General features: G+C 31.7%; 10 protein-coding genes across 11 annotated transcripts; 4 read left to right on the top strand and 6 right to left on the bottom strand.

The window, feature by feature from the left end:
• Nucleotides 1–3,294: 3,294 nt before the first annotated feature.
• Nucleotides 3,295–4,575, top strand: LOC124922311 (F-box protein At1g67340-like). Its single transcript, XM_047463046.1, has 3 exons — nt 3,295–3,623; nt 3,699–3,861; nt 3,937–4,575. The coding sequence occupies exons 1-3, from the start codon at nt 3,412–3,414 to the stop codon at nt 4,468–4,470; spliced, it is 909 nt and encodes a 302-aa protein (XP_047319002.1). The 5' UTR covers nt 3,295–3,411; the 3' UTR covers nt 4,471–4,575.
• Nucleotides 4,502–5,661, bottom strand: LOC124922312 (REF/SRPP-like protein At1g67360). Its single transcript, XM_047463047.1, has 3 exons — nt 5,564–5,661; nt 5,232–5,468; nt 4,502–5,084 (listed from the first exon to the last, which is right to left on the bottom strand). Exons 1-3 carry the CDS (start codon nt 5,576–5,578, stop codon nt 4,632–4,634), a joined length of 705 nt encoding a protein of 234 aa, XP_047319003.1. The 5' UTR covers nt 5,579–5,661; the 3' UTR covers nt 4,502–4,631.
• Nucleotides 5,662–6,040: 379 nt separating this feature from the next.
• On the bottom strand, nt 6,041–10,799 carry LOC124922310 (meiosis-specific protein ASY1). Its single transcript, XM_047463045.1, has 21 exons — nt 10,741–10,799; nt 10,593–10,649; nt 10,022–10,118; nt 9,845–9,913; nt 9,603–9,695; nt 9,253–9,376; nt 9,088–9,157; nt 8,959–9,000; nt 8,495–8,623; nt 8,304–8,417; nt 8,096–8,138; nt 7,975–8,016; nt 7,773–7,897; nt 7,679–7,691; nt 7,495–7,571; nt 7,299–7,397; nt 6,977–7,124; nt 6,828–6,904; nt 6,527–6,751; nt 6,318–6,449; nt 6,041–6,213 (listed from the first exon to the last, which is right to left on the bottom strand). Exons 1-21 carry the CDS (start codon nt 10,741–10,743, stop codon nt 6,163–6,165), a joined length of 1,830 nt encoding a protein of 609 aa, XP_047319001.1. The 5' UTR covers nt 10,744–10,799; the 3' UTR covers nt 6,041–6,162.
• Nucleotides 10,800–15,932: 5,133 nt separating this feature from the next.
• LOC124921874 (negative cofactor 2 complex subunit alpha-like) lies at nt 15,933–16,571 on the top strand. Its single transcript, XM_047462576.1, has one exon. The coding sequence runs from the start codon at nt 15,937–15,939 to the stop codon at nt 16,411–16,413; it is 477 nt and encodes a 158-aa protein (XP_047318532.1). The 5' UTR covers nt 15,933–15,936; the 3' UTR covers nt 16,414–16,571.
• A 1,174-nt stretch (nt 16,572–17,745) lies between these two features.
• LOC124921922 lies at nt 17,746–18,626 on the bottom strand. The gene has a single exon (XM_047462631.1). The coding sequence runs from the start codon at nt 18,452–18,454 to the stop codon at nt 17,993–17,995; it is 462 nt and encodes a 153-aa protein (XP_047318587.1). The 5' UTR covers nt 18,455–18,626; the 3' UTR covers nt 17,746–17,992.
• Nucleotides 18,627–18,951: 325 nt separating this feature from the next.
• LOC124925265 lies at nt 18,952–19,622 on the bottom strand. Its single transcript, XM_047465239.1, has 2 exons — nt 19,559–19,622; nt 18,952–19,496 (listed from the first exon to the last, which is right to left on the bottom strand). The coding sequence occupies exons 1-2, from the start codon at nt 19,620–19,622 to the stop codon at nt 18,952–18,954; spliced, it is 609 nt and encodes a 202-aa protein (XP_047321195.1).
• Nucleotides 19,623–25,401: 5,779 nt separating this feature from the next.
• LOC124922306 (mediator of RNA polymerase II transcription subunit 13) lies at nt 25,402–43,751 on the top strand. 2 transcript variants are annotated; one of them, XM_047463042.1, is made up of 25 exons: nt 25,402–25,658; nt 25,918–26,242; nt 26,585–26,680; nt 27,202–27,275; nt 27,353–27,492; nt 27,616–27,702; nt 28,137–28,224; nt 28,310–28,393; nt 30,002–30,079; nt 30,175–30,254; nt 31,588–31,666; nt 31,785–32,105; nt 33,524–33,583; nt 33,685–33,931; nt 34,485–34,688; nt 35,787–37,157; nt 37,431–37,671; nt 37,759–37,882; nt 38,376–38,463; nt 38,589–38,667; nt 39,040–39,335; nt 40,293–41,388; nt 42,013–42,387; nt 42,775–43,412; nt 43,498–43,751. In XM_047463042.1, exons 3-24 carry the CDS (start codon nt 26,657–26,659, stop codon nt 43,398–43,400), a joined length of 5,862 nt encoding a protein of 1,953 aa, XP_047318998.1. In that variant the 5' UTR covers nt 25,402–25,658; nt 25,918–26,242; nt 26,585–26,656; the 3' UTR covers nt 43,401–43,412; nt 43,498–43,751. The 2 variants fall into 2 exon arrangements, with proteins under 2 accessions (XP_047318998.1, XP_047318997.1); XM_047463041.1 differs by having other exon boundaries at nt 25,403–25,658; nt 42,772–43,412.
• Nucleotides 43,752–51,563: 7,812 nt separating this feature from the next.
• On the top strand, nt 51,564–53,274 carry LOC124920745 (60S ribosomal protein L17-1). The gene is made up of 7 exons (XM_047461297.1): nt 51,564–51,629; nt 51,723–51,759; nt 51,927–51,967; nt 52,364–52,594; nt 52,686–52,788; nt 52,877–52,944; nt 53,035–53,274. The coding sequence occupies exons 1-7, from the start codon at nt 51,627–51,629 to the stop codon at nt 53,083–53,085; spliced, it is 534 nt and encodes a 177-aa protein (XP_047317253.1). The 5' UTR covers nt 51,564–51,626; the 3' UTR covers nt 53,086–53,274.
• A 1,676-nt stretch (nt 53,275–54,950) lies between these two features.
• LOC124922302 (receptor protein kinase-like protein ZAR1) lies at nt 54,951–57,662 on the bottom strand. The gene is made up of 3 exons (XM_047463037.1): nt 56,465–57,662; nt 55,809–56,378; nt 54,951–55,734 (listed from the first exon to the last, which is right to left on the bottom strand). The coding sequence occupies exons 1-3, from the start codon at nt 57,432–57,434 to the stop codon at nt 55,097–55,099; spliced, it is 2,178 nt and encodes a 725-aa protein (XP_047318993.1). The 5' UTR covers nt 57,435–57,662; the 3' UTR covers nt 54,951–55,096.
• A 1,845-nt stretch (nt 57,663–59,507) lies between these two features.
• LOC124922301 (proteasome subunit beta type-5-B-like) lies at nt 59,508–63,095 on the bottom strand. Its single transcript, XM_047463036.1, has 8 exons — nt 62,962–63,095; nt 62,686–62,808; nt 62,460–62,589; nt 62,227–62,333; nt 60,932–61,066; nt 60,736–60,839; nt 59,879–59,979; nt 59,508–59,795 (listed from the first exon to the last, which is right to left on the bottom strand). Exons 2-8 carry the CDS (start codon nt 62,794–62,796, stop codon nt 59,665–59,667), a joined length of 819 nt encoding a protein of 272 aa, XP_047318992.1. The 5' UTR covers nt 62,797–62,808; nt 62,962–63,095; the 3' UTR covers nt 59,508–59,664.
• Between the last annotated feature and the right edge of the window lie 8,042 nt (nt 63,096–71,137).

Genomic DNA, 71,137 nt, shown 5'->3' with positions numbered 1-71,137 from the left:
TAGAACGATGACAGCTCAAGAGTCTTTTTCTAATAAGACAACCATACCCTTATTTAACACAAAAAAAAAAACTCTTCAATTTATGGACTTCTAGATTTTTAAGCTTATAAATTGAGTTTTTTATTACATAGTTGGAATCTAAACCAATAACCCAACAGAACAATGAACAGAACAATAATGGATTTAACCCAGCAGAACAATGATGGAGTTGGTGATAGAAACTAATGTCAAATATGTGATCGATGTTATATATGCTCCAATGAGAACCACTTCTTAGATTGGTTCGTGTGATACATTATCATTTAAAAAAAAAAAAAAAAAACACCATGTTATTCATAGAATCATAGAATTGATTGTTGATCGAATAGCCAAATGTTGCGACTTAAATTGTTTTCACTTTCTTTCTCTTCACTTTTTATCTCATATTATTTGAATTTTATTGTTCAAGTTTAACTACAATTTAAAAAAAAAAAAAAATAATCATTTTATAATAAAATTACAAGAATAAAATTTATTTTATTAGATGATGGATCATGTTTCTGCATATTTTCTCAAAATGCACGCCACCGCATGATCTAGCTAATAACTATATTAGTGGGTCAATTTAAAAACAAACTTTGATCATGTTGGGAACAGAGAACTTCTCAATCTTATGAAAGAGGAGGGCAATAATGGATAATGGATTGTATTAATAACAATATCTTGTTTGTTGTCTTATTTTTCACTTATTTAATCACGAGGGGTTTAATATTTTGTTTGATTCGAATGAATATTCGACTGAATTCGAATTTTATTTAACTTTCGAATCAAATTTTAAACCAATTCGAATTTAAATAAAAAATTTTATTTAGTTTCCAATTTAGGTTTTAACTTGAAAATAAAACCAAAAACTTTATTTTAATAATTTATTATATATAATTATATTTTTTATATTTAAAATTAATTTGTCTATAAAAGTAAATAAAATAGAACCGTCTTCAAATTCGAATCGAAAATCAAATTCAAATAAGTTCGATTTTATTCGAATTAAATTCAATCTTAGAATAGTCTTAAAAAATCGAAAAACTCAAATCAATAAATTTAAATAACAAAAAATTCTCCCCGTAAACGCCCTTCCATCCATGATCATAATAATTAAAGATCAACCAAATTACTACCAATAATATTTTATTTTTTCTCAAATAATTCAATTTTTGATAATATAAATTTGAACAAAATTACAAGCTATTTTTAAACAGTCCAGTATGAACAAAATAGCCGTCAACACTTGTTTTCTGTGCAAACAGAACCATTTTGATCATGATCTATTGTCCTTTTGTCTTCTGTCTTGTTTGGATAGATTCTAAACAATATTTCATTCTAATAAATATAAAATATAAATTTCAAATCAAATTTATTACATTCTCTTACTAAAATCTTATTTTAAACAATTTAATTAGAATAATTAAACTTCACAGACCATACCCAAGGTAGACTTAAGACTTGTTAGATGTTGGACGTATGTACAAAATAATCATATTAATTATTTGAAATTTGATGAGAAATTGATTAGGTTAAAATGAAAATATATTTAATATTTGATATTTTAGAAATAATATATTTTATATATTAATCTAATCAAATAAAATAAAAAATAATAAAAAGAATATTTTAGTATTAAGAAAAGTGACAAGTTAAATCCACGTCAAACAAGCAAGCCTATAAAGGTGTGCATCCGCGTGGCAATCCAAATAGTTATTTTGTCTTGCATGCAAAATTAGAAAATTTTCAAATATTAATAGTATATCGACAATGTAAAAGTAAGTGAGTCGTTGATTCAACATATTTGTGACACGTACGACTAACCATAATACAACATTTTTCATGCACATATCATACGTTAGAATTCTAGCATGAATAACGCTACATCCAAATAACAAGATCTTAGAATGAATATTTGACTATTTTCCCAATAAAAATTCTATAGAATTATCTTAGCAAACAACTTATAACAATGTCTTATATGAAAATTATTCATATTTTGTCAATGCATAACGTTTTGTTCAGACGGTGACATTTGTTTGTGTACTAGCAAAAGTAAAACTCTATTATGGGACGAAGTCTTCATAATGTTTAATCTTCTTTTATATCTAATTCGGCTAGCAAAACTATTAGACCGATGATCAAACATGTTATTAACTGTGATATATATATATATATATATATATATATTGTTCGGGATACGTCGCAATTAGACTTTTGACACTACACCAAATATCGTCTCAAAATCAAATCGAAGAATCATCCCCACAATGAATTTAGACTGTTCACAAAAACTTTTTCACATAGAATAAATATCCCTCCAAATGCTACAACCTGATGGATAATTAGACATTTTAGTGAAGTTTTTGTTATTGAATTTAACCATTTATAACTAAAAATAAATAAATATCCAATATCAAAATTTTAATATAATTATAATAGTTTAAACGAACATTTGAAGTTGAGATTATATGGTTGGCCTATCAGGAGTTGAAGTATCTCTTAATGCAAGAAAAACGACACCAAATAATTACAAAAATGAAAGAAAAACAACTAAGAAACGCAAACATATGATTTATAACGGTTCGACAAAAATAAACATATATTCACTTCTCTAATACAAGATAAGTCTAACATTACTGTCAAGACTTTTAAAGAAGTATTACAATGATTCTGTCATAATTAAACTCACACAACTCACTCACAAAGAATTCATATTTCATATTTTTAAGACACACAACTCATAAAGAATTCATATTTCATATTTTTAAGACAAATACTTAGATTTCTTAAGTGTGTAGTTACATATTTAAATAAATTCCAACTAAGTTAACATTAATATTTTGACAAAAAAAATTCTGAAACTTTCCAAATATTGTCACTATATTCTTCTAATTGTATTATGATATTAAAAATATTTAAATTTGTTTGTGTTAATCTTATTCTTTTATATATTAAGATTATTTATAAAAAAAAAAAAATATCACTTTATTTTACTTAATATTCTAGCAAGTAAATGAACATACAAATGCAATATTTTAAATTTGAATAATTATTTAAGGAAGGATGATTTAAAATAACCTCAACTAAGAAACCCTAATGAAATGATTTGATTGTGCTAGTTTAATTCAAGGTAAGTTAATAGTATTTATAGTTTATTCAATCAAATATATTTAAAAACTCAAATTGGTAACATTTGCCGAATGAATCTAGCACTTTCTTTGTTTCTTTAAAAACAAAATGAATAAAATGATTTTTGATGGGACTCGGTGGATCCAAATAATCCACATCAATCTAACAAGCTCAATCTATATTTGATATATATATATATATATATATATAGATAGATAGATAAGAGGTCTCTAGAAGTAAAGAGTGTTTGTTGTTCCTATGGAGATGATGATGATGATGAAAAACACTTGCTACTACAAAGAACCATCACCACCCAATAAGAGCCGGAGGAGGAACCACCACCACCCCGCCACCGCAAGTCGCCGCCGTGACTTCTTCCAAGATTTACCCGATGATCTCCTCCTCGTCATCCTCTCCAAGCTCTCCATCTCCGCCACATCCCCTTCCCATTTTATCAACCTTTCCATCACGTATATATTCTTCATTTCCTTTTTCTATTCTTTATTTATTATTTATTATTGACAAACAAACAAACAAACAAACAGATGCAAACGATTTCACGCCTTGTCCCTTCAACCCATGGTTCTATCCAAAGCTTCAACAAACATACTAGCCGTTAAACCCAACAACTGGTCCGACTCCGCTCACCGCTTCCTAAAACTATGCGCCGACTCCGGCAATATCGAAGCCTCTTACATTCTCGGCATGGTATGTATGGTCTGTTGTTGTACTCTGTATATAGTCTGTAATAATTTTCTGAAAATTCATTTATGTTTCTTCCAGATTCGATTCTACTGCCTGCAAAATCGAGTAAGCGGAGCCTCACTCATGGCCAAAGCTGCCATTCACTCCCACCCCTCCGCTCTCTACTCGCTTGCCATTATTCACTTCAACGGTAGCGGCGGCACCAAGAACAACAAAGACCTCCGAGCAGGCTTCTCTCTCTGCGCCAGAGCAGCCTTCCTTGGCCATGTCGACGCACTTCGAGAAATAGGCCACTCCCTTCAAGACGGCTATGGCGTTCGCCAAAACATCTCCTACGCCCGCCGTTTCCTTCTCCAAGCCAACGCCCGAGATCTAAACAGGGAAGAACCACCTCATCCTGCCAACCGCTTCCTTACCGAGTGGTTCTGCAGCCGAGGTTTCCAGCTATGCTCACAAGCGACATGTGGACGTCCCGAGACAAGGAGGCATGAGTTTCGCCGGTGCTCAGTTTGCGAGAAGGTTAATTACTGCTCACGGGCATGTCAAGCACTTGACTGGAAGATACGCCATAAGAAGGACTGTGCACCACCCATGGATCAAAATGGAAGATGATAATATTACAGTTTGAGAAGAAGAAATCAATCAATCAATATATGCAGCAGCAGCAGCAAATTTAGTAATTTTTCTAGTAACTTCAGACTTCAGTTGTTGTTGGAACAAACAAAGATAACAATAGTAATAGTAATAGTAATAATGTGTGAAAAGGGTGGTGGCTACATTAACCATATCTTATTCTCAAAGCAGGGGACACAAGCAGGGCCTTTCTTAACCTCGATCAACTTATAACTCTTTGCGATCTCATCAACGGGGACAAGAGGAACATACTTGAAGAAACCATAATAGCGATAACAAGAAGATAGATCATATACAGTCTTGTTGTAGGTCTGTGTCCATTGTGATATACAAGGAAGAACCATCTGTGCTATCACATGACACCATGTTACCTTATTAGTCCAATACCAACTTCTCACCAATATTATCACTAACAGTTGCCTGTATAAACTAGCTGCATGTTGAATTGCTGCACTCAATCCTCCAGCTTCCACTTCTTTTGCTATCATTTTCGCTTCCTTTGATGTCTTTACCGCTATAGACTGCGCTTTGCTTAAACCTTGCTTTGCTGATCGTGGAACACACTCTTCAATTCTCTTAACTACTTCATCTACCTGTTTTGTTTTAGGTTAGGTTAGGTTAGATTATACAGAAGATCTACATATATAGAATCATCATTAGAAGAACATGCGTGAGACACCACGATTCGATCATTATTCTATAGGCAGTCATCAAACAAGATTGAAGATGGATATGTTTACCTTGAGATCAAGCGTAAGGAGGAGAGAGTAAGGTACGCCTTTGAATTTATCATAAACGGGACGAAGGATGGAGATCACTGTGTTCTCGACGATGTTGACTCTGGTTTTGAAGGAGCCGGAGTTGCGTTTTGCGCAGTCGTAGAGATTCGATGCGCATAGAAAAGCGTTGAGTGCAATCACTGTCACGAATTGTAGATGTTTCAGTTCATGATCATGATCCTTTTTCTCGATCATAACCTAAGATCATCATCATCATCATCATCAGGTAATTCATAAATTAAACCTAGACAAGGAAATCAATCAATAAATAAATACGACACAGATTCACGAACCCTATCAGATTCCATTGCGCCTTCCTCAACCACTTTTCCCCTGCCTTAACAAAATAAGAATAATAAAGAACCTGATACGTCTTTTCCTTTGCTATAAGAGCTCGTTTGATATTATAATAATTTAACAAATTAAAAATTAAATAACTCGAAGGTCTATCTATGGTACCACGTGTCCTCCATCAATTGATTCATCTAGTCCTGCTGATAGAAGTTGCATTGGATAGCTGTCTTCTTCGGTTCTGTTTGGATTATGTACTATTATTCGTACAGTTGAGAATTTTCATCTATATAAGACCCGAGGGGGATAGAAGAACTTTTTAAAGAAAGACCCTAAAATGTATTTTTATCTTTTTGCCATTAATTTAGGCAAACAACAAACAATCAAACAAAGAAATTAATGAACACACGTTAAAAGGTTTAAGAATCTAGATAGAGACAAAAGGTGTTTTTCAAAAGGGATAAAATTCTTAATACAGTAATAGAATAAAGCTTGAACATGATTTAAATCGTATCTTAGCCATATTATATAATAATAGGGTCAATATAAAGATGGAGCAGCACTACTCAGGGAAGTTCATGAATCATCATGCTCAAACTTTTCAAAGTGCGGCTTTCGGGCGCTTAATGGACTGAAGAATATGATCCTCAACCTGTTAAAAACAAGTTAAGAAAAGAAAGCTGTTAATATACAGATACAGTTAAAGCTTTTTGTTTTTCGTTTTAATGGAGTAAGTTAAGGTTACAATTTACATACCATACTTGCTTTCCTAGATCTTTTGACCTCATTGGACCAGCTACAGATAACTGCATCGCCATCATTAATGTTCTTGGACTTTGCTCTCCCATTTTCATTTCCTGGCACAAAGCTCTCTCTCGATGGCACAGGCTGCAAGATTATTAAACCATTTGGTAATTGATTGAGACGTTATTACCATTTGCAGATTCATTGAAAGAGATCATCACCTCAACCCTGGTTATGGGTGTGTTTCCACGTTCCCTTCCCTTTGAAATAGTCTGCTCGCTTCTGGTAGATCCATTTTGATGTAAATCAGACCTCTCTTTTGTACGCGTAACATCGGATCCAATAGAGCGTAAAGCACCACAGGTAGAAATGTCCCTCAGATTGCTTCCTGCACTCTGGTATTCAGCAGACTTCATCTTCATGTTTGAATTATTGGTATCCAGATCCTGTTCAATTTTTATAGTTGGACAACCAAATATGACTAGTTAAAAGTAAAATTAAGCAATGAAGAGGAAAGTTTACCATGAGGTCAACTTTCAAGGCTTTCTTGACTTCAATAAGCTTTTTCTCGGTATGATCAGATTGGATGACTCGCTTACCTGTCACATTAGTGCAAAAATTACCCCAAGTAATAAACCTGATTGTAATTGTTTAATTATAAGTACACGTACCTAGCCTTCTGCTACCTTTGGTTTCAACAAACCCATCCATGGCCATTTTGTCAATCAGCTTGCGTATAGTATACTGGTTTACATCTTCTAGCATGCTCTGAAGCTTTGTAACAGTAACATATTTCATTGGCAGAGCATGGTACAGAGCCTGCATTCACAATTGGAATGTTGTCAAGTTACAGAGTATGGAGAAAATTAAGGAAAAACTGGAGCATTGATCATGTAAGAAGCTTTTGTTTGAATTGTAGTTGATTTTTTCCTGTTTTCTGTTACCCAAATAAAATAAAATAAGGAAAAGTTCAACTCGACAAATCTAACTCACCTTCATGTACATGTGGTCTTCATGCTGAGCTTTGTCAAAAACTGCATTAATGTTTTCATTGGCTTCCTCTTTCACCACATCAAACTCATACTCAGAGTTCTGTAACACAAACTGAACATCAGACAAAAATAATAATGGTAGACAAAGAAACTTTAAATTGATAATGGAACCAAACTACTAACAAGTTAACTACAACCTGTTGCTTCTTGATGGTGAAACCATCAGTTTCATTTTTGAACATAATACCTTCCCTGACGAGCTTCTCCATAATTTCTGTAAACCAAACAAAGATTCAAACGGAAGTAGCATGATTTAAAGTCGTTGAGGGTACGGTGTGTTCTTAAATCGACTTGAACCAGTATTTGGGTGCTATTCTTTACCTTCAATCAAGACCTGCAATAACCAAAATTAGTCAACTGATGAGTTATAAGTGCAGACAAATTGAATATTATTTGGGGGAAACAGACTCCTTACTGTTGAAATCTCAGGGAAACTGGCAAGAAAATCAGTGATTTCCAAGGTGTCTCGGTGGTGAGAGTTTATCCAGTTCCTAATCTTGCTTAGCTGTTGTTCATCTTCTTCTGGATCTTGAGTATCATCTGCATCAAGTAGCTCTTTTAATTTGTTAATGATCATTTAACCAGTTCAATTTTCTTGTCAGTAAATTATGTATTACCCTCATCGATTAAGCCAGTTTCTCCTTGATCGTGATGCTTATCTATGAATGAAATTCATTGGTCCAAACATTAGTAACAAAAGCTGTGCAGTAAAATTCCAAACCATTTCTGTCAGCTTACCTACTGGTGCAACATAATACTGCTTCCCTGGAGAATGGCTAACCTGAAATATGATTTCCAAAATGTACATTTCACTGTTAGGATGGTTATAACATAGAAGATTGTCAAATGGTTTATCAAGTGATCTAGAATTAGATTTATATACCATCCAATATACTAAATCCAACATTGTCTTGCTCAAAATATCTAAAGTGAAGAAATATGCTACCTCACTATCAGAATCAGAATAATCGTCTCTTTGCCCAGAATTGGCTCCAAGGCTGGCATCATCGTCTTGAATTTCATCATTTTCATCCTCACAAGGATCTAGCACACTCTTAACCTGTACAACCTCCCAATTATAAAAATATCCAAGACTTCTCCCAGTACTATAATATGATTTCTTACTCCATTCCTTACCCTTAGAGCTAAAACAAAATGTTTGCTATTGACATTTCCAACCTCCATTTTTAAGGGATTTTTGGTCCATGCATTATGAGCTTCCTCCTCTGTACAGCCTCTGAAGAAAGGAGGTTCGTAGTCTGCAGGCTGCTAGTCAAACAAGTTATATTATTCTGCCAATATTAAGGGATAAAAGTGCTGCTACTTTGGATGATGTCTGAATACTAACAGCCTGTATACCTTACTTGGTAACAGTATAATCACATAATCTTAACATCTTAAAGATAACAGTGACACCTCAAGGGGAAAAAAATCATATTGATAAGTATATACTCAATTCACAAAAAATTAATAACAAGTCTGTTCTAAAATTTGCTCCATTGAAACAATATAGAGCTTATATATGCATGATAACAGATGGCACAATCCAAGAACTGGTCAAGTTTTCCTGTCAAACGAATGTAAAGAAAAGAATCACATACCGTAACATCATCATAGTACAGTAGTTTCATCAATATTGTTCGCTGGTATACAATTAACCAAATGTATGTCAGGGGATATGCTAAAATCAAGTTGTCAGATAATGGCATGTAACATTTGCATTGAGATACCTCTTCTGGCATCTTATCCAGAGTTCTCATCAATTGAATCAATGTACGAACCATTTTACAAGCAGAACTCCTGAAAGGATTTTTAGATTTTTTTAGTGTGAGGCAGTTCATTGTATGTGAATAGAACGGTACTGTTACCAAGCCAGATCAATCCCAGAGCATAACCTCATCTGACTGGGAGTAACTTCACTCATAGATTTGCACTTGACTGTTCCTCCCTCCTTATATCCAGTGCGGTTGATATTCATTGAAACCTCTTGGCTATCAGAACTTGAGTAACAGAAAGAAACTGGAGTAAAAGAGCACAAAATGAATTCATTAATGTTTCATGTTAAAAACATAATACAAGCAAGAACATAGTCATATTAGATACAGCAAACTTCATTTTGCTATTGCCCAGATTCAGTCAGGCTTAAATGGATCAAGCACTCTTTTAGTCATAATAACATGTTTAAGTACTCCATCAATTGTTCAAATCCAAATTAGTCTCCTATGCACCTTCAATGATTACTTACATGCATATTCCTCAATCATGGGACCTTCAATTGCTTCACAAATACAGAAAAGCAATGTTTTTAGGTACTTCTTCTGCAGTGCATCATACACCCCTGTATTAAGATATAAAGTAAATCCAAATTATTTGTCAACAACATTTCCAGTTTAAAACTAACAAGTAGAAAACCTGTAGTTCCCTAACACAGTTGTATAATTCATGCAATGTTTAAGATCTATACATAATACATGAATAACCTGATACCTTTCTCCATCCAGTCAATAAGTCTGCGAGAATCGGCATCCATGGGCATAAGCTTCTTAATCTTCATCTCTGTTTAAAATGAAGGTGTCACAAGGCTTAAAGAACTCCATAACTAATTGTTGTTCCTTTTAGTAAAAAAAAAAAAGTAAACAGAGACTGAGATTCAAACAAGCCTACCTAAGGCAGGAACGGACTTGTCATTGAAGTATTTCTCAGGAAAAAGGCCTCTGATATAGCTAATATTAAATATAGCAATCCTCAGCAGATTTCTCGTCTGTTGCAAGTAAAAATATATGAGAACATGAAAGTGCCGGATACTCTATTTGGAACCACGTATGAACAGTTCACGTATCTCAGATCATGCAAACAAATTAAGCTTAAACAATTGATGCAAACAGATTAAGCTTAAACAATTGATGCAAACAGATTAAGCTTAAACAATTGAAACGCTATACGTTTAACTTATTCTGGAATCAGTTATATTGATCATCCATTCCACAATATCTTAAACAGCTATAGATCATTCTCGCATAGTATGAATTCAATATAAATATAGTCTATACAAGCAGATTCTGTCAAACAAACAGAAGAATCATTGAAAAGTAATGAAATCCACGGTTCAATTAAAAGAAAAAACAAGTTGATCTACTACTAATCCAGCAAATAACACGAATCGAGTAAGCAAACAGCTAGAAAGAGAAGTAGAAATAGATCTACGTCTATATAAAGAAGAGAAGCTAGATTGTACCAGAAGAAGTGAATCCTGCTCGGTGATCTCAGCTTCCTTGAGTTTCTGAGCTACAACCTGAGAGATAATAGAAAATGTTATTGATCAGCGATCAAACTTAGAAGATGAACGAGATATACGAATGAGTATGAGAGAATTGTCTGCTGACCATAGTTGAGAGAGAGTATGATCTGGAGAATTTGAAACTGGATTGAAATTCAAGCAAATTAAAAGATTGGCGGGATGAGAAAAGGCAAAGTGTATATATATATATATATGGGTGGGACGAGGCGCGCAACTGCCAACTAGTACAGAAGAAATGCAGAATGTGTGATTTTTGGCTGAGGGGCTTTATGGTAATTTCTTAAGCCATGAGGGTTACTTTTTGGAGGTCTACTGTAACTGAAAATTAAAATGTGGACCAAAGTAAGCGTAATGTTCAGTTTGATTTGTCATTCTTTAGGCGGGAATTTAGTTTATCGTCTTCTTTAATAGACGGTAGTTTATTTCTGAACTTCCAAATGATTCACTATGCCAACAGAATTCTAAAATCTATTTTTAACATAAAATAAAATTATATTGTAATATAATTTGGTTACGAAAACATTTCAATAACATTCTCCTTATCTCTAAACTATACACATTCATATAATTACTAGTACATATAAAAAAAAAACATTTTCCATCCGAAACAATCACCACGGGTTATAGTCGAAAGATTTGAGTCGCTTTACTACTTCAGGCTTTATGCTAAAGCCTCGGTCATATTTGATGTTTTCATAATTTCGCTAAAGCTCGAGTGTCATAACGTTATTTCTTTATTTTATCCGACTCTAATATTATTATTAAGCTTTGTATTACTAAAGATAGCTAATGATAGGGAATGAATTTCAGTGGTAATTAAGAGAAATGTTACTTACATTTATTGTCTTGTTGATTATAAACGGAAATTCAGTTTCAATTTAATTTTATTAGAAGAGAAGACAATTTACTGTTTAGGAACTTCTTTATATTCTTTTGTGAAGACATTGATGATAATATTAATAAAATTGAATGTTTGTTGGAATTTTTTATTGAGAAAAGCTCATTTACCTATTTGACTAATGATTTTATACTAATTAATATTTTTCTTATAATTACAAATTTAATAATTTACAATTCAAATAAAACCTTATAAAATTTATTTATGTGTCACTAATTTAAGGATTAGTTTGTATTTATAACATGAGGATTGAACATATGTCCCCAATCTCTCATTCTCATATAGATATAGATCTAAGATATTTAGTTATCAATAAAATAGCAGTTTTTTTATTGCATTATTGTTTCAATTTATTGATTAAAGTTTGATATAATATCAGAGTACATCTTACACTTTCAAGAAGTTTCGATAAGCGGGGACTCATTTGTTTCGATAACAACAATCTCATTGACAAACAAAAGCACTAAACCTTAATTTCAAAGTTTTACATATACATTATATTTGTGTGTTTTTAGAATGACTAAAGTAAGTAAACTATTAACGAGAACTTCCAAATATTTCACTATGCCAACATAATTCAAAATTATATTTTTAACAGAGAATAAAATTATAAAACATTTCAATAATATTCTCCTTATCTCTAAACTATACACATTCATATGGTTAATAGTACATAAAAAAAACATTTGTTGCATGTAGAAAGTTTCCCAAACTAACCTTGTTTGGCGTTCAGTTTCCCAAACTAACCTAGTTTGTTCATTTATTCCCAAACTAACCTAGTTTAGTATTCAAATTCATTTTTTTTTTTTTCAAAATTATTATATATATATAGATATATATATATTTAAATTATTATTTATATAAACTAAATTATTTATATTTTGATATATATTTTAAATTATTATTTTTATAAATTTGATTATTTATATTTTGATATATAATTTAAATTATTTTTTTTATAAATTTAATTATTTATATTTTAATATATATATATATATTTACATTTCAAATTTATTATATATATATATATTTACATGTATATATATATATGTGACCGTATGATTTTCATCCCCATAAATTTATATTTTTTACTATTCAAATTATTATTTATATTTATTGGATTGTCTTTTATTAAAATAATTTTGACAACTTTTCATTCAAATTATTATTTATATTTATTGGGTTGTGTTTTATTAAAATAATTTTGACAACTTTTCATTCAAATTATTATTTATATTTGTTGGGTTGTCTTTTATTAAAATAATTTTAACAACTTTTCATTGTGATATAATTTTATAATAAAAATTTTATCAATTTTTAATGTGTTGTATTCCTAACTTAAGGGTTGTAAAAAAAAATATGTCTTAAGTTAATGGAACATTAAATATTTATATTAAAATATAAATAATTAAGTTTATAAAAAAAATAATTTAAATTATATATCAAAATATAAATAATTAAATTTATAAAAATAATAATTTAAAATATATATCAAAATATAAATAATTTAGTTTATATAAATAATAATTTAAATATATATATATAATAAATTTAAAATGTAAAAAAAAAATTGAGTTTGAATAGTATAATAGGTTAGTTTGGGAATAAATGAACAAACTAGGTTAGTTTAAGAAAATGAACGCCAAACAAAGTTAGTTTGAAAACTGTTCGTTGCATGTATGTGGCTCAGACCATCTGAATCAATCATCACGGATTATAGTAAAATTTTGGAGTCAGTTTACCCACTTCATTCTAAAGCCTTGGCCATATTTGATGTTGTCACGGTTGCGGTAAACTTCGAGTTTTATAACATTATTTTTTTAATATGAATCGGAGTCTCTAACTCTAATATTATGATTATGGCGAATGAATGTCCATAACATAGCATATTAGGAAAAATGTTTAATATAAGTTGAATTTCAGTTTTAATTTATTTATAATAGAAGACAATTGATTTTCTCATATTTTAATAATTTTACTAAATTTGATATTTTAAACTGTAATTATTTTGTAATTCAAATATGGAACTTCTTTGTATTGTTTGGGGAGGATATTGATGATGATATTAATGAAATATAATATTTTTTAAAATTTATTATTTATGTAAATTCATTTACTATTTAATTAATAATTTTATATTAATTAAGATTTAATAATTTTCAATTTCAAATAAGACCTTATAAAATTTATTCATATATTTTTTTTAATATGTATCACTAGTTCAAGGGCTAGTTCTTATTTTTATAACCTACAAAGCGGAAAATTTCACGAAATAATTCTAAAAATTTTAGGCCCTTAAATGCGCCGGTAACTAGCGTATAAATTTAATTGCGCAAATGACAATTCAAAATATTTTGACGAAATTATCCCTTCGCGTAACGCGAATGGCAGATCGTCTCGCGAAGGAAAAGTCTGTGAAATTACTCTGTCGCGTAACGCGAATGGCACGATCGTCACGCGAAGGGCACGATTATTCTGGACTTTTCACAGGTTTTTCCTTCGCGAGACGATTCTGCCTTTCGCGTTATGCGACGAGATAATTTCGTCAGAATATTTTAAATTGTCATTTGCACAGTTAAATTTATCCATTAAATGAACAGGTCATTTCGTCACATTTCCCTTAGAGGGATAATACTGACAGAGACATCACGTGAAAAAAATAAGTCACCGGAAATCATCTATTTTATCATTTACTGCATTCTCAAGAAGTTTTGGTAGAGTTCATTTTATTTCGATTACCGACAATCTTCTTAATGAGACATAGCATCATGTGAACCCTAATTTTAAAGTTTGATATTTATTTTCTTTTACTATTTTTACAAATATATATATATACCTTATGCTAGATTTTTATTTATATTTTTGTTTTTTTAAAATGTTTAAAGCAAATTTTTAATGATGGTTTTCTCTCACTGGACAATTTGAAGAAAAAAAACATTTATGAAAGAATTTTGGAACCTAAAAGTTATAGGTTCTGGATATTGATAAGATGGTGTGAAAGGATTTATATTGCTTGTTAGCTTCAATCTATTGAATTTTTTTTCCAAAGTTATTGCCATATAAACTTCATCCATTTATGAACTTCATCCATTTATGTTTTGTTTCTTGCATTATTTATTTATTTCCTTTTTCCATTTTTATGAGGTTGTTCGGATTGAGATTTTAATGGCATCCTTTGTCTTGTCCACACTGAAGAATTGCTCGGCGTATATCAGTCAGCCCTCGACATCGGGTCCATCAAACTGAGGAAAGTCGACCTTGGTTAGCCGAGTGGGAGGAACATAGTGTTGGTCGCGATTTTGGCCAGGGTGATGGGGACGATATGGGGGGCCGTGGCAAGAAGGCTCATCATCATCATCATAGGGGCCGACGCGGGTAGGGATGTAAATGAACCAAGCTGCTCGCGAGCTATTCGAATCTCGGCTCGACAAAAAGCTCGTTCGAGCTCGTTCGTCAATCTTAACGAGCCGAGCTCAAGCTCGTTTAAAAGCTCGAAAATTTAAACGAGTCGAGCTTGAACTTCTCGATATTCGGCTCGTAAGTTCACGAACATGTTCGTTTATAGGCTCGCTTATAAGCTCACGAACATGTTCATTTATAGGCTCGCTTATAAGCTCGCGAACAAGTTCGTTTATAGACTCGCTTATAAGCTCGCGAACAAGTTCGTTTATAGGCTCACGAACACTTTCGATTATAATATTGTTTAAATATAATTTATAAATTATTAAAAAAAATAGTAATATATAAATAAATATTATAATAATTAATATTATTATTACATGATTATATTTATATTAATATAATAATAACCTATAAAGCTATAATTAAACTTAGGGTTAATAAATAGAGCTTTCTAAACGAGTTTTAAACAAGCTTTCTAAACGAGTTTTCTAAACGAGCTTTAAACGAGCCGAGCACGAGCGACTCGTGAGCTCAAATAAATCCATACGAGTCGAGCTCGAGCTCGATTGTAAAAGCTCGAAATGAGCTTGAGCCGAGCTCGAGCCCGAATATATACTAGACGAGCCGAGCTCGAGCATGATACTGTTCGGCTCGGCTCATTTACTTGTGCTCGTTATTAAAACAATCGACCGCATAAGCATATCGAGCTTACCTTAACCCTATGTATAGGGAATGAAGTGTCATTTTTTAATTTGACTGAAAATCTGAAAATTCTCTCTCCTATTAGATTTTCAATCCATTTAAAAAGTGACACATCATTCCCTATATATTTCTATTAATTTTTCCTTTCCCTGTCATTACTTTTTTTTTTTTTTTTTTTTAAAAAGTAAATAAATAAAGAAATTGAGGATTAGTAATTGTTCATTTAATAAATAAATAAAAAATTCTCGAATGGGCGCCCTAGATTGAAAGGGGAAATCCATGATTTTCCCGCCATTATTTGATAAAAACCCCTGCTTGATTTTCGAAGCAAGACGACAATCACAAAATCCGACGATGGCCGGAGAAGGAGAGGAAGATATTGCTCCGACTAATCTGAAAACATCCTTTCCAACGGGTCGCGTCAAGAGAATCATGAAACTCGACAACGAGATTAACAAGATCAACTCGGAAGCCCTATTTCTGATCACGTCTTCCGCCGACCTTTTCCTCAAGTTCCTCGCCGAGAAATCTGGCCAAGTCGCAATCGAGAAGAAACGCAAGACAGTCAATCTGGAGCACCTGAGAACTGCAGTTGAGAATCACCAGCCGACCAACGATTTCCTCCTGGATTCCTTACCGATTTCCTCCCAACCCTTGGAACGCGCTCCAGTAGATCGTAATAAAACTCGTCATGCTGATCTCGCTCCCCCTCCTGGCACTCGTCGCATAGACCAATTCTTTAAAAAGAGTTCCTAATCTTTAATATCTTCAATTTTGTCAGATCTACTGGCTATAGCTTGTTCTCAATTCTGTTTGTAGTAGTTCTAGCTGTTAGAGTTTGATTCCTGCAGCTTAACTCATTTTGGATCTATGTCATTAACTAGTTCAAGGAAAATCACCTTCCTTTTTACTCACCCATGATGTTATATAATGTTTTCTATATGCTCCTATTATGTATGCGTTATCCCTTGATCAATGTGTCAGTTTTAATGATTGCAATACACAAACATTTCAGAAGCCATAACAAACTTGCTAGTCTTTTACTATTTTCTTGTGATAGATGGAAGAGGAATTGTGGAGTAAGTCAAATGGGTCTTGAGGTTTGCACCTGTATTGCTTGTGCTATTTATGAATCATTTGGGTTAAATTCTACTTCACATGATATTATGATGAAGGAGAAATGACCAATAGGGTTTGTGGATTACCAATTAATGACTTTTGAATGAGACCAATACTTGACCATGTAGTACAAATAAGCCTTTCACTGTCATGCTTTCATGGCTAGGCATTACAGTTGAATGGAAGTCCAAACATGGTTTCTCACCTCCAATTGTCTATTTTCTCTAAATACTCTAATCCTTAGAGATTGTTACATTGCCACACTGTGCATCTCATGTTAAAATTAGTGAGAAATGTTGCAAGAACAGAGAAGCTCTAAACAGTTCGATAAGAGAATGATTTTGGCAATCTATGACCAGATGCGATATGTCAATAACTCCATCGCTTGAGAGTGACATTATAATGCTAGTTGTTTAACCAATGGTTGCTATTTACTGCTGGGCATTGCTCAGTGAGAATGATTATCTAACTTTACTTACTGGTTGAGTATTTTGTTAGCAATTGTTCTAGCACATGTTGCACATCTCAGATTCTTATGATTACTTCTGCTTACTAAATGCCAATTTTCATCAGAGCATACTGCAGAGGAACAAATAGTCCCACATCTATAAAGTGTGACTTTGCTATTTTCTTCTAACCATAAATATTTCCTCTTAACATGTAATGCCCATTTTTTCCACTGGCCCCATTATATATCTGTTTAATCCTTGCTCATGAGGAGATCAGCACGGTCAATTTCTTTGATAGGTAGTGGGTTTTTAACAAAACTGAAGTTTGAGCGCTTATAAAAATGAGTAGAGATAGAGAGAAAGAACTCATAATCAACAAGGGTACATGAAATTCCATAGGAATCCAAATATGCATGGACAGTTTATTACTTGTTGACTTCTATCAATTATGAAGTGATGCTTACTCTCAGTAATCTATACAGGATTCATTTTCAGGTTGATGCTTACTCTGACTAATACTCTTCATTGGGTTCTTTTCTTTAAGATTCTATTTCATTATTTCCGTGTTTATACCTCATATGTAGATGAAACTAAACTGAAACATTGTTTCTGTGAGCTTGTGGCAATATTATGTCAGAATGCTGTAAGGTATCCTATTTCTCATCAATATTCATTTGGATAAACTTGTGTATCAAGTCCTTTGCATACATATAATTATTTGCACTGTCACACATAATGAATAATACAATTACAACTTTTGTAAAGCTCTATGCAAATATGAATAACAACAAACTGAAAACCAGGCTCGAAACTGCAAGACTGGGCTGCCGAATTTGACTCGATGCCTGGATGAAATCAAGGACAATATTGTCTATCACAGGTCCGCATGAGAAGTTTTCACTTGTCCTGCTCTGATTAAAGCTTGAGAAACTGATAGGAGTCAGGCTTGAAAATGCCCCAAACTGCATAGAAAATCTTTCTGTGAATCCTTTGCCACTACTCTGCACTGAAAAGTTCTGTATAACAGGTCCAGCTTGAGCATACACTATGAAATCTCCAATACATGAGTTATTAGCATCTCCAATTGTGAACTGTAACTTGTATGTTGAATCCTTTGTCAGAATTGTGTTTGCCAGGATTCCTGAAGGAGCTCCAGACACCAACTCAATAGCTGCTTTTCCTACTGGAACGTGATAATGTTTTGAATCTATGTACTTGACCGTACCCATGATAGCCCATCGCTGGAGAGGTGATTCTTGCTCGTCTGGTTCTTCATCCAGCAAAACTCCATCAGTTGCATTTGCAGGAAATGCAGGTCCGACTTCAAACCCATTGTTTGTCAGTATGTTGCCTGCTCCATGTTTTAGAAGTTTTCATCAACATTTAAAGTTGGTTATTTTCAACCAAGACCATGTTTATTGAAAATGAAGTTATTTGAACCTTGTCTGATGTGGGTTATTTGAGATTAATTTCAAATAACCCCTTATCTAATCAACCACAAGGTTATTCAAATAACCCTAGATGGCTAGATCAAACAAGCCTGTGTTAGTATTTTGGTTGATTATGTGATTGATGAGATTTTTTTATTGGATATTGAGTTATTTGAGGCCCAAATCAAAAGACATGACTACAAATGCCTCATTTAGAAAACACTAATGAAATCACGTTTAGAAACAAAACATAAAAATTGGTTGTTTCTTACGTGGATTTGGATTTGGATTTAGATTCATAAACATAAACAGAAAGTATTGGCAGATAGGCCTAATATGTACATACCGTCGTAGAATATTTCAGGTCCGACTCCTTTAATAAGAAAGGAGTCCACAATAGGGTCACAAGAAGTATTGCTGCTTCCAATTGATACTTTCTGAATCTGAAGATGTATTATGTCCATGTTTGTGAATTGGAAAGCACGGCTTTCCCATGTTCTATTCCCATACAGTCCTAGAAATCGAAAGACTTTAAAACTCTCAGAAGTCGAAATGTTGAGAGCAAAAGAGTTGTTGTTAGCCATGCAATCCACTCGATCAACTGCTAATGTGAATGTAATCACATAATTCATAGAGTTTCCTGTTGTTTTGAACGTTTGGTTGATTCTACCGTTCTGACCCAACTGAATAGCATGTCCATTAGCAACAGTTACGTATCGAACTGTACCATGGAAGGACCAACCGGGCAGAGTGTTGGCTTGTTCGGTGAGTAGGAATGGCGAGGTGGTGTTTGATGTTATGTTTGTTGGTGCTAACTCGAAATCTGGATTTTGAATGATTGCTGCAAAAGGAAGAAGGGATTGGTCAATAGGATTGAATAAAAGTAGTAAATGTTGTTATTACCTGCATATGATATTAGTGTTATCATAGGATACATGAAAGCGAATCTGAGGAGCAATTGAGACATCATTTTGATTCAAAAGAGTCAATTAGTTGGCTTCAAAGATCTCAAGTATTTGGAGATATCAATAGGTGAGAAGAGTTGACTTTGGATAGTAGTAGTATTTAAGCTTTACTTAGTGTAGATTGTTGACTTTCTAATTATAGCAAATAAATATATATGATCCTGCAAGCTGTATGAAAGATTTGGATCGGCATGGATTCAGGTAACGGAATTTAAATATCTTTGCAATATTTTAATGTGTATTGGTAATGGAATTTAAATATCTTTGTAATACTTTACTAATGTGTTTCATAATTATGAAATTGGAATTGTGGGTTATTTTCAATTATTAAGTTAGTCAGATTATTTAATATTAAGAATTAAAATTAGATTAGTAATTTTATTGAAATTCAAATTAATATGATTTTGTATTTTTTAGTTTTACATTTTTTAATTTTTAATTTTAAATTATAATTATTTTTTATATTTTTTAAATAAAATATCTTATTATTTTTTTATCGTATATAACACTAACGGTTGAATCCGATCTAACTTTTTTTAATTTAAAAATTAAAATGTCAAACTAATTTATTTTTTTAATTTAGTAAGTTCATATTTTTTTAATTTGTAAAGTTAAAACGTTCGAAATTTTTATTTAAGATGTGTTGAATATATATATATATATAATTTAAGAAATTAACATGTTTAACTGATAATTTTTCTTCTGAATGATAATTCAATAGACAAAATTCTCGACACTTTAACCATCTTAGTTGTGTCTAATATTTTAATAATATAGATATATTTAAATTATTTTTATTATATTAATTTTTAAACAAAATAATTTGAATTAAATTATAATTTTATATTTTTTTTAAATAAAGAAATTTAATTGTAATTTAATAACTTTTATAAAATTGGAATTAAAATTTGAATTTGAATTTCAATCATTTAACATCTGTAGTTGTGCTGGAATTTTTTTTTTGTATTTATTGTTATTACCTCAATGAGAATCAAATTTATTTTACTATAAAGCCTCGTTGGTATATATATTCATCCCGAATATTAAAATATTATATCATAACTTAATTGAGGATGATGTATATTTATATATTATATACAACTCACATGGTTGCTTGATGATATATTTTTATTTCTTGGTTTACTCATTTTTTTAATTTGCATTTTCATTACTATCATTTATTATTGATTTGTATTTTTTTTTAACTGTGGTTCTTATTAAAACAACTATATTATTTACCAGAAATGTTTGGGAAAGGAAATTTGTAATAAGAAATTTGAGAGGGAATGACGTAGCGCAATTTCATTCGTTGAAAAAATAATAAATTTTCTCTCTCTTCTCACCTTTTATCATTTTTTCAACCAGTGATGTAATGACACGTCATTCCCTCCTCGTTTCCTTTACCTATCACTCCTCATTATTTACTAACTTAAAATAAATAAATTTAAACCGTATCAAATAATTTAGAATCCAATAATTGTTAGATGATAATTAATTTGTTTGTTTTTTTTATAAATAGAGTATGGACTACAAGGATGACAATTTGAACTGTCCCGTGATAATTAATTTAAACTGAAACGATTGATGCGGTTTTTCTCCGCTTTGACATGGATTGGAGAAAACCCGAAATATGTTGATTGGGGTTCGAGGCACGATATAATCGAATCAAAAATATAAAAATAAATAAAAATAATAAAAAAATTAATAATAATAATTAATGATAGTGGTTTAAAATAATCAATATATATATACTTATTTAATACTATCATTATTTTTTTTCATTAAAAAATTATTTATCTTCTCTTATTTAACTAAACCAATCATTATAATTATAAATCATAATTTATAATTATAATTATATGAATTATTTTATTATTTATATTTTAAATCGTTTTTGGTGCACCATGAAAAATCCTGATCGGGGCGGGATGGTTTATATTTGAAATTCTCGTCGGACTCGAAGTGAGACTGATAGATTCGAGGCGAAGATAGTATTGCGAACCCTTATTTATATACCCAATCCAACTTCATCCTTAAACAACCATTGCGATCCCTAATTGATATACCCAATCCAGCTTCATCCTTGCCAGTCATGGATTAATTAGACACTTCTCAAAAGTCAAGTCAATTGCTGAACACACCATATGTCAAAGAAAACTCAATGGGAAAGTAAAACCATACTATTTATTATTCTTAATTATATTGAAAATATTTACTTTATTTTAGTCTTGTAACATAAATTAACATTGTTTTATAGAAACTATGAATTTTATAAATACTCAAATTATTTAGTTCGAATTTGTCTAGTAAAGGTAAAAAAGAAGATAGAATTCTTGATTATTCAGAATTTTATCGAATCATATCCACTGGTTATTATAATCTCATATATTCTGCGATTCTTCACGATAATTCAAAATTTTTGGCAAAGAGACGAAGAAATCGATATTATTTTGTTTTATGACTATTCCATATTCACCTGCTTTATATCGAGTGATCATTTTGAAGAAATTTATCTGAATCCGGCCATTTAAATACTCCGATCGCTCAGTTTTAGCCCTCAAATTATATTTTAAAACAAATCGCCCTTTCAACTTTTAAAAAGGTCACTAATGATCATTACGTCAACTTATTGGTTAAACATAACTGTTTAAGCTTAAAATATTATTTTTTATATATTATTTTCAATGATTATTATATATATATATAATTATTAAATCGAATATATATATATATATATATATATATATATATATATATTATATCTTTATTTAATCTCTTATATTATATAATTATTAAATCTCTTATATAATATATAGATAAAATATATATATATATTATTTATTTTTATAAAATAATTTGAAGGTTAAAAATAATTAAGTAGTTGGAAGGTCACCTTTACTTTTAGCCTTTAAATTATTTTTTAAAATATATAATATAAATTTAAATATATTTTTATATATAAATTAATGATTAAAAATAATATATATAAATTATTTTAAACTTTTTATATATATAAATATATATATATGTGTGGATAAAAATAAATAATATATATATATTTTATCTATATATTATATATATGAAAGAGATTTAATAATTATATTATTATATAAAAATTAATGTTAATATATATATATATATATATATATATATAAACATTTAATAATTATATATATAAATATAAAAATTTATGGTTAATGATAATATATGTAAAAAACTATTTTAAGCTTAAGTCGCCGTTATATTTAACCAAAAAGTTGACGGAGGTGAATTTTTTTTAAAAGTTGAAGGAGTGATTTGTTTTAAAAAATAATTTAAGGACTAAAAGTGAACGATCAAAGTAATAATTTGTCCTATAAAATATGATATTCTTCCTCTTTTAATATTACTCAAATACAAATATAAGAAGAATCTCTTATTATATGATCATATCCAAAAATAGTCTATAAATAATTTAATTTAAATCAAATAATCCAAGTCTTAATGAGCATAATATGATATTTATTTTTTATTAAAAATGATTAATATTATTAAAATAGGTAAATCTTTGGTTAAATAATTAAGTGTGTGTAGGTTACTGTTTCCATTTTTTTGCCACATTTTTTTAATACGACACATTTTGGACCAAGATCAATGTATAAGTAAGTTTTCGCATTAAATTATGAGTAACAATAAAAGCGAAAATTTGGTGTTCATGATATTATAATGATGTGACAACACGTGATTGAACTTAAATCTAATAGAAAAGATAAATTTCATTTTTCAAGTTCAACTAATTACTGTTACATTATTTTCGACACCATTCATGACATCAAATTTTCACTTTATCATTACTCTTAAAATAAATTCAAAGATAAATTATAAGTCAAATATTCCTTAAGCCAACCAAGTAGAAACCATTACTAACACATTTTATGGTTAATTTTGTTTTCCAAGATTCAAGCCAATTTATAGACTAAATTATATTACGTTCTTTCTTTCTTAAACCACTTTTTCATTATTATTATTATTTAGTAAGTTAACAAAATTTTGTAATACTTAATTTTGTTTAACTATCATTTCTTGATCAGTTTGGTATCAAGAAATTATTGCAATACATCAATTATACAAAGTATACTCTTAATGTACACTCTTATGTAATACCATCTATACCACAATCTAGACTCATCTGTTCCCATTGGCACCCAAAATAAGGTAATAAAAAGTTAATTAGTAATAAGGTTTGAAATTTTGAGACCCCATCATGGGATTTGACCATAACTTTACATGAAGATGACAATCATTTTATATGAAAAGGTAAATCGTTTAGCTCTATCAATCGATTACATGAAAAATTATTGTATAAATTCCAATTTTCAAACATTAAAAATCGTATAGACAAACATTCTAAATAATTATAACAACTTTTGATCTAAGAAAACCTTGAGAAACGATTCACAAAACCTAGTCAAATCTGTACATTATATATTTTTTAACCTCAAACAGTTTAAAACACTATATCGCAATCTAAAAAAACTGTTAACACTCTATGAATTCCAGTTTTATTTACTGATACTACATATATATATACAGTTTTAAATCTGTTACCTCACAGTTTTATCTTCCGATTTCTTCATCGATTCGATAAACACGATTTATTTATGTGATTCATGATTATCAAATTAGAGATAAACATAAAGCTTCATAATAAATAAAAAATAAAACGTAAAACTTGAAAATAATACTGAAATGAGAAATAAAACTGAAACGACTATGAATAATACATACCATTTTCGCTTTACAAGAGCTTCAGTTGAGGTGCTTAGGTTGACGGAAAATAGCGAGCTCGTGATCAAGCGAAAGACAAGAAGAAGAAACGGAAAAGACACGACCGAATGTGGAGAGAAAAGACGCGAGATGAAATGAGAACTGTGCGAGTTTCATTAATTTTTTTCTCTTTCCGATCAAATTACGTGGCCTGCACATGGCATGTAACTTCGGATTCGCTATCCGCCAATTAATGCTCCTATCATATCTTATATATATATTTGGTCGAGTAGTCATTGCTAATGAATAGTCAATAACTATAGGCCGAATATTTGGATAAATAAAATCTAAAAATCTTCGGGCCGTGTTTCGGATTATGAGCACCTTTCTTTTTTACTCTATTGCCTTTGTCAATTTCAACTTTATGTCTCTTGAATAGCAAATCATTGCCTTTGTCAATTTCAACTTTATGTCTTGTGAATAGCAAATCTAGGTTTAGGAGCACATTCCCGGTATATAAGGAAGAAGGAAATGTATCACTTCAATCCTCACTCTCACTCTACTCAATCACATCATTTAATTTATTAACTATTTTTCTTACAAATAATTATTTTTTTAAATAATTTGATCCAAACAAGACATTAATTTATGAAAAATCTTATCTAAATCATAAAATGTTGTATATTCTGCTAATATATATTAAGAATAACTAGCATTGAACAAAAAAAAAAAAAAAACTTTATTTTTTCATTTAAGTGACAACTAGGCATTCAGTTTCTGAAAACAAAATCACACATGAATTATACACTTAGCCACTACCAAACAAAAACAAAAACAAAAATTAGAATTCCAATACAGTCAATCACATTAGAGCTCGTTTGATTTGGGATAAAAAAAACCAGTTTGATACTATTTGAAAAAAAAAAAAAAGTTTTTAAAGTACGGATTACCTAAATACCCTCACCTCTACTCCATATTCTCATCCATATCCTCCGAATCAAAACCCCTTTCTCACCTCTACTCTCTCCATTGCCTATTGCCGCCCCCAGATCGCCACTACTTGTGCATTGTCTAGACTCTCTAAAAGCTTATATCATCTGGTTTATCTTCAGAAATTTGTAGGTAGATCGAAGGAGGCCGTCTTCACGTCGCCAACCACAACTCCGGTCGTCGTCTGAAGGCTGTAGATTGAGTTTTCCGGTCGAATACCTTTCTGTGTCGTCTCTCGTCGGAGAATATCTGACGGCGGTGGCTGTGTTCTTTTTTTTGAAGTGTTTTCTTCTCTAACTAAGGTATGAACAGTTTCCATAGATAACTTTAGTTTCCAGGTACTCCGTAGTGAATTCGTCGATAGGTCTCAACTTTTTTTGGCTCTGATCTTTTTGCTTGCTTCTCGTTTAAGCTAAACTATGTTATTTGATCTGATTGATAGAGTGTGAATTTTTGGCAGTTTAATTTTAAGCCAATCCCTAACTGTAAAACCTAGCAGTTACACTACAATTTGCGACGAAGCTATTACTTTTTGTGATCAATTATACTATTCTGTTCCAGGGAGCGACGAACTTCGTGACTTCAGTGAGGTCATCACTGAATCCTGTTGTTCTCTTTGAAGCTGAACAGAATTCGTTATTCCAGTGGAGACGAGGTACGAAACTTTGCAGATTGTTACGAGAGATCAGCACACTTCCGTCCTTCATTTGCGAATTCAGAGTGTAACTGCTTCGTCTAGCTTTGATAAGTCTGGATTGCAACTGCTGTCGGAATCACAGAAACTGAGAATTCAGCAAGCCTTAATGGATTCTGAATTTTATCTTCTGTCGCACTTTGATCGGCAGTAACGGAGCAGATGATGAGAAGTACTGATAGCCGCTAACAGGTGCGGAACTATTGCTCTGATAGCAGTTGATGCAATGTGATATAGAATTAGATGAAAAATGATTTCATGGAATTTTGATATACGTGTGGAGAGAAACCCTAACTGCTAGGGTGAGAATTACATATGGAGATGAGGAGAGAGAGAAGACATAGGAGGAAAACTAGAATCATCAACTAATTTATCAGCAACTAAATTATAACCAGTTCTTTTCTATTTATACTGTTTTACCTTAACAGCCACTCTTCATTCTTCATAACCGCAGCTAGACGTCCTCGTAACGTGAAGATATCTTAACTCGGTTCGCCAACTCTAACCCTTTCTCTCTTGTCAATTTTCTTGTAGGCTCTTCAGTAGATCGATCACCTCACACAACAACAACATTTGGCTCTAGTGAGAGGGGCTTGTAATTAAGTGATGTGGACGAATGTTTTTAAAATCGTATGTTTTCTTTTTGGTCTTTGGGTCGTGACTTCTTCTTTCTTACTTATAAATGTTGGATAACTTGTGGATTCTTGATAGTTATGGCTTATTTAACTCATACCAGATGCATCAATGTTCAACATGTAATTAGCAATATCAAATGATAGTTCAGGTTTGGCCTCACTTGGTGTCCCCTGTTAGACACACCTTATGACCATTAGTTGTAAGTTGATGGTGGTGTTAGTTAGAGCTTTATGCTAAATCTAAGAGAAGTGATGTAATTGCGAATGCATGCAATACTTTCCAAATTTCTTATGCTTTATAAGCACGGTTATTTTTCAAGTTTCTTATTCAATCTGGAATCCAACCACCCCCATCATAATGGCCACAATATCCTAACTGTCTTTTCATAAACCAAGACGTTCCTGGAAACCTGTTATTTAGTTACCAAGGAATATTTTATTTACTTTGGATATTTTTTTCTTGTTTGTTTAATCTACTTATCCATATTTCTTTCTGTGTTCTATCAATTTCTTTAGGGAGGTCTCAATCAAATATCTTGGTTCCAATTTCTTCCTAATGAGTCTGATCTCAACTCCCTACCTGATAAAAGGTACTCATACTTTCTTAACATCTTTGAAATGTGAGCGATGCTGCCACTGAAACTACCTTCTTCATTCATTTGTACAGTGGAAAAGGGGAGCAGAACGATGCTGCCACCCTTTTGGTGCTTTCTGCTCATTTCCAGTTGCAGAAGGAAGGATTCATCAGCACATGGACGAATTCTTTTGTTGGCCCTTGGGATCCATCTCAGGGTCAACACAATCCTGGTGAAGATTATGATTTTAGTTATTATTTGAGTTCTTTTAATTATTGTTTATTCCAAGGTGTAAAATATATATTGCATCTATGGTAATAGATCAAATTTCTCAAAAAACTCTTATTGCTGGCAGATGAGAAAATTAAACTTTGGCTTTTTCTCCCTGGACGTTACTCATCTCCCTTGGAGTCTGCTCAAACAGCTGTCTCTTGTTTGCGCGGTATGTTAATCTAAATAGTTATTTTTTTTATGAGTTTTTGTGGGTCTTTTATGTTTATATCTTGGAAATATCAAGGACCATATGAAGTGAAACTTTCACAATAATCATTGTCAAGTTTGAAGGTAGTCACACAACAAAATTAGGATGAGGGTCATTGATCTGCAATTGCTTATGCCAATTTGATTGCCCAACTGTTTAATGAGGTTGCTTCATATATCATGTTTTGGTGTGGTTTAATTACTAGAAATAGTAATGGATAAAGAGAAATATTGAAGACTAATAGCATCTCTATTAGAGAGGATAAAGAGAAACATAATGAGGGTGGTGATGTGTATACTGGGGTTACATAGGTTCATATTTCTTCTTCTTGAGAATTTGTTTTTCTGAAGGGAAATTATTGTTCTTACTATTGACTTTGAAATTTGTGGTGGTAGTTATTGCATCTGGTCTCTGGTTGGCTCCAGGAGACTCAGAAGAGGTTGCAGTTGCTTTATCTCAGGCGTTACGTAATCGTTTAGAAAGGTTAGGCATATGAGAATCTTGTGGGCACAAACTAAATTGTTGTTTATTCTGATGGGCACAACCTTTGATTTTGTGTATTCAACAGAGCTCTTTCTGGACTTTCATACGTGAGGTTTGGTGATGTATTTTCAAAATACCGCCCTTTTTCGCATAGTGAAGAACTTTTCAGGTTTGATTTAATAGTCTTATATATTTGCCTATCGACCCCAACTATGATATGAAGTTGATACAATATTGGTTTTGTTGGTCAATTAATTTCTTATACTTAGAAGCATGCTACTCCATAGTTTTTATTTGTTAAATGTAGAGAAGCTGCTACTCCATAATTTTTATCTGTTAATAGATTGTAGAGAAGCTGCTACTACATACTTTTTTATCTGTTACTAGATCCTAGGCTGCTACTACATATTTTTTATCTGTTACTAGATCGCAGAGAAGCTGCTACTCCATAATATTTATTTGTTACTAGATCTTAGAGAAGCATACAGTTCCTTTTAAGGGCTTTATTATTGTTATGCTTTATGATTCCAAGCTGTATGATTGTTAGCATGTGTCAAGTTCGGTTTCATGAGATCTCATTTTAATGTGGCTTGGGATGTTAATAATCAAGGGAAGGTTTGCTGAAAATGAATTGAGTACTAGATTATGGTTAAGTGTCCATTTTACCAATTGGAAATGGAAATGTTTGAAAACATAATAATATATATCTGGAATTGGACGATGTGGGTTCCCATAAAGATTGGCATCTAGCTTGCAAACGAGTTATTGCATGTTGCAAGTTCTGCATCCATCTGATGGTTGATGGTTGTTACTTTATATGTTGACAAAGTGATCTACTTTAGTCACATGTATTGTGTATACATGTTCAAAACTGTTAAATGTCAGATGTTCACTGAATAAGGTTTGTGCCTGTTGTCAGCCACCTAACTCAACATTCTTCGTTTAGCCAACCTTAGTACCAGTGTTATAATTAGGTGGATGAAATTCTTGAGATGGCGCCATTTTGACGTGATTCAGCTTTTATTCTCCTTTTAATTTTGAGAAAAAAAATTCCTTTTTCTCCTAACATCCTTAGGTCTGCATAATATTATTCCCTGTTCTTGTATGAGCTGGAAATAGATTGAATGGTTTGTGTATGTACCCAACTATTTGCTTACATGATAGTATCCAAGTTGTAGGGATAATTCGAGGTGGCCTTATTGCTTTTTGTCATGCATTTTTGTAGTTTACCCTTGCTATGTAAATGATATAGAGTTGTGTAATCATCTAAAAGTGCATCTCTAAAATCATTTGCTTATGCACTTTGTGCATGCCATCAACATGGTGAACTATAGTTTTGTGCTCCTTTAATAATCTGCAAATACCTACATAAACTACGACTACAAGTCAAGCCGGAAGCGGCTCGCATCTGGAGGACCTTGGTTTCTATGAGAAACATGCCTTCTCAACTCTAGATGGAAAATTTAGTAGGCTATGTATATGAAGGGATTAGATAAGAAGCTGCATTTACAAGATACTTATTGAGAGCATCCGTAGAGTCACCTCCTTAAGGGACAATTTTTGATAGTTGTGTGATGCCCTAGTATGTAATTTGTCTTGTTACTAAGTTATTCTTTTTAGGCTTCATATCATACAACACAAGTTATTTGTCCCAATTGTTAAAATTTTATGCACCATGAGGACTCGTTTGCGATAGATGCTTTTCATTGGCTGGTGTTTGTGGAGCCGTTATACTTAGGATTTCAATTTTGAACAATAACTGTTTCACATTTTGTAGGAAAGGGCAGCATGTAGTGGAGTTCATTTTCGCTGCTACTGAAGATGCTATCTATGTGCATGTTCTGATTTCCGCTAGGTTTGTCAAATTTGCACTTTATGCCCATCATTATGCTGTGGCATTTGTTCCTTTACTTATTATTATTAAAAGACCTGTTTTTTGGAATATTTTAGGCATATCCGGGCTCTATCTAGTGGAGATGTGGAAAGAATATTAGGTCATTTGTTAAATCATTCCAATCAGAACCTCCCAGGTTGGTGTCTGATTTGTTAAGTAGTTTGATTGGATTTTTCTTAACTGGACCTGCTTTTAATTGTAGTAGATGAACTCTATTATTGTGATGATTTAGTTGTTACTTAAGTGATACCTATGCTGAAAGTATGCGTTCTGTTGTTCCTCTCAGGAAAACATTTTATAATTAAATACGAAAGAGTTAATTACTGGTATTTTTTCAATTTGAAGGATAAATGGTTATGTTTCAATTCTCAATGTAATATTACATTTCTATGTTTGATTAATTTTCCAATTGAACAACAATATAGGGTTAGCTCTCATCCTCATGTGCAACCCCTGCATGCAATTGACATAATTTACTTTTTGGGGATCAGGGTTTATTCCCTGGAAGAGGATAGCATGATGCCCCACCGTTATGGCCCTTACTTAAATCAGAGCGTTCTTAGTGGAAATTGAACTCGAGACTTTTGGTCTTGTAGGCAAGACTCTTTCCATTTGAGCTACTAAATCCGATAACTGACATGCATGAAGAGATTTGACCCATAGACCAGATACATTGTTATGTTGCAAATTCACAAGTTAGAGCTACTTACTGACCACGCTAGTAGAGATTCAAAATGGAAATGTGATGGCCATTGCATTGTGGACCTTCTTGACGACATTAGAGTGAAATAATCCATTCCCCGTGGTTCGTTTATTTTGTCTACCTGGTTTGTTCCGGCGAACACTGGAAGGCCTCTGGCATGGTTTTCCAGTTGGGCGCCTTGTCATGGGTGGTTCCATGTGTTGAGGTTTTGACTTCTTATTTTTTATTTTGCTTTTAATTTTTTATTGTTTTCCCCTTTATATAATTTTTTGTTTTAATCAATGAAATGAACTTTGTTCAAAAACAATATCTAGCTAACAGCAACATAGTGATATGAAGGGTAAACGTGTCTGTCCAATTGTGTTAGGCTTATCTTTGTTTACCTATTTTGTATTTTCTATAATTTTTTGAGTATTTATTTAATGTGATCTTCTATTTGCAGTGTATTCAGCTCACTGAACTCCCTTTCTTGAATTTTCTTAGCAATAGATAAATTGTCTTAATTTCAGAACAACTTTTTTTTTCCAGTTTTTCCTTCCTATGCACATGTTGGAAACTAGAAAGTATACTAAACATTGAAAGGACATGAAGATCTTTGCTTCCAGACACTTCGTTTTACTTTTATAATTTAGGAAGCTAGCATGATCCACCACTTCAACTTAAAGCGTTCTAAGTGGGAATCGAACCCGTGACCTTTGGTCTCTTAGGCCGGTATTTCGTTTCTGATGCATCTTTTACTGTACATTTACACTATTTTTCTGTGCAGTGATTGTATCACCACATGGAATGCGTGGTAAGTTGACTGGATGCTGTCCAAGTGATCTTGTGAAACAGGTTTATCCGAGGTGAACTAGATCATATAATATGTTCTCATTTTATTAGTGCTATTGGATTGTGCCGTCTTTGATGAGACATTTGACGATCTCTAGCATGAAGCTCATTTTTTTACATGTAATCTTGCAGTTCTGGTAAAATGAAGAGTTCCAATGGAATTGTAGGCTTGCCAAACTACCGTTGTCAATTTTACAATTGCCAGCTGAGAGGGCAAAATTGTTACCTTGAAGTTACCCTGGGTTGCCCTCGTACTAGAAATGAAAAGGCAGTTCAGTCAAATGTGAATTTGAAAAAGTTGCATCATATTAAGGAGTCTTCTGCAGTATCTAAAGTTGTTGATAATGGATTATCAAATCATCTTTTGATCAGTGGAAGTACATTTATCTATCCACCCGAGGCCGTGCTTGTTCCTGTTTTGCAGATGTCATCCGCTAGATCTTCTCTTAAAAGGTTAGTCTATTTGCCTTCTCATTTATGTTTACACTTTTACTAAATATCTCCATGGCAATATGAGTGTATTCAATAAATCCACTCGCCTGTATATGTCTAGTAAAGGATATTGATACTTCTTTAAAAAAAGAGAGTAAAATGATATTTACGATTCTTAATGGATCCTCCCTCTCGTGATTCAAGTATGACATTTTGCAACCTTGTTTCATAAAAGCTGTTCCCTTGTAGCCCCCAGAACAAGGAAAATCTCTTTTTCCATTACTGCATCTCCTTGGGGCTTCTTCACAACAAGCCCTATCTAGAACCCTTAGATGTATCTGTTACGGTCCCCAATTAAATGTTACGGTCCCAAAATAAATCCAGCACCCTCCAATGGTCCAATTGAGCACTTGGGCTAGATATTGTTGTGGGAATTCTGTTTTTCTGTTGCATAACAATATTTTGATTCTGTTTTCTGTTTCCCACAAAACTGTTTTTTGTTAAATCCCTAGCAGCAGTTGTAACTGAATATTATAGGGGAATTCAGCTGCTATATATGCTGAAAGCACTCCCCCAATGGGGCATGAATATATGAAAAAGCTTGTGAATGTTCTTAATCCCAATTGTATTTTCTAATTTGTCTATTTGTCTATTTGTCTTGGACTGTTAGGTATATACCAGCAGTATTCTTTTCTCATCTTTGATTCTTTTTCTCCTATAATCTTGAAATCTTCTTTTCATAACTCCTCCGCTGCACTTTGATCAATGATTTCCCACTCGGTCCTTGAGATCAAGAACTCGAACCTAGTTACAGATTAAGTCGTAACAGTATCCAAGCTTTGTTGCTTCTCTGAGCTCTTACTGGTGTGCCTCCGCACTCCGCAGCAAAGGCCAGGAGGCTTGACCACATCCCTAGCTTTGTTGCTTCCATGACATTGCCTCTTTTGCACTTCATTTGTTTTTGTACTTTGTTTGTTTCATATGTGAATTCCTTGTCATGATTTGGTGGTTAAATGTTAAAATCAGTTAAATTGACTCTTCCCTAATCTCAATGCATGCAAGCTCAACTGTCCTGTTAGTTGTATGGGTGTATTGTGAGAAACTGTTTACAGATAGAGTCCCACCTAATCTCCATCTTCATTTGTATATTTCTATTTCCATCTGTTCATATTGGATCACTTCTATAACTACTATAATCTTGTTGACTAGTAATCCATGCTCTCACACCCTTGCTGAATTGTCTGGCCCCTGGATTATAGCATGAAGTTTAACTGTCATATTCGATTTGGATCTGTGTTAGTCTTGTATACGAATCTTTAATTTTGAAGCAATCTTGAAAGTGCTCTTTTTCCTTGGGCTTCTATGCTGTTTACCTACTCTTTTTGAAGGATATAGCTATGTCTTGCAAATTGACAGTGGTTTGGCTATGATGCATGCAGGTTTTGGCTACAAAATTGGGTAGGACCATCCTTATCTGGTTTGTATTTCTTCATAAACAGGTTAGTAAAAAGTGTTTTATGTACTGATATTTTGGCATCAGAAGTATTGGTAATAGTTGATCTCTAGAATTTCACATTTTTCTCCCTAATTGATTCAACAGTGCTGGTGAGGTAGATTTTTCAGATGGATCATTCTCAAAACCGAATGGACCATTCTCAAATCATGATTATCACAGTAGTAGCAACAGCAACAACAGCAGCATTAGCAGTATATGTAGCACCTCTAGCGACAGTGATTACAATATGACTGCTGGAGGTGATGATCTCGAGGCTGATGCTGATTCATTGACTTGTGGGCGCTCTGGTGTATCTTCTGATGACCAGTTGCAGAGAGATGGCCTGAAGTTGGTCAGTATTGTTTTTTCTTGAATGTTATACCTTCTTTGAAAATTTTCCATCATCAATATCTCATGAACCTTTCTACAAATTTAAATGTCCGTTTTGTTCTTGGCCCCGATGATTTGGTCGTATCTCCTAATCCTTTGGAGCAATAAACTATGATTATACATTTGTCTTATGAGATGGCTCCGATGAACACAATTTTCTTCTAATTGCATGATTGGAAAACTGAAAGGTTCCTACAAGATAATATTGTGAATACCCTATTACAGTATCTTTGTATATTTCTTGCGCTAAAACTGCCTTAGCCATAGACAGACTTAATATTTACCCCTCTCCCTTGTCTTTGTGGTATGTTGCTTATTTGTTACAGTGAATCTCTTACAATTGTAGCATTTCAATACTCTTCATACAAAAAAACTTAATTAATTGTTCTAGATTTTACTTTATTATAAGAAACATTCATTTTCCCTGTCTACTTTTAAATTTTTTTGTTAATACATCTAGATTTTGGCGATAGGAGTTTTGTCTTGGTATGACACTAAGTCAATTTTACTCTCAGCAGGGTCTGAAACGTGGCCGTGCAGGAATGAATGAATCATTTGGACAAGCTGGTACTGTTAAAGATGTCCCTGTGCAATGTGAAGTTGCCTCTAACTGGGACTGGGATGATGATAGAGGCGCAGTCATGGATATTCAAGTATTACTTTCTGAATTTGGTGATTTTAGGGACTTCTTTGAGAATGATTCATTGCCTTTTGGAGAGGTAATAGTTCTTTACTCACCAACCTGAAGATGGGGAAATGTAATGCTTCTTTCTTAAGTATGTCGGAAAAATAAAAGGTTTATTATGTTCTGTGCACCTCTGGCTTGTTGAGTTGGATCATGAGGTCCAATGTAAGCTATTTTATAGTTCTGCAGTAGTTAGAATATTCCTATTTAACATGCCCTTTAAGGATTCACTTTGATTTTTTCCTTCTTCGTGGCCCGGGGTGGTTGGTTCTCATAGATTTTAAGTGAACCTTGGTAGTCCAATCGCTGGAGACACCAAGTAGTGTGCAGTTCGTGATTTTCTGTAATATTCTCAGATTTGGTCTCCAAGTAACAGAGTGAAGATCTCATCCTCTTCCCTTAAATATTTGTTTAAATATTAAACCAACTTGTTACATTCCAACGACCTTTCTAGTTGTGGTCATTCATTTGGTCTTCTACTCATTCCCCCCCTTTAATTGTTGATTCAGTCAAGTTGAGCGGTTTAAGTAGTTATGGTTTACCATGTGATTGAACGTTCTATGAAGCAGTGTTGGGAATTGATTTCATAGTCCCACTTGTGGATGAACCATGGTGGTAGTGCCATAAAAAATGGGGAATGATATAAGTTCTTCAGTATAATGTGAGCTGTAAGCACCTTAGCTAATCAGTTTGGATTTTCTAAAAATGTTATTTACGGGTTTGAGCAATAGTAATCACTTTTCCTGTTTAGAGATTTAGTGACATTTTAATCCATTCAGGAACACAATGTGGTACTCTTTACTGGAGTCTATTATCTCTTGTCAATTTCATTTTGTGTCAGCATGAAATTACATATTTTCCTTCTTGGTGGGGGAAATGATTGTTCTGTGGACTGGATAAGGCCTATACTTCAACTTATGTGGTTCTTTGGGTTTCTTTTTGTCGGATGTTTGTTTATAATGCACTGCCAGCTTAGTGATTCTAAAGGCACTAAAGAAATTGCATGTTTACTTCTATAAAACTTTTCAACTTTGGCAATTGCTAAATGTCAGTTGTTCACACAGCATTAGGCTTGTCTTTTTCTGTTTTGTGTCTCTCACTGAATCTCATTGTGACCTGTTGTTATGTGAAGCCCCCAGGAACTGCTGAGTCCCAGGCCCTTATGTTTTCCATACCTGATGGTGGAGATGTGGGTAGTAGTCCTTGCACTGGGATAATGGATGACAGCGATCAGATTATCTTACCTGTAGGATTTCAATCCTTGGACAATTTTACTGCACCTCCACTCATGGAGGAACATTCTAATAAAAATCAAGAAGTTGTGAAAGTATCTGTCTCATTAGAGCAAGTTAATGATTTACCTGCATCTTTTAACATTGAGTTTGCCAATTTACTGAAAGCTGAAGCTCAGATATCTTTTGCTCCGGAATATGGGGCAGTTGAAGCAAACACAAGCGAAGCATCAACCTCTATTTTCAAAAGCCCTTATGTACCGAAGTCCAGACAGGTTGATGGTGCAGATTCATGCCCAAAGAGTTATGTGTACAAGGCAACACCACCTCAATATTCTAGCTTAGAAGGATCTGATGAGAAATCTGACATCAGCACAAATCTTAAGGGATACACAGGAAGGAGTGGTGTTAGTGCTGTTGCCACTTCAAGAAAGTATTATACTCTTGTTGGAAGCGGTAAAGAGAAAAATGAAGGAAAGAATATCCCTTGCCATAAGAGTAGTATAATTAAAGATGAAGAAATGGTACTATCTTCATATCCTGACTTTGATTCCGGACCTGTTAAACCTTTCCAAACGAATGTGATCGATACTGTTATGCATGCAGAAAAAAATGTTATTTCTACAAAAACTAAGCTAGCCACTGAAATCGAATGCATCATGTTCCAAGCTTCTATGTGTAGAATGCGGCATACACTTTTATCATCAGGGAACTCTCTGCCAGTGGGTTTAAGTGGACTAACTGGGAGCTCTTTGCTGAGTCAGCTGCACAGTGAGCCAAGTTGTGCAACAGATAACATCTCTAACAAGTATGAGGTGAAGAAGAAGAAAGAAACTATACCAATGAGAATTGCTGGTGATTTTAATGGAGGAATTCAAGATGGACCAATTAATGCTCCTGTAGGGGTTTGGCGTCAGGTTGGTGTTTCCAAGGGTTCTAAACCTACTCCTTCTCCTAGCTTGGAAGCTAGCCATTCACTGCCTCATTTATCTAGTGAGGAAGGTGTACTTTCTTATGGACAGAGACAGCCACTTCTTGAATTCCTTGATGGATTGGCATTATTTGTCCAACAAGCTACTTCTTTTGTTGATATTGCACTTGATGCTGATTTTGGGGATGGTCCATATGGTTGGCTTGCAGTACAAGAGCAGTGGAGACGTGGATTTGCTTGTGGGCCTTCTATGGTCCATGCAGGCTGTGGAGGAAGTTTTGCTTCTTGTCATTCGCTTGACATTGCTGGTGTGGAGCTGGTGGACCCACTTCTGGCTGATGTAAGTGACTGAGATCATAAACACATGCTTATATTTCGGGCCTTCTTCTCTTATTTTAAATGCATAGAAAACTCACAGGCTTCTTTAGTTTGTGTACTGATAATACTGGGATTTTAGAGCATCCTCAGTGCATATTTGTGAGTGTAAATGGTTATGTCTCTTTGGGTGATAATCAGATGAATCAACTCATTATCATTATGGGAAATATTGCCTATATTGTTTGCCTGCTCCATTACAAAATATTATTCATGCAGAGAGAATCTCAATTTTCAGGTCCATGCATCTTCTGTCATTGGTTTGCTGCAATCAGACATTAAGACTGCCTTAAGGTCTGCATTTGGTACTTCAGATGGTCCACTGCTTGTCAATGATTGGTGCAAGGGACGCAATCAATCAGTGGACGCAGGCTCTGCATTTGATGTATTTTCTACAGAAGTCACTGGAGTCGAAGGATCTAATATGGGAAGCTCAACAGTTGGTGAAACATTAAGCCCCTCTCAGTCTTCTGTCAAGGGTATTGTAATGCATAATCCTTTTCTTATAAGTGAAATGAGCTTCTTACATCATTTATAAACTTGTTAATGTTTAATCTGGAATATAGATGGAGCTAGCTTTGTCCAAAGGAGGCCGAACCAAGAAATTTGCACATCAGATCCAGAGCAGCAACTAGGTCCTAAGATCAGGCCATCTTTATTTGTACTTCCACTGCCTTCCATACTAGTGGGGTGAGTTCTAGTATACACAGTTCCGAAGATGCTTATTAAAAAAAATTCCACTTGTGCATGTTCTCAGATGTTTATTTAAGCAATTTAGCATATTAGGGAGTTGGCCATCTAGTATGGTATAGAAATGCTATATAGACCAAAGTAAAACTTCAGGAAGCAATTGCCTACTACCTTAGAAAGTATATATAGACTAATGGATGCCTTAGAAGATCAGGTTGAATATTCTCAATTTGAGAAAGGATTTTCAAGCCATTGTTTAGGAACCTACCTCCACTAGATTCAGTTTACATATTTGTTTTTTGAAAAATATTCACTTTACATATTTTTTTTGTTAATCAGAGGCTTATAATTGGTAATCTGCATGTTCGATACATTGACTTGAAAAGGAAAAATCTTGGGTTTTATAGTTGTGGTAGTTTTGGTGCTTGTCATACTTAGATGATTATGAGACGAACAGTTAATTTACAACTGTCTGTTGCTTTGATATATATAGGTACCAAGACGACTGGCTTAAGACTTCAGCAAGTTCTCTGCAGCTTTGGGATAAGGCTCCTCTAGAACCATATGCCTCCCCAAAGCCTGTAAGTCCAAAGACTAACAGAATTAATTGTTTTTCAATTTATGCATAAGATATCTTGCAATATAGTGGTGGTTCTGCTTCTTGTCCAATTAGTTCTTCAACATAATACTAATTTTAATGCTGCAGATGAGTTACTTTGTTGTTTGTCCGGATATTGATCCTCTTATAAATGCTGCTTCGGACTTTTTCCAGCAACTTGGTACCGGTGAGTGTTTTATAAGAGCTTACTTTTTCCTTCATTTTTAACAAGAGTTTCTTGAAAATTACAATGAACCACTTCCTTTATAATGTTTCTCTTATATCTGACGGTTTAAGCCTCAACTGTACTAGCTTAGTAGGCCATATTTGCATGATGAATATCTTCTTCCTATCTCTGCAAGATTGTGACCTACTACATATTGGACTAATATGTTTGTGTTTACATTCATGTTTGCTAGAAAGTGTTTTTTATCCTCCATCTTGACATTAGACTAGTTTCTTCCAATTTTATGTGTACTACTCTGCATACACAAACAAACATGTCTTACACTTGCATGAATTCTGCCAACAGATTTTAAAATGGCTTTGTTTTACACAGTTTATGAGACTTGCAAGTTGGGGACTCATTTACCTCAAAGTTCAGGAACACAAATGGAGATGGATTCAGGAAAACGTTTGCCAACTGGCTTTGTTCTACTTGATTGTCCACAATCAATGAAGATTGAAAGTAGTGCAGCATCACTTGTTGGGTCAATTAGTGATTATTTCCTGTCGCTATCTAATGGTTGGGACTTGCAGAGCTATCTTAAATCTCTCTCAAAAGTTCTTAAAGCTTTGAAACTTGGTTTATGTACTACTACAAACCCAAAGGAGGAAAACAGTCGTCCATGTTTGGTAAGTAGCGTAGTACAGTTTAAAAGAAGCATGTGCAAATTTACAATGAGCTTATGTTTTTGAAATTGAATCTTAGTTGACATGTCATCATATCAGAATTTTTTTTTTTACCAGCCACTCTGTCATTTACATGCAATCATGTTGGGCATATTAAGCCGTCATAATTTACTTGAATCATTTGTAGTACGACTAACTAAATTCACTCATGATACTTGTCTGCAACTATGTGCCTAAAGATTATCCTCAAAATCCCCAACAATCAGCGGTTGGCTTATTCATTTGGCCTCCTCGACTTTTGCATTGAAAAAATGTTAACTATATCCTGTGGGAAGCCTTTTGAAAATTTCAAGAAACAACGGATAAGGGAAGGAAGAAGAAAGTTAACTCTTTAGGTTAGGTGCATCCTCGAGAGAGAACTGTAAAGTAGTGGATGATGAAAATCTAGAAGAAAGATGGGTCTGTTATAGTGTATGGGAGGACCATGTTGCTAGACATGAGATTGTTATTTATGAAGAATTTTGTAAACAACATTTACATGTCTTTTTGCTTGTTTTGTGTTGTAACAAGATCTGAGAACAAGTCATGATATTCATCCAGTTTTCCTGAAACAATGGACTGCTGGTAGCTTTATACTAATTATGTTCGCGTCTATCAGGAAAAAATAGGAGTTTGCACGGGATGAGGCTATTTCGATCTAATTGGGATCTAACTTTTATGTACTTTGTTTTTTATTTCCCCTAATGTAACCCCTTGAACGCCCCTGGCGTTCTTTCTTTTTGATTACTAATGAAAAGTTCATCTTTAGTAAAAAGAAACAAAGAAAGTGAAAAGGGAGATTTATTTGTTATTTCCAGGTCTGATAGTCAGCTGGACCTAGATGTAGTTTTTCTATCTTGTCTTGTACCAAAATGTCCAATATTGGTAAAATATTACTTACAATCTTTCCTCTGGAATCAGGTAATATATGTAGTATGCCCATTTCCAGAGCCTGCTGCCATTCTTCAAACAGTTATCGAATCCTCTATTTCTGTTGGATCAAACATTCTATCAGCAGATAAAGAGAGAAGGTCAATAGTGCACAATCAGGTGATGAAGGCATTAAGCTGCTCAGCAACTGTGGATGAAGCGTCAACTTCTAATATTTTAACACTATCAGGGTTCAATATTCCTAAATTGGTTCTACAGATCGTGACAGTTGATGCAATCTTTAGAGTGACAAATCCAGCTGTTAGTGAACTGATCATTCTCAAAGAGACAGCTTTCACTGTTTACAATAAAGCCCGACGAGTTTCACGAGGAAATTCAACAGATGCAAACCACTCTGTCCCTATGTCAGGTAGATCATCCGTTATGATGCAAGTTTCTTCTCCAATCCAAGGTATGTGGAAAGAATGCGTCGGTCCTCGAATTACAGGACCTCTTCAAAGAGAGGGTGAACTTGATGCTAGCTTGAGGCCTGGCACTTGGGATAATTCATGGCAAGCAGCAAGAATGGGAGGAATAAGCTATGATCCTAGCAGAAATGGTGATTTCCTTGCTCCTGAAGAAAGCCGTTATATGTTTGAACCATTCTTCATTCTTTCAGAATCTGGTTCTTTGGACCATGGAATTTCTCCTTCAGCTTTTAACAGCCTAACATCTGAACCTTCAAAATCTTCGCCAGACGACTACAGTAGTGGGAACTTTGTTCCAGGGTCGGGATCATCTGGAAATGTAGATAATGCATTGGGCTCTCAAGTTGATAGGTCAGATGCAGATGGTTATCAGAAGTCTCTTCCAAGTCTACATTGTTGCTATGGGTGGACAGAGGATTGGCGTTGGTTAGTTTGCATATGGACAGACTCTAGAGGTGAATTGCTTGATAGTTATATATTCCCTTTTGGTGGAATTAGTAGTAGGCAGGACACCAAGGGTCTGCAGTCCCTTTTTGTCCAAATGTTGCATCAAGGTTGTCAGATACTTCAGGCATGCTCTTCATCGGATATAGGAGTTGCTAAACCAAGAGATTTTGTGATTTCTCGTATAGGATCCTTCTTTGAGCTGGAATGTCAAGGTAAAACTTTTTCTTCGTTCTTCATTGACTGAATTTTATACATATACCATGTTTGAGTTTGTACCTTTTTTCCCTTTCTAATAGTTTTTTTTCATAAATAAGTAGCAAAGAGTCTTGATTGCATGATGTGTGATATCTAGTACAGTGAATGTCTGAAGGATTTCTTTTGAACCCTTTCTAGTACTTTTTTTCTCTTGCAACCATTGATAACAGAAGAGAGATTTTATAAACAATTATTGTGATACCTCATTAGCAAAATGACTAAAGCATGGTGTTTTAATTGATTAAAAAATTGAGCATGCCTGGGGTTGAATTGAGAAAGCTAAGACTATGTTTGGTTCTGGTGGAATTTGAATTTGGGGTCCAACTCCAAATCTTTTGTTTGTTTGATGACCTAAAAAGGAATTGGAATTATAATTCCATTTTTTAAATTTCAGTTTCATTTTCCCTACTTTGGTTTCTCCAAACATAAGAATTGAATTGTTTTTTCAAAAAACAAATACACGACCAAACAAAAGTGAATTCTGCTCATTACTCAAGAGCACATGTTATAGAGTAAAAAGTAGTCAAGTAGAGTTCTCTTGGTTGGTTTATTATTCTGAACTTGTATAATGGTATTGATAGAATGGCAGAAAGCACTGTATTCTGTTGGTGGTTCTGAGGTGAAGAAGTGGCCCCTTCAACTAAGGCGTCCTGTGCCGGATGGTATACTGGCAAATAGCAATGGCCCTTCTCTGCAGGAGCAGGAGATGAGCTTAATGCAAGAGAGGAATCTACCTTCTTCGCCAAGTCCTTTGTACAGTTCTCACTCAAAATCTTCTGGTTTCATGAAAGGTGGCCTGAGCCAATCTGCAACCAGGAAGCAGCTAATGAGTGGACATCATCCCATTGCAGACCACTCCCGAGGCTTGCTTCAGTATGTACAAAGCATCAGTTTTGTTTCCGTATCTCTTGATCATACCTTAAATCTAGTGTTGCAGGCTGATTTGGCATCTCCTGGTAAGTCATGCCTAAATTTAGATATTTTTATTTGGTTTATTCAGCATTTATTTGTACAGATACCTAACTCATTTGTCACCCAAGGCCTTGTTTGATCTAGGGTTATTTGAATAACCATGTGGCTATTTCCAATCTTGAGTTGATGATTTAAATGTTGTGGTTAACGAGTAGATTGTTGATTGAATAATTAGTTATTGACATTAATCTCAAATAACTTTGATATTTTAACACATAATTTTCAGTTTTATCAAACCCACCCTAAACTTTCTAAGGAAGGAAGGAAGGAAATAAACTTGTGTGTAAAATGAAATATTTTCCCATCACATTGTCTTAGTTTGAACAATCCTACTAGCCTTGGGCTATAAATGTTGAGGTTTTGATTAGCAGGGAGTACTCAAGGAAGCAGCACAGTTAATGGGTATCTAGAAGGATTTACTCCAGTAAAATCTCTGGGCACAACATCAGCCTCATATCTTATGATTCCATCACCGAGCATGCGGTTTCTACCTCCCACTCCACTTCAACTGCCCACATGCCTCACTGCAGAATCCCCACCGCTAGGCCATCTCCTTCACAGCAAAGGCTCTGCAATTCCTCTTTGTACAGGTTTTGTTGTATCGAAAGCAGTACCCTCCATGAGGAAAGACTCCAGAAGTAACTGCAAAGAGGAATGGCCTTCGGTTCTTTCTGTGAGCCTTGTTGATTATTACGGCGGCAACAATATTATTAACCAAGAGAAGATGATGAAAGGTGGTGGTGGTGGTGGGGCGGTTAAACAACAACAGGGTGCAAGGGGGGCAGCAGTTAATTTGGAGTCTAGAGATTTTGAAGTTGAGACCCATTTGATCCTCGAGGGTTTAGCGGCTGAGCTTAATTCTCTTTCTTGGATGACTATCAGCCCGGCTTACTTGGACAGACGAACTGCTTTACCTTTTCATTGTGACATGGTTCTGAGATTGAGAAGACTTCTTCATTTTGCTGATAAAGAGCTTAATCGACAACCTGACAAATAGCATTAGTTATTAGTAAGTCTGTTCTTCTCCCGTTTCTTCTTCATCTTCTTCACTTATTTGATAACTCCCCCATTTAATGCCTTATTTTGAATACCAGGTGTAAACAAAGACGACAAATCAACTGTGTATTATTTCCCTGAAATTTGGTCCGGGAAAGAAGATACTCTCAACACTTAGGAAGGATATTATTACTTACTATTAGATAGAGTTAGTTACAGCTGCTCTCTGTAAATATACAACAGATAGCTTCTAAAAGTTTTTGCAAAGGATTCAGTGTAGAGACTTAGACTGTATGCTTTGTTGACTCTTATATTGAAGGTTTGCTTGCCATAAAGCTTGTTGCTGCTCATGGATTCTATCGTTTTCGATGTTTTTTGTTCGACTGTTGGATTATATATAGAGCTAAAGGTGTTTGACAATGGGATAAATCAGTACCGGAAAGAAATCTACTGATTGTCTTCCAAATCCTATGATTTACATACCACATTCAAGTCCCATAATTGTAACCGTCTTAATCCACGTTTTTGAAGCCTTTAATATTTTACGACAAAACCAAATGGATAATAGTAATATTTCAAAACAAACTTCATACGCTTTGTTTATCTATGAGGTTCTTATTTTTGTGTTTTTATGGCCTATTATTTGGTTAATTAAATATTTTTTGGGTAGAATATTATATTTAATAAGAAATTGGATTTGAGGTGTTAAATTTATTAATTTAATGTGAAAATTAATAGCTGTGTTTAATTTTGCTATGTAGTTGTTTTCCTTGGCAGTTCAACCTTCAAACCACTTTAGCCATTCATCTTTTGGAAATTTTTTACTTGTGTATAATATATGTCATGTTTTCACTTAATGAGTTTATTTAAGATAATAGTTAATAAAATATTTTGAAATTATAATTTAATTTTTAATATTTTAATAAGATTAATAAAAGTGAAACTAAAGATATAAATCAATAGACAAAAGACAATAAAATAAATTATGACTTATTAAATTATGTAAAAATTCGTTATTATATAATTACTTTATCAATAAATAAAATGTGAAAATATTTTTTATTTTAAACATGTCATCATTCCTTTAAGTATCTTTGAAAATTTTCATGTTAATCTCTTTCATTTAATTAATTATGTGTACTTGAGGGTTTATACTTCCCCTATCAAACTAAATGTCATTGTAGTTGTACCAATATAAACATTTTAAATAGTGATTTAGTATTTTAAACATGTAACCTTATTTAAAAAATAAATTCAAATAAAATAAGCCTTTGACACTAATAAATTTATTGGATCTGTAGTTTGGGTTTCGTTTTATAACCTTTTAAACATGTAACCTTATTTAAAAAATAAATTAAAATAAAATAAGCCTTTGACACTAATAAATTTATTGGATTTGTAGTTTGGGTTTCGTTTTATAACCTTTTACTTCTTTTCATCACGTGGAATTTTTTATAGTTTTCAGGTAAAATTTTACTTGGTAATATTTGTTGCTCTTTTATTCTTTTTATTATATATATGAATGAACTTGTTTTTAACAAAATTTACCTAAAACAGTTGTTATAATGGATGCGCATTAAAATGAAATAAGCTACCTCTATTTTAATGAACTTGTTTTTAACAAAATTTACCTAAAACAGTTATTATAATGGATGCACATTAAAATGAAATAAGCTACCTCTATTTTCATTATAAATACTATTTATGACTGATAATATTTCATTCTAAATGATAATGAGACGGTCAGGACGGATGATATTTTAATATTATATATGAAATTTATATTATTATAAAAAATAAATTTAAAATTATTATAAAATATGAAAATAAATAAATATAATGGTAATGATATATATATTTAATTATATTTATTAGTGATCATTGAGATCGGGACGGAATCGAAGCGGGATACAAATATCGTCCCATCTCCGTTCGGTTTCGAGAAAAAACTGACCTTAACGGGACGATTCAGATCAAAACCCGCAGGCGGTTTATAATTCACATCCTTGTCTGGCCTAGTACGCACTGGTTTGTAAGAACGATCTTCCTCTAGCTGCAGCACCCAACTACCGGTTCATGCTGATTCTGACCCTTACTGTTCAGGACCCTTTCCCGTCCTGACGAGAACCAATCTATATATGTATTAGAGTAATGATAGGGGAGCAAAAGTGTTATGCCCAAACTCATCTTTTTCTGTTAGGAAAGTCTAGTAGGGTCAAGGGTGCAATTCTGGAATTGTTCACCCTTATTTATTTATTTATGGGTCATTTTAGGAAGAGACTTGTATTATTATTACTAGGGACTGAAATATAAAAAGGCTGTGCTAATTATATTACGGGACAGTTTGTAGAAAGACCCATGTAGAAGAGGCTCACAATTATGCTTAGGAATAGGCTTGCTGCTACTATGTAGAACTGGGATATAATTTCTATGTGTTAAATTATATATGTAGCCCAGAATGTATAAGGGACATGAGATACAAGAGGCTGATAATTTGTACTTAGGCAAATTTTAATAAAAACAGCAAGTTGCATGGACCCAAGTAAGGGACCCACTAAATAATTAGGATAAGCTTAATCCTAAATTAATTCCCTCTTTAGTCAATAATTAAACCAACTTGCCTATTAATTAATTTGGACACATGGCATCCTAAAAACACCCCACAATAACCATTTGCATGTTTTCCATTTAACCTAGCTGCATGCAATCCACCTTGCATATCAGCCCTTTAAATATAACCCTTAGCCATTTATTTTCTTCATTAGCAAATTCCATTTTCTCTCTCTATAAGCCAAACTTAGGAGCTTTGAAGAGAAACAAGAGCAACCCTAGCAAAGACTATCTTCTTTATCCAATTTCGAAATAAAGGCAAGTCCTTCTCAAAATCACTCTTAAAACCCACACATAGCTATTTATATCAAGTACTTTCTGCCCAGATTTTCATATATGTTGAAATAATTGTTTTTATGGCATAACATGGGCTTTATGGACCAATCTGGTTTATAAACATACTGTTTTATCAAGCATAACAATAGTTATCATCTTTTCCAGAAAATACTAGGGTTTCTTGATTTGTTAAGTATAAACTTTTATAAAACAGAAACCCTTAAGGTTTATGCATACATGGGCGCATACTATTACGGATGAATGAGTATTGACGGAAAAAGGGAAGAGGCTGGTTGACATGAGCTCTAGTCAGCCAATTCCACATGTACTGGCTGAATTATTATGGGAACAGAATATTTAGCATGAGCTCTATTTATTGCTGCCCAACCCAAAGACGGTCCAAACAGGTTTAGGGCTTTTAGGGCTGGACTCCTAATTGTGCCTTTTCCAAATACGGCTCAAACAGATGCCTAGCCTTCAGGATCAGCTCTGAATTGTGTAGGGTCAAACATGGCTCAAGATGTTACTGTACAGGCCCATTAACTCATATTTTATAAACATGCATATGGCTTTTTATGGACTGATCATCTCTTTTAAAGTAGGAATCTTTTATGCATACATCTTCTTTTTAAAAGCAAAGCATTCCAACAGGTTTTACAATATTAATTGCTTGCTGAGTTTTTAGACTCATTATGTTGTGTGTGGTGTAGGTACCCAGCCTTAGCTTTTGTACACTTGAAGGAATGAGGCTTGGAGAGGTGCAAGATGTGGGAGAAAGTGTGGGAGGAGGGACCGAGGCTGTTAGATTTACTTGTCTTTTGTATCAACACTTGGCTTTTATTTTGGGTCCTTTCTTACTGTTTAATGTTGCATGTATATAATACTTGTACAGAAACATGTTTGCATGATGGTTTATAGGTCATCCTTTTGTAGTACGTGTGTCTGTTTGATGCAGCTTGTATATATAAAATATATTTTTGAACAGCACAAGTGTATATGACTTCAGTTAGGTCTCTTAAAGTAAATATAGATACATGTTGAGTAGTAGTTTTAATATATGAGCAGGGACGTCTCAAAAAGATTTGTAGCGAATGGGGCAGCGAACGACGTAGAGCGCTGATTAGACTGTCTGACTCAGTATATATTTGTTTTTCTCTTTTATATTCATTAATAATTCTCTCTTTCCTCGTTACTTACATTTCCTCGATCTATCTTAAATAAGACGCATTCAATAAAACAAATTCAATTTTTATTATTAAAAAACATTTAATAATTTATCTCTTTAATTTTTATAATTATAAATGTATTTTTTTAAATCGATTAGTCATTACTTGATCACCTTCACTCACTTTCTATACGATAAATTCTAATTATTTTCTCCCTTAATAAATTAATCTTTTTTATTTATTAAAAAAAATTAAAATTTATTTTCAATAATAAAAATAACTCAAATTAAAATAAATAATAATTAATTATGTTAATTAAAATTTATATACAAGAGAATAAAAAATATTTTTTAAAATTCAATTAATTAATTCTATCATCTATTAATTTAATAATATATATATTAATAATAAAAAAAATAAAATTATTAACCATTTTACTCAACGAATTCTCTTTTTTAAGCTTTTAATAGTTGTTTCTCTCTTTTCTCTCCTTAAAAGTCTCTTTTTTCATGTCCATCCATCCTCTGGAATTTATTAAAAACTCAATCAACTATTGAAGCTCAATCAACTACATAAAGGTCAATCAACTATAAAAGTATAATCAACAACATTCAACTAGCACACCATGTTAGTTATTCTCTCTTGGTGGTTTTTTTTATCTATGTTGAATATTAGTTGTTGGTGATTTGAGTTGTATCTATCTTGAATATTAGTAGTTTGTAATTTGAGTTGTATCATGTTAGTAGTTAAGAATTTGTCTCATAGTGGTCCAATTTCAAATGAAGTGAAAGATAACAAAAATGATGTGCATCACTACCCATTTTCATCTAGTTCAAATGAGATTAAACTTCCTGAGATTGGAATGATTTTTTCAACTGAAGATGAAGTTCGTAATTTTTATAAAACTTATGGTCAGAGTGTTGGTTTTGGTATCTCCAAACTTGGTGGTAAAAATGAAAATGATAATAAACAAAAATATTTTTCTTTCAGATGTGCCAAAAGTGGTAATAGAGTATCTCGTTCGAAAAATGTATTACAACTGAGACTTTATACTAAGATAAATTGTAAAGTCAAGATTAATGTTATTGTTCGAGATGATAAAACTTTTGAGATCACTTCTGTACACCTTCAACACAATCATAATTTGAGCCCTGAAAAATCAAGACATTTTAGATGTAATAAAATGTTCGATTCAACTACAAAGAGAAAATTGGAGTTAAATGATCAAGTTGGAATAACTTTAAGTAAAAGTTTTCAATCCTTTGTAGTTGAGGCTGGAGGTTATGATAATCTACAATTTGATGAAAGAAGTTGTAGAAATTATATTTCAGAAGCTAGAAGATTGAGGTTAGGGATGGAGATGTTGAAGCATTGAGTAATTATTTTTGTCGAATACAAAGTAGAAACTCAAACTTCTTATGTGTGCTTGATTTAGATGGTGAATCTCGAATTAAAAATGTTTTTTGGGGCGGATGCTAGATTAAGAGCTACATATGATTATTTTTTTATGTCATTACATTTGATACAACCTATTTGACCAATAGTTATGACATGCCAGTTACTCCATTTGTTGGGGTGAATCATAATGGTCAATCTATTTTACTTGGATGTGAATTATTATCTAGTAAAAATACAGAATCATTCATATGGTTATTCAAATCTTGGTTGACGTGTATGCTTGGACGTATTCCAAAGGCTATAATTACGGACCAATGTCGTGCAATGGCAATTGCAATTGAATAAGTATTTCCGAATTCTCAACATCGTTTATGTCTTTGGCATATAATGAAAAAATACAGCTAAATTAGGTAGTCATTCTCAGTATAAAATGATAAAGAAACAACTAAAGACCATTGTGTATAAATCCCTTACAGTTGATGAATGTGATGAGAATTGACAAAAAAATGATTAAGGAGTTTAACTTGGACAATAATATTTGGTTGACATCTCTTCATGAAGAACGTAATAAATGGATGCATGTATATGTCAATGATAAATTTTGGGCAAGTATGTCCAAATCTCAAAGAAGTGAAAGTATGAATGCATTTTTTGATGGCTATGTGCATTCTGAAACATCATTAAAACAATTTGTTGAGCAATATGATAATGTTTTGAAGAGTAAGATTTGAAAATGAAAAAAAAGATTTCATTTCTTTCAATTCAATCATGCCCGTAATAACTGGTTATCCTATTTAGAGACAATTTCAAAGTGTGTACACTAACACGATATTGAAATTGTTTCAAGATGAATTAAGAGGATTAATGTTTTGCAATGCCTCACTAGTAAAAGAAGAAGAAACAACTTTGATATTTGAAGTAGTATAGACTATGTTGGGGACAAAAGGAGAACCCCTACGAAAAGTTTGTTTTGTGGTACATTACACTAGATAAGACTGTCAAGTTAAGTGTTTGTGCCGACTATTTTAGTTTTGAGGAATTTTATGTAGACATTTGATCTCTGTATTGATAATGAATGAGGTGTTTGAGGTTCCTATGAACTATATTATGGAGAGATGGTGCAAAAATATAAAGTGTGTGTATCAAAGTATCACTAACCTATATGATGATCATAGCTGTTATGATGTCAGTTATCGACGCAAAATTCTCACTCCATTGATATATGAGATTCAACACCTTGGGGAGGAAAATGACGAAGGTTGTTCTGTTTTGGTGGATATTTTAAAAGATGCAAAAGACAAACTAATTGCAATTGATTTTGAGCATTCAAGTGCTGAAAATGATTGTAATTTGATACCAATTACTAACTATGGTGAAAAGCTTAAAGGAGTGACAATATCTAGTGTAAAAACAATACACTCTCCACTAAAAGTACGAGCGCGAGGTCGTCCACCCACAAAGAGAAAACAGTCTGTTATTGAACAAATTGTGAAGAAATCGATTACAAAGGCTAGAAAAAAGGTTTGATTTATTATGTTTTAGACAATTATTTTTAGTATTAAGTTATATTATTTTTATTCTAAATTATATATTGTTTCTAATTTGTCTTGTACTCGTGAAAACAACTATGGTGTAATGATTAAAGACAATTTATCGATTATATTATGTTGTTTGTTTTTCTAAAAGTAGTTGTTAGGATACATTTTGGACCATGTTTTTTTGGTAAGTTTATTTTATTCATACTTTCAATGATGGTGCAATTTATTAATATAAAATAGTAAATTAACCCAAGTAAATGTTTTTAATTAAATATAACACAATTAATTATTATTTATTTTAATTTTGTACAATAATTTTAAAAAAAAAATTATAATAATAAAAATTAAAGAGATAAATTATTAAGTATTTTTTAATAATAAAAATTGAATTTATTTTATTGAAAGTGTCTTAATTAAATATATATATATATATATATATATATATATATATATATATATATATATATATATATATATATATATATATATATATATATATATATATATATATATATATATATATATATATATATATATATATATATATATATATATATATATATATATATATATATATATATATATATATATATATATATATAGAGTGAACAAGTCTAATTAGCCTCCATCTACAGGTTGGATGTCATTACTCATGTATTATTATCAGATATATTAACTAACACTAGGGATCCATATTTAGTTGCTATTCACTCTATATCGGAAAAAATATATTATTATTTAAATAAAATAATTAAATGAAAACATTAAATATATATATTATATAGAAGTAATTTTAAACAAAAAGTTAGATCTGTTGAAGTGGTTTGAACTACAAATGAGAAGTTTTGTATTATTTTCATTAATATTTTTCATGGTCCATATATGAAACTTAAACTAGTTTATGATTAAAGAAACAAAATAATTGTAAGAGTTTTGAATATTCTCTTTTATGTTTTTAATTTGTACATATTATTCTTATGATTAAGCATTTTATTAATCACTTATTACAAACTTTAATATTTTTTTTAAAAAAAATCAAATATTTGATTGAATTTGAAAACCTAATTGATGGTTATTAATGGGCCAAGATGTAACCCAACTAAAGAAGCAGGCCCATTAACTGGAAATTACATCCGCTTAATAGAAAGCATATAAAAGCTCAGAGAAACCCTTATTCACAATCCTCTTTCGCCACCACAGGGAAGCAAATAACATCCGCCGTTCGAAGAAGCAACAACAATGGTCTCTTCTCTCTTCATCTCTTCATTCTATTCTCCATCTATCTTGATTCTTTAATCTTTGATTCAACGTTTTCCTATTTGCATTTCATTTCAGGTCAAATACTCCAAAGAACCGGTTAATGTCACCAAATGTAAGTTGATTCATATTCTTCACACTTTTATTCTAAGAAAATCGAGTATATATCATCTGCACAAACTTACGATGATTTTGATAATCTGTATCCGTATTACGATTCGTGCTTAAGATGATACTGTTTTGATAGTTCCTGATCTTTGTTATTTCTCTTGTTTCTTACAGCCTGCAAGGCCAGGGGTGCCGATCTGAGAGTTCACTTCAAGGTATTTTTTTTTCAACTTCTCTATTACAAGTTCTCATACGACTCAGCAAACAGATCGTAATAGAACAGATAATGTGTATGTATCAATATATTAGAATATGTATGTGTTTCAAGTCTGTGATGAATTCTTTTGACGATGTATAACCTTGCTTCATAGATCGTAATTGTGATGAAGAAGCATTGTATCATTATTCGTTGATTATTAAATCCGTTCTTTAAATTGACGATCTATACTTTCTATGTATTGCCTTGAATATAATTGCTTATCTCAACTTGTAGCCATTAATTGATTGTTATTTTGCGAATTTTATCAAAGCACTTGAACTACTATTGTTTAAATAAATGACTTATATTAGCTTAATTCACAGCTGACAATATTCATTTGTGATTTGTACAGAACACAAGAGAAACCGCGCACGCTATCAGGAAGCTTCCTTTGATCAAGGCCAAGAGATATTTGGAAGATGTCCTTGTCCACAAGCAAGCTATTCCATTCACCCGTTTCTGTCGTGGTGTTGGAAGAACTGCTCAAGCTAAGAACAGGCATTCTAATGGACAGGGACGTTGGCCTGTCAAGTCTGCAAAGTTCATTCTTGATTTGCTCAAGAATGCTGAAAGCAATGCTGAGGTATATCTATCTATCTATACATTTATTCTCGTTGCATCTCCAAAATTTTTACTTGATTTGATTTAAACCTCTTTTTCGACATACTCTGTAGGTGAAAGGTCTTGATGTTGATGCCCTCTTCATTTCACATATTCAAGTTAACCAGGCACAGAAACAGAGACGTCGCACGTACCGTGCTCATGGAAGAATTAACCGTATGCAATGAAAAACCCTATTTTCCTTTTCGGTTGTCTTGTAGATTTGATTGAATTTTCTAATTAAATTTATTACCTTTGTGTGTAGCCTACATGTCTTCCCCTTGCCATATTGAGTTGATTTTATCTGAGAAGGAAGAGCCTGTGAGGAAGGAGGTAAGTTTTGTAAGATTGATGTTTTTCGTTTCTCTTTTGATTCGAGTATTATTCATTGTTACTGATTCTCCATATTTGTTTACTTTGCAGCCTGAATCTCAGCTGGCTACTGGAAAATCAAGGAGTGGTGGATCTTCTTAAATGGTTGTGAGAGTTTTGTTGGTATCTTTAATATCTCTGATCTCTCTTTTTGTTTTGAAAAATTGTTTACTTTTTGGAACATTGAGTACCATTTTGATCATTTAGTTATTTTGAAGTATTTTATTTTTAGAAGTGGATGATTGATTGAATTCACAACTGAATGGTTATGATTATGAGCCTTTGCTGCTAGGTTGGTTTATGGGTTTTTATTGTTTTTGCTTGAGAAATATATTCCATTTGTGTTATTATTGCAAGTTTGTTTGGATTTTTAATTAGATTATAACTCAAAATCTTCTAATTTAGCTAGCACCCTAGTCAAATAGTTCTTATATATTTCAATATTATCAAACTCAATGATCTTATTGTAGATTTTTTTCTAAAAATCTTGTAATATTATACCATTGAAAATTATTAAGGTTATTTATTAACTGTTTAATCACCTTTTAAAATTGTAGAAGAATGATTGAATTAGATGAAATTTTGTAAGACAAAATCTATTTTTATGTTTTTTTTGTTTCGTTAAAATGTTTTTTTGTGAATTTTAATAAGGTGAAGATTTTAAGTTTTCAAAATTATTTAATTTAAAATTTTCAAAATGTTACTTTGAATCTAAATTTTAAGTTTGGTATTACAATAGTTTCAAATAAATTTTGAATTATATTTTTCTTGGACAATAGGACTGTCATAATGTAATATATTAAATAATTCAAATGTTAGAATGTCACAATTTAAAAAATAGTTAAATCTCGATTATTTTCATATTTAGCATGTAATCATTATCTTTTTCTCAAAGTTAAATATAAATTTTACATTTTTTCTTCTCATTGTTTGTTGAAGTATTTAATCATTATTTATAATCTCTTATAATCTAGAGTAGTTATAATCTAGAGTAGTGATGAGATAGATCTGGATAAAAGATGTACTTAAAACTTCGGTGTTAGGTACATACAACATTTATACTATATTCTCTGAAGAAAAAATAAAAAACATTTGTCTATCACAAAATTATATGAAATCAAATTTAAATATTGAAATTTTGTATTATTATAAAGAAATAAATTTAAACTTAAATTTATTAATTACATATAAATTTATTAACGATATTATATATTTAAGTGAATGTATTATTGTTGGTGGGACACAAATATCCTCCGCTCAAACATGACAATTCGGATTGAATAATCCTTTGACAAGAAACAACAAGTATAGCTTGTTTAGTATTGATCTTAGTGAATCGCAGTGGAGGTTTCAATCTACTATTTGGAATCTTGAAGAACCTGCCATTCTTTCATTGCTTTGACAATAGATGACTGAATTATATAGTTTAACAAATTTGCCCACGGTCTTCAAAATCCTGTTATTATTATTAGCAATCTAAATAGTCTAAATTGAGAGACATAATATCTTATTTACTAGTGATGGTACCAAAAATTCCTTCGAAATCCACGTCACAAAATATTCAATGTAGAGCGTGAACACATCTGGTACATAATCACACATTATGTTGCTAATGGTAAACCAAATGTTCAAAGATTATTGTGATTTTACATCAACATAAAAATATATAAAAATTTCAGAATCATGATTTGAATTATAGATTGATATAGCAAATAGGCCTATATATACATTAATTATTCAAGCAAGAAAAAATGTCAAAATCTCTGATGTCCCTATGTCAATCTCAACAGTTTTTGTTTCTTTCTTTTGTTGGGTTATGACAATTGTTAAACAACCTCTTTTGTCTTTTCACATTTTGTTTGTTTCTTGTACCCTTGACACACTATACTCCCTTTGCTTAATTTCAAATAAATAACCTTTTTCTATATACAAAACAAACAAAGGCTCATATGAGAAACTAATCTAAAGATACCATAATAACTATAAGAGTAGATTATTATTATTATAATGCTTGCAAAGCAATTTTATAACATTTTTTTTATATGTTTATAGAAAAGGAAACAACAAATTAGACAAATATATGTCATCAAATCAAAAGTATTTGCTTAATTTCCTATATCTTTTCAAGATTTTCCAGCACAGTTTTCATCCTCGGCCTCGTCTCCGCATCCGATTCACAACACGCAAGCGCCACATGAATAACCGCCATCATTTCCTTCTTACAATCCAATTCATGAAGCAAACAAGGATCAACCATATCCGACAATGTTCTTTTTTCTTCTTCAAATCCTTCCTTTACCCACCTCACCAAATCTTGTATCTCCGTCGATGTTGACGTCGCCTGACCTGGCGACGAATTATCCGGCGACTTCCCCGTTAACAACTCAAGCAACACCACCCCGAAAGAATACACGTCCCATTTTTGTGTAGGTCGAGTATTGGTGACTCTAGCCTCCGGTGCCTTGTAGTTGTTTGATGAACGGTCTTGTTGGACTGACTTTAGGTAAGGAAGTGCTCCTCCTATGAAACCGCCGGAGGAAGAGGGGTTGTTTCCGGTGATGGTTATTAGTTTGGTGAGACCGAAATCACATATGTAGGGATGGAAATCATTGTCGAGAAGGATGTTTGATGGTTTTATATCACCATGAACAAACTTTCTTGGGCTACATTCATGGAGGTAGGCTAATCCTCTTGCGGTTCCTTTTGCTATGCTGAGCCTAGTTGACCATGTCAAGTTGGATGATGGTTTCCCTGTTTCAAAAAATTCATATTTGTAAGAAATGATCATATTCTAATGAAGGGGGTCTGTCTGTCTGTCTTCTTACCTCGAAGAGCAGATGCCAAATTGCCATTAGAGATGAAATCACTAATGAGAAGCTTTTCATCAGGAGCCCAATAATAAGCTCTCAATTTGACGATATTTGGATGTTTAACCCTTCCAATGGCTTGAACTTCAGCAACAAATTCCTTATACCTCTGTTCTCCTCCTTCCCCTAATCGCCTAACTGCAACAGGACAACCATTGCCAAGAACAACTTTGTATACAATTCCTAATCCACTCTTTCCCAATACATAAGCTGATGCTCTTAACAGTTCGTCAAGCTCGAAACTAAACCCTTTATCAATGGCAACTAAATCACCTTCTCCACCACCAACACCGCTGCCGCTAGCTGCCCCATTTCCTCCCTTTTCAGATTCAACATCCGAATCATTTGTAGATATACCAAAGAAACAGAGGCATGAAGAGAATATGGTCCCTGGATTATCACCCAGTTTTTCCTTGCCTCTGCAACTACAGCCATGAGAATCCTTCTTTCTCCAGTACAGATAGAGTATTATCAGACCAATGAATGATATTCCAACAGCATCCGCTACAGAAATCAGAATGATCAAACCTGTTTGTTTTCATATAAGGAAATGCAACTTCAGATTAGGGTTCAATTCTAGGTTTATATATATAAAAATGTAACAGTCTACTTGCCTGGATTAAGTCCCTTCTTCGAAGCTGTGTTATCGGATCCAGGCGGAGGGTTTTCAGTTCCGTTGACGGATTGTGAACTGTTCAGACAAGATTTCTGTAGAGGAAAGCCGCATAGGAAAGGATTATTAAGAAACGCGGTTGGACCTTGGTTAGTAAACGAACCTGACTGAGGAATTTCGCCGCTGACATTGTTATCACGGAGATCGAAACTGACGGTCATCGGTAAATCACCCAAGGATTTAGGAAGAGTACCGGAGAAATGATTGAATGACAGATTAAGTGTTCCTGTTAGAGATTTAAGCTCGCCAAAGTCTTGAGGAATTGATCCACTTAGATTATTATCTGATAGATCAAGCTGAAGCAAATTCGCCATTTCTGGCCAAATACCTAGAGGAATCTCTCCTGATAAACTATTCCTAGCGAGTATTAGCCTCTGTAACTGCCGGCAATTGCGAAGATCCTTTGGAATTTCGCCGGAAATAGAGTTATGCGAGAGATCGATGTTCAAAATCCGCGACGGACCACAGATAGAAGGAGGAATAGAGCCAGATAGATTGTTATCATATAGATACAGACTATGGAGAGAAGAAGCATTGAAAAGCTGATCAGGTATTGTTCCGTATAAGCTATTAGCATGGAGATTGAGACGGCGAAGGTAGTATAGAGATCCAAGCTCGGATGGAATATATCCTTTGAGTTTCTTTCCAGAGAGTGCGATCCCGACTACGCGAGGCTCGTCACTAGAAGCAGCAGAAGAAGATATATTGATACATGTAATCCCGGTCCAATGGCAAGGGTTTTTATCGGCGCTGTCCCAATCCGGTAAGGCTAAACCACCGTCATCCATGGCGGACTTGAATGAGAGAAGTGAGAGTCCGTCGGCGGATAGAGAAACCGCAAAATGCACATGATTAGTAGTAGTGATTGAAAGGAAGAGAAACGTAACTGTAAGAAATTGGAAGCGGAACATAGTAATCAAAATTCAGCAACAGCAGCAGCAGCGGATGAAGAAGAAGATGATTCGAATTGAAGAATCAAACAAACAATATCAAGTTACGTGGATCGATCTGAGAGATATTTGTGTATCGATTGGTTGGAGTATTTATGATGATAAGGATAGAGACTTGATAGCGAAGAGATCGCCGGAGTGGGACCCGCACCTCACCGCCGGCGGATTCTCAAAGCTTTACTCTCTCTCTACCAGTAGTAGAAGACAAGCAAATGTCATTTTATTTAGTTAATTAATTAATTTAAATGTATGAAAGAACCCGTTACATCAATTTTGATAGATACTCATGATCTCATATCAGATTTCAAAATTACCTTTAGGGCTAATAATTTATATTGTTTTTCTTAAAAAAAAATTATATTATTATTTAATTAATAAATAAAATGTTTAATATTTTTTTTTATATAAAACAGTTCATACTTTTTCATTAAAAACAATTCAAAAAATAAGAACGTAAAAAATCAAAGTTAGCAAACTCCTAAAACAGATTCTAACTATCCGATCAAGGTATTTATTTATATTAAATATTATTTTCAATATTTAATATAAATAGAACTTATTGAGTATTTTTAAATCTCATTTTTTTATTAATTAATTAATATTCACTATAAATTAGAATTAAATATTGTTTTAGGGCTTTTAACTTGAGTAACGAGGACAAATTTAAATCTGAAATGTATGAATCAAACATGTTATTTTGCTGTCAAATAATTATTAAATATCATATATTTAATTAATTAAAAAAAAAATTAAAATTAAAATTCGAGACAAAAAATCTTATATAATAAAAGTGGATCGAGCCCAAAATAGTAATTGAGATGATTAATATACCATTAAAGTAGATATTTTATTTATAACATTTATTTTTTGTATAATGTACTAGCAGTAAATAATTAAAATAGAAACACATATATATTAAATTTCTATATATACCTATCAATATCATCATCAATATATGGATATAATCGGGCAATAAGTGTCAGTCTCAATAAATTGGCAAAACCTACCAGACTACCAACATAATATAATACCATCCTCAACATGAAGATACCAAAATTAAATATCATTTGGTCAATCAAAATCAATGGTGTTTTATTTTCAAATTATACTATTACCATATATATATATAAAAATGAATTTGTACATAACAAAGTTATGTGGGTTTGTTGTGAGTGCCTATGTATGATGATGATGAAAATAATGATTACCTATAAACAAAAACATTATAACAAACACCAATATACCTAAGATTTGTATGATTCCAATCATATAAATTACTATTATTATTATTATTACTATTACTATTACTATTACTATTACTATTACTACTGCCTTTTAAGTGGAGACTGATCTGTATGTGTATCATTCATTCATTCATTAAAGTTGCTGCTGGAGACATGCTTATTTTCACTTCTTAATCATCAAAACATGCTTACAAGCTAACTTATAATAATAATATAATAAAATAATTTCATTTTTATTATTGCAATAACTCCATATATATGTATATTATAAAATGTAGATGATACCATGTGGGTGAGATGGCATGACCGTGACTGCTCAATTCAACCTTCCAATTCCTCACAATAAATTCTTCAAAATCGAAAATGACTTATTGTTTTGTAATTTGTAAAATCAATATTTTTTAAATATTGAAAATAATATTAATTATTTTTATATATAATTAAATATTTGTATACATTGATTCATATTAAAATGTATATATAAATAAGTAAAATTATAAAAAAGGTATATTTATTTAAAACAATAAAAACTTTTTATTTCTAATAAAACCCTAATTCTGTAAAAATTCAACTAATTTAAATTTTTACATAAATCATCAGACTATTTTATCCTATTTTCATGGTTCAGAATCAGGGGGATTTTTATACTAATGATAAATTACTCTTTAACCCTTCAAAATTCACTTCTAGTAAAAAAAGAAAATATAACATACCATGCTGTAAAGAAATTTTCAACAAGTTAATTTTTCTTTATCATGTATGCAATTGCTTAAAGGAAGAAGAGACAGACTGAGAAAGAACAAAGTCATACATATGATTAAAACATCAAGCAGAACAATTTCAGATAAACTTGTCAAACTCTAAACCAAGTCACATTTTAATAATAGCAATTCAATCAGTCACAAAAACATGCAACCGATTTGTCTCTGAAGAGTTTCGCGCCGTTTCTAAGCCACTGGAGTGGATTCTGCCATCTCTTGCTCAACCACCACTGGTTCTACAGGATTATAGTGGTAGTGGAGTTCTGCCACGTCGTCTCCAGAGAGCTTCTTCCATCCGGTCGGGCCCACGTAATAAACTGGTTCAAGATGACGACAATGGAATCGATTGGAATCTATGTATGAAGAGATGATGATGTGATGATAATAGTGATATACTTACCGCTAGCAACACCACCACTAGCTCCATCACGGAAAGTTGCGTGATAAATTGAGCGCCTAGCCAATTCTGCAGCTTCCTCTATTGACATGTCATATCGATACCTATCAAAAACATTTGAATATTAGAACAGTAAGAACATTGGACCTGAGTTTCTCATGTTCCATGTTTGTTGATTTTTAAAGCTTATGATATCATTTGTACTAGATTGTGTTTTTGTTTGGATGTTTTCGCCACAGCTTTATGCTGGTATGCCCGAAATCATCTGGGTGTTTATTCAACATTTAGTGAATATTTATTCTACAAACTCTGTTTCTACTTTGTCACTATTATTCATGATGGAAGGAAGCAATACAACTTCTTTGAAAGACTACGGAGAAAAAACATAGGAGGAAGGATTATTTGGATAGAGGAAACATGGTGAATTATATGCCTTGTTTGATGAAGGATTATTAATCCAAATAGCCTCCTTATCCCTTAATGAATCACTTTATCAACCAAATCATCAACTAAAATACTACAATATAAAGGATATTTTAGTCCTTTAACCCAGATTACTAGAATTCAAAGGATATTTTAAAAAGGATATTGTGGTCATTTAACCCAAATAATCCACTTTGTCATCAAACAGGGTTATTTCCCCCAAAAAAATGTTTATTTGAAAAGAAAAACTACATCAAACAAGTTTATAGGCTGATTATTATATAACATAAATGGAAGTTTTTATAAAAACAAAGCAATTCTGAGCAAATATTTCTGCAATAAAAAAAAGAGTTAAATGATGCATGCCAAAAAGAATTCGCAATATAATAACTGTATTGCCGAGGAAAGTAACATAAATCATGCACAAATAAACTCACCCATCATCCAGCACACCATAAGCATACGGTGAGCCAGATCCTACAGAGAATCTTGTTCCCTTCATGCGTCCACCATCATTGTCCACATAATATAGACCAGGACCCTTCAACAATTCAACAAAACAGTTCATGAGAAGGAATTTAAGAATATTAATTTCTCAATAGATAGATTGATCAGAAACGAATAAGCTAATACCGTCTCATCCCAACCAGCAATCATTGTTCCAACAGACAAACCCATTCCACGGTAGTTATACAGAATATTCGCAAGTAACTTTGAGGCACCAGTAACTGAGATTCTTCGCTTATTGGCAAGCTCATGCAATCGGCACTGAAATACAAAAGGAAGATTATCATAAGCAATATTACATCAAATATATCCAGTAGCCTGTGTAAATCAAGAGAGGAGAGAAATGAATGAATATATTTAAACCATTCAACAACACGGGGCAATAACCTAGTTTTTCTCACTTAGTGGAAGATGAAGAATTGAGTTTTTAAAAGCAAGTGCTTCTTTGTGTAAGTATTGGATGTTGGGAAGAGGAAGTACAATGGAGTCTGGCCAAGCTGGTCTACAAGAAGGCTTTTAAACCAATGACTAAAGGAAACAATCTAAAGATCCTTTGAAAGTGGTTGGCCTTGGGAGATAATCTATACAAAGTGATTATGAAGCTAGCATAATGGAACATCATGAGATGACAAGATATCCTAAACTCCTTTGGTGACTGTTTCGCACAAGCTGTGGTATCTTTTATAAGAGGTGACTATTGATCTGCTAGTATGGATGTATATAAAAAATGATCTGACAGTATCAGGAGTTGTGATAAAAGAAAATAAAATATTCCAAAATCAGTAGTTTAAGGTTTACTTGGTACCCTGTCTACAAATCTATGTTGATTCCAAATAGGTGTAGGGTGAAGAAAAAACAAACAGATTTTCTTGAGCCAACGGATATTGTAGATGGGAGGTTGACATGTACAATAATGCAAGATTTAGAAACCTACAACTGAATATCATCAATTTGTGTATCAGAGTATAAATCCAACTTGCCCAGACTAATCCACAATAGCTTATAACATTTGGAAATCCATGACCAGATAGTGAAGTTCAGATATCAAAGTTTCCTACTCTATTCAGTAGATATCACACTAATATGAACTAGAAATGCTAATATATTGAGTAACAACTTCTCATGCCATTATTGCAAGTACAATTCAATTTAAATACAGTAGATGAGCTACTTATCAATTATGCAGAAAATATGCATCATTTTCAAGCACATCTGGTTGCATCCTCCATTATTTTGCTATTAGACAAGTGTCATAATGCAGAATGATCAGTTCAAGAAATTTGCAGAAGATTTAACATTAAATTGAACAAGCAAGATGGGATAATTTTTCAGAAAACTTTGAAGGCATTTAGAAACATAAAAGAGTGTTCCATGGGTCAAATCTGCAGCAAACTGATTAAAAAAACCCATGAAGGAACTACCTTAATCCCCAAATTTCTGTGCCAGAACTGGCAATCGGCAGCTCCACCAGCCATTGTCCCAAGCATATAAGGATTGATCTCAATAATTTTCTTCACAGATTGTGAAGCTGTAAAATGGAAGTAGACAAAAAATGAATAAACCAAAGCAGATTGTAATGAATAATTTACATCATTAGCAATAAGTATATATTAGGGCCAACCAACCGACCAACAAAAGATAGATAGAGTCATACATATATATCCTCCCATAGAAGCACGAGAGTCAGCAGCAACCATAACACCTTCCTTAAAAATGAAAGCCAAAGTTGTTGTACCTTTTGCAGGCTTCACCATCTGAACGGATTTCTTCTGAAAGCTATCAAACTAAAACAAAGCAACCAGAAAACAGAAACAAATTTCATAAAGTGTAGAAGTAGTTGATTGAATAATAACGAGAATAAGGTAGAATGAGAGTCTGACATCAGCGGTTTTAGGAAGATCGAAAGCTGGAGCACTTGACAAGCCATCGAGAAGACCAATCTCCGGTCTAAAGAGGTTTGATTCAAGAGCGCATGTGTCAAGCCTATTCATGGCGATTAAAGTCTGCAATAACGAGAAAACAATCGATATGAAATGCAATTAAGAAATGAAAAAGAAGGACGAAGAGACAAAAGAAACCCTAAATCTGAATGCGAGGTTATTCTGAATAGATAGAAGATAGAGTAAGTAAGAATGGAGGAGAAGATTGAAGCGTACTCAGCAGCAGCAGCAAGGGTTTCCTCCTGTATTACGAAGAGATCGGGAATGAAGGAAGATGCAGATCGAGAGAAACACAACTGAGGGTTAGGAAGTATAGAGTAGTTTTTCTTTCTTGGGAAATAAGAAAAATATACTCTCTTACACAATAATAAAATAAATATAAATATATTTTTTTAATTATTTAGAAACAAGTTATTTATTTTAATTACCTCATTTAAAGGGAAATATGATGAAATGACTCTAAAGATTTATGTATTTGCATTCGTGGTAACTCACTAATTTATATTGCTCTAGTGGTCATTTTATGTTTTATAAACGAAAATACCCTCTTCGCGTAACGTGAAGGTATTTCGCGACTTCGCGTATTAAGGTATATGTAAATACTAAATTTTTTTCATTTTCTTCATTTTTTTCTCTCTCTTCTCTCTCTACTCTTGTTCTCTTTTTTACGGCAGCGGCAACGACGACTACGGCGACGGAAGAACACAATAGAGATCGATGATAAGAACTCTAACCCTAAATCGATTTATGTTCATCATATAGATTTATGTTCTTATTTCCATTATCTTCATTTCAAAACTCTAACCTTAACCCTAACCCTAAATCAATTTAACTTGTTTCTTATTATTCTTATTGGTTAATATTTTGTTCATCTTATTGTTTATATTGGTTTTACTATTCGTTGTTCATATTGTCGATAATGATATTTACAGATAATCTCGTCGATGATCATATGAGTTCCGATTCAGGGAAGATTCACTTTTCGCGTTACGCGAAGCAGCATAGTCGGCACGCGAAGCGGCACGGTCGTCACACGAAGCGGCACGGTCGTCACACGAAGGCACATCGCGTTACGCGAAACGGCACAGAGTTGTAATTAGATTTGTGTAAAACATCAAATTCGATTCCTATTGTTTTTCAACTAAATGAAGAATGTATAAAAAAAATGATTTAATGGGTCTCTTTCATGTTTGTTATTGCATCATCAGGTAAAAAGAAAAATGCCCCTTCTTTGGGATGATGATGACAATTTGAAGGTTTCTTCATGGAAGGGCGATTATTGAGAAACACATGGAGTAAGACAAGTGAAAAAAATCAAAAAATTATTCATAAGAGGAAGGATTGTCTGTCTCCTGTTATGCTATCCAGCCCTAACCATTCTTGTCACATTAACCGGGCTTAGTGTTTTAGGTTCGACAAGTTTTTTTTGTTCTTTCTATTTGCGCTTGTAATGTTTTTAAATTTATAGTAGTTTTGAACCAAACCACATTCGAAGCAGAGATGGATCATTTTGGATTTGACATAGTGGGGTTTGAATGTTTTCCTTTTCAATTCATGTCATTTTTTTTTTGAAAATTGTCAGAAGACTTCAACTCATAACTTTTTTTTGATCGTGTAACTCCTAACTTTCTATTCATGTAACTCTCGACATAACTTCTTATTTGTAACTTGTAATAATAATTCCATGACATTCTGTTCTATTTAACTAATGACAAATTTGTATTTATTTGGTTGATTCAATTTTGTTGCTGACTATTATTGTAATATTGAATTTTTTGTTGTATTTTTTTAGTTATGGTTTTAAAATAAAATCAATTTCAACATTAATTATCTTTATTTATCTTTTGCCTTTTCTTTCAAGATAAAAGAAATTCTTTAACAATGTTAAGATAAGATAAGATAATGTTGAGTATTTATATATATCCTAATACATTTCGCGAAACGCAAAACCCTTTCGTGTTACGCGAAGAGGGTATTTTCGTCCCAAAAATATAAAATGACCACCAGAACAATATAAACTAGCATGATTTCCGTGCGATGCAAACGGACAATTTATAAAAAAAACTAAAATTTCTATATTAAAATAATTTAATCACACTATATACTATATTAACGGTTTTCATATTGTATATATTCTTTCACATTTTCATTTTTATTAATATTTTGTGAAGTTATCTAATCTCAAATTTATTATAATTTTTCTTTATAATTTTTTTTTTTTAAAATACAACTAAAATAAAATAATACAAATATGGTCATTTATTCAAAAATTTAGTTTTTTTGTTTTATTAATTTAATTAAAAAAAATTAACGTGAATTATCACATTATCTTAAATTGGCAAAAATAATATTTGAGAAAAATATTTTTTTATTTTTTTTCTCTTTTATACATAATTATTTCAGCTTCATTATAACCTTTCAAAAAATTTGAAAACAGTTTATTATACATTAAAAGTCAAAATATTAATTATAATATATGTGAAATGTCTATTAAAAAATAATATTGAACCATCTTTTTTATGTCAACACCATAAAACTCAAAACTCTTGTTTCAAAACTATATATATATATATATATATATATATATATATATATATATATATATATATATATATATATATATATATAAATAAATGTTATTATATATATAATTTTATTTTGGTTAAACAATATCATTAATTATTATTTTTATTAAAAAAAATAATTTAATTTTATAATATTTTGTATAAAAATATATATATTTATAATAATATTATAAATTAAATTAATAAATATTTATCAATTATTTAAAACATATCAAAATATAGAGTTAAATATATTTTGTATTATTTATATATATATATATATAATATTTATTATATATTTGTATTATATATATATATAAATAATTAAAATATTAATATTATTCATTAAAATACAATTTTATTTATAGTTTTCTTATAAAATATCTTATTAGGTTTTGTTATAAAAAAAAAATTAATAATAATTTTTTTTTTAAATCTTTGTAAAAAGAGAATTATCGGGTTCCTCTTGATTTCAAATCATCGTCTTCTTTTACTTCCCATTTTTCTTCAAATCAAGATCGAATTTTTTCTTCTAGATCTCTCTTACGTCGTCGTCGCCCTCCTTCGTCGCATCGCCATTGCCCACCTCCACTTCTCGTGCTACTTATACCTAAGGAGAAATGAGAGTCAATTTAAGAAATACCTAGACCTAAGAAGAAAGGAGAGACGAATTTGATGAAAAAATCATATAAAATGTGTAAAAATAAAAATAAAAAAATTATTTTCTTTTCTAAATCTATGGAGACAGAGAATACTCGTCTTCCTCTTGATTTCGAATTTTCGTCTTCATTCGCTTCTCATTTTTTTCAAATTAAGATCGAATATTTTCCTCTATATCTCTCTTGCGTCATCGTCGCCCTCCTCCGTTGCATCATCGTCGCTCTTCTCCATCACGTCGGCGTCGCTCTCCTCCTCTTCTTATGCTACATATACCTAAAGAGAAAGGAGTATCGATTTAAGAAAGACATAAACCTAAGGAGAAAGGAGAGACAAATGTAACGCGAAAATTTGATAAACCGTGAGAATTTGATTAGAAAATCATATAAAATGTGTAAAAATAAAAAAATTAATTAGTTTTAATTTTTTTTTTAAAAATTTCAGAATCCTCGGAGGTAGAGAAATCCTCGATTTCCTTTTAATTTTGAATCATCGTATTCATTCGCTTCCCGTTATTTCTTCAAATCAAGATCGAATATTTTTCTTTGGTCTTTCTTCCATTGTCGACACCCACCTCCTAAGGATAAAAGAGAGATAATTGTACTGCGAGAATTTGATGAGAAATTCATATAAAATGTGTAAAATTTTGGTAAATATCACCCTAAATTTTTTGTTTTAAACATTATTATATATATTATCTTCATTTACGTAGGGACTCAAACATTCGTAGGGACTCACACATGCCATCTTACCCTTACTTTTGGCCTTCCCCATTAATCACAAATTCACATACGCATTTACGTAGAGATTCACACATGCCATCCACATCGATCACAAATTCACCCACTACGTAGAAACTCACACATGCCATCCACATCGACCACAAATTCACCCACTCATACCCACTACGTAGGGACTCACACATGACATCCACATCGACCACAAATTCACCCACTCATACCCACATGCACAATCATTTATAAATTCGCGTAAATTGAGAGTCGAACTCTGGTCTCTAATATGAAATGAGAACACTTTAACCATTAGACCACTTGTGTTTTTTGAATTTAATTTAAAATTTTATGTATGTATAAATATTTAATCCTTGTTAATTAATAATAGATAAAATATATAATGAATAAAAGAAAATTAATTAATTAATTATATAAATAATAAATATGTGAACACTTTAACCATTACCACTTGTATTTTTTAAATTGAATTTAAAATTTTATGTATGTATAAATATTTAATCCTTATTAATTAATAATAGATAAAATATATAATGAATAGAAGAAAATTAATTAATTAAGTATATAAATAATAAATATGCATAGAAGGATAATAGGAAGAAAAAAAATATATTTATATAAAATTAATGATAAAATATACTGTATATATAGATTTTTAGGAGAGAGAAATGCTTAATATTAATTTTTTAATAAATTAAAATATTTATAATTTTTATTTTATGAAAAAAATTATAAAAATGATGTGTAAGAAAATATGAAATATAAATATATATATATAAATGAGGAAAAAAAATAAAAAATAAATTAATTATTAGTGTTACAAAATGGAAATTAATTAGGAGGTATATTATGAATATGAGAGAGAAATGAATATAAAAATAAAATTTGTAATTTTATTTTAAGTTTAATAAATTATTTAAACGTTATTATATATTATATATAGTATTATTATGTATATTATAAATATATATATATATATAATATTAAATATAAGTTTATATAAAATTAATGAAGAAAAATAATATGTATAATTAGGAAAGAAAAATTAGTAAAATAAAATAAAAATTAATTAGAAAAGATAAATTAATAATTATGGTATGAGAGATAAATTAGTAATTATGACAATAGAGAGAAACAGTTATAAAATATAATAAGCCTATGTGATAAGCATCATTAGATATATATAGATAACATATGCCATCCACATCCCACATCACCCACTCCGTATGGACTCACACATGTCATCCACATCGACCACAAATTCACCCACTCATACCCACATGCACAATCACACCCACTCATACCCACATGCACAATCATTTATAAATTTGCGTAAATTGAGACTCAAACTCTGGTCTCTAATATGAAATGTGAAAACTTTAACCATTAGACCACTTGTGTTTTTTGAATTTAATTTAAAATTTTATGTATGTATAAATATTTAATCCTTGTTAATTAATAATAGATAAAATATATAATGAATAAAAGAAAATTAATTAATTAATTATATAAATAATAAATATGTGAACACTTTAACTATTACCACTTGTATTTTTTAAATTGAATTTAAAATTTTATGTATGTATAAATATTTAATCCTTGTTAATTAATAATAGATAAAATATATAATGAATAAAAAAAATTAATTAATTAAGTATATAAATAATAAATATGCATAGAAGGATAATAGGAAGGAAAAAAAATATATTTATATAAAATTAATGATAAAATATACTACATATAGATTTTAGGAGAGAGAAACGCTTAATATTAATTTTTTAATAAATTAAAATATTTATAATTTTTATTTTATGAAAAAAATTATAAAAATGATGCGTAAGAAAATATGAAATATAAATATAAATATATATATATAAATGAGGAAAAAAATAAAAAATAAATTAGTGTTACAAAATGGAAATTAATTAGGAAGATATATTATGAATATGAGAGAGAAATGAATATAAAAGTAAAATTTGTAATTTTATTTTAAGTTTAATAAATTATTTAAACGTTATTATATATTATATATAGTATTATTATGTATATTATAAATATATATATATATATATAATATTAAATATAAGTTTATATAAAATTAATGAAGAAAAATAATATGTATAATTAGGAAAAAAAATTTGTAAAATAAAAAAAATTAATTAGAAAAGATAAATTAATAATTATGGTACGAGAGATAAATTAGTAATTATGAATAGGTAATTATGACAAGAGAGAGAAACAATTATAAAATATAATAAGCCTATGTGATATGTGGTGAGAGCGTGAATATCACCATACATTTTATTTCTTAAGTATCATTAGATATATATAGATAATGTTATAGTAAAAAAAACAAATACTAAATTGTTGATTACAACAATCGCGAGACTAATAACTGATATTGTTGATTGCGACGATATGAGTATAACTATAATTAAATCTAACTTTATTAAGTAATATTTACTCCAAAAATTCTAATACAAATTGAGATGCTACAAGAATAAAGAATATAAAAACTTGTCTTGCAAAATATGATATTCTTACCTAAATGTTCTTTTATGAGATAACAATATTTTCTATTCCTTTTAAATCACACATAAATTGAAATGATATAAATAGTGATATTTTACCGCTAGCTTATATTATAATTAATATATCAATATAATTTTGTGAATCTGATTTTAATATTTTAAATTCATACGAGGATTTACTTCTAGATAAGTTCAAATGGAAAATTTATATTAAGAGGAAGATTTAGAATCAGATATTTCATTTTTAAACCGTATTAAGTTTGTATATTAAAACGTTTTAATCTATATATTTTGTAATTAATTTTAATATTTTATCATTTTATAATTTGGGGATAAATTCAAAAAATATTATTTGATTAGAAAAGATAATCCAATGGTTTTTCATTAAAAAAAATGTATATCAAATTAAGCAAACAAATCACTAAAAACACTATAATATATAATGAATGTGATTTTAAAGAAAAATTTGTACCAAAAATTAAGAATTACATCAAATATTAATTATAATTGTAATTTAAACTATATAAAGTTAGGGGTTTGTATAGATCTACATAGCATTAGTTATTACTAGCATTTAGCCTGTGCATTTGCACGAGTAATAATATAAAAAACCGTAAAAAAATTACGGATAACATTTTTAATTTTATTTTTAACCGTTTTAAGTTTAAAAACGGGCCAACCCACAATTCGACCCAAGTATCCAAATTAACCACAACTCTCGACTCGGCAATCCGGACACTTTAAAAATTAAGCATCATTATATATATATATACATATATATTAGTTAGTTAAATAGTTGAACTTATATTAATATTAAAACGTCCCACGTTTATCAAGTTTTGTGTTGAATTTAAAATATAAAGTCTTTGTAGTCTACTTGGTTAAAGAGTTGTACTTGTTTTGTTAGGTTGCAAGTTCGAAACATACCTCTAGCATTTTTAATTTTATTTTTAACTGTTTTAAATTTAAAAACGGGTCAACCCACAATCCGACCCAAATATCCAGATTAACCACAGCTCTCGACCCGACAATCCGAACACTTTAAAAATTAAGCATCATTATATATATATAGATTAATGGGTTATCACGGATGCAAGTACATCAATTTTTAGGATATTTAGTCAAATTTCCCTATTTGAATTAGAATAAAAAATATATGAGTTAGAGTTAAAAAAATAATATATATATATATATATATATATATATATATATATATATATATATATATATATATATATATATATATATATATTAGCTCACAATGTTAAAGTCACTGACATGATAATAAAAATGAGGGGTTTTAAATATTTCTTTCTAAATTTATTTTAAAAAATACAAAAATAAATAATATAATTTTAAGTATGAACAATTGTTTATTCTATTTTTGAAATTTGAATATTTGTTAGGACTAATATAAAATAATTGATCACAAATGCTTTTAAATTTGGATTAGAGTTTATTTTGATTATTAAATTAATTTTGTCTTTAATCAATTTACATTATTATCATTAAGAAGATCGTCTTTTTGGTGTAAATAATGTTTAGCAGGTCGATTTAAGAATATTACGGGTTTTGTATTACGATATCATATTTTGTAATACTTATTATATTATTTACATTTTAACTATATGATTATCGATCTCTCCTTCAATAAAAACCATATTTGGAAACTCCCATGCTCTGGAGTTGGGTTTGGACGATTTTTTATTTAATTTACTTAAAATTTATTTCTTTTTAAATATTTTATTGAGGTACTATTGATTTAGATGAAATAATGTTTTGAAATATATATATATATATATTAACAAATTTAATAATATTTGTTCGTTCAAATACAGCTCCACGTGTTTTCAAACAGGCCACTATATTCTTTATTGTTTATAGATGA

Source organism: Impatiens glandulifera, chromosome 1 (genome assembly GCF_907164915.1).
Source record: "Impatiens glandulifera chromosome 1, dImpGla2.1, whole genome shotgun sequence".
NCBI lineage: Eukaryota > Viridiplantae > Streptophyta > Magnoliopsida > Ericales > Balsaminaceae > Impatiens > Impatiens glandulifera.
This window is presented reverse-complemented; position numbering and strand designations above follow the sequence as displayed.

Coding starts and splice junctions, on each gene's coding strand:
- LOC124922311 (XM_047463046.1), top strand. CDS start 3,412: ATGGAGATGATGATGATGATGAAAAACACTTGCTACTACAAAGAACCA. Junction 3,624..3,698: donor TTTATCAACCTTTCCATCAC/GTATATATTCTT, acceptor ACAAACAAACAG/ATGCAAACGATTTCACGCCT. Junction 3,862..3,936: donor CCTCTTACATTCTCGGCATG/GTATGTATGGTC, acceptor TGTTTCTTCCAG/ATTCGATTCTACTGCCTGCA.
- LOC124922312 (XM_047463047.1), bottom strand. Junction 5,085..5,231: donor TCCTTACGCTTGATCTCAAG/GTAAACATATCC, acceptor AAAACAAAACAG/GTAGATGAAGTAGTTAAGAG.
- LOC124922310 (XM_047463045.1), bottom strand. Junction 7,898..7,974: donor AACTGGCTTAATCGATGAGG/GTAATACATAAT, acceptor TACTTGATGCAG/ATGATACTCAAGATCCAGAA. Junction 6,214..6,317: donor GATCTAGGAAAGCAAGTATG/GTATGTAAATTG, acceptor TGTTTTTAACAG/GTTGAGGATCATATTCTTCA.
- LOC124921874 (XM_047462576.1), top strand. CDS start 15,937: ATGATTTTCCCGCCATTATTTGATAAAAACCCCTGCTTGATTTTCGAA.
- LOC124921922 (XM_047462631.1), bottom strand. CDS start 18,454: ATGGGTACGGTCAAGTACATAGATTCAAAACATTATCACGTTCCAGTA.
- LOC124925265 (XM_047465239.1), bottom strand. CDS start 19,622: ATGTCTCAATTGCTCCTCAGATTCGCTTTCATGTATCCTATGATAACA. Junction 19,497..19,558: donor AACACTAATATCATATGCAG/GTAATAACAACA, acceptor TTCCTTTTGCAG/CAATCATTCAAAATCCAGAT.
- LOC124922306 (XM_047463041.1), top strand. CDS start 26,657: ATGTGGACGAATGTTTTTAAAATC. Junction 28,394..30,001: donor CATAGTGAAGAACTTTTCAG/GTTTGATTTAAT, acceptor CACATTTTGTAG/GAAAGGGCAGCATGTAGTGG. Junction 32,106..33,523: donor GCTAGATCTTCTCTTAAAAG/GTTAGTCTATTT, acceptor TGATGCATGCAG/GTTTTGGCTACAAAATTGGG.
- LOC124920745 (XM_047461297.1), top strand. Junction 51,760..51,926: donor ACCGGTTAATGTCACCAAAT/GTAAGTTGATTC, acceptor TGTTTCTTACAG/CCTGCAAGGCCAGGGGTGCC. Junction 52,595..52,685: donor ATGCTGAAAGCAATGCTGAG/GTATATCTATCT, acceptor CATACTCTGTAG/GTGAAAGGTCTTGATGTTGA.
- LOC124922302 (XM_047463037.1), bottom strand. CDS start 57,434: ATGTTCCGCTTCCAATTTCTTACAGTTACGTTTCTCTTCCTTTCAATC. Junction 56,379..56,464: donor GAAGAAGGGACTTAATCCAG/GCAAGTAGACTG, acceptor GAAAACAAACAG/GTTTGATCATTCTGATTTCT. Junction 55,735..55,808: donor TTTGGCATCTGCTCTTCGAG/GTAAGAAGACAG, acceptor TTTTTGAAACAG/GGAAACCATCATCCAACTTG.
- LOC124922301 (XM_047463036.1), bottom strand. CDS start 62,796: ATGAATAGGCTTGACACATGCGCTCTTGAATCAAACCTCTTTAGACCG. Junction 62,590..62,685: donor ATCTTCCTAAAACCGCTGAT/GTCAGACTCTCA, acceptor GCTTTGTTTTAG/TTTGATAGCTTTCAGAAGAA. Junction 62,334..62,459: donor TTCTATGGGAGGATATATAT/GTATGACTCTAT, acceptor TCCATTTTACAG/CTTCACAATCTGTGAAGAAA.